Consider the following 72,089-nt stretch of genomic DNA (forward strand, 5'->3'; position numbering starts at 1 on the left):
GTTTCAGATTGTTAGGGAAAGAAATCCATTAAGGGGAAAAAGCTATACTCAGACAAACCCTTCCACATAGGCTGTAGCTTAATAAGTGCTTCAGGCCAGTAAAGGAAGAGCAGATCTGTCGGTGCAAACGTATGTGGAGAACTTCACGAAGAGGCTTGAAATTCAAAAGGCCTTAAAGGTGGGTAGGATTCCTGTGGGAGACACTTACATCTCTGGGCCTGGATTTCCTTATCTGTCCAGGGAGGGGTTTGGGTTAAATAATTGTACTCAGGGTCTTGCCGGTTGGAAAATTAACTGGTTCTCTTCTTTCCTCTTCACAACAACTGATACTCCTTCACTGGTCATTGCTAACGTTGCATACAACCTCTACCGTCTAGAAACGCCTTTAGAACAGAGTGAGAAACTTCAGAGACATTTGCCTCCAGGCGAAGAGAAACTTCTCTCCTCCTTCTAAAGGCTGAGAGAAAAGCAGGGTTAATCAGAGAACCCAGGGGGCCAGTGAGGGAAAGGAAGCCAGCACAGAGCAGAGCCGCAGCACACTTTCAAATGTGTATGTTGGTCACTTGCTTCAAATCTCTGGCTCTGATATGGCTGCATGGAAGATGCCATCTGAAGAAAAATGGCATTCAGGATTGACAACTGAGTTAATACACAAGCTTGATTATATGCAAATTATCACTTTCTGCTGACTTAATTGTGATCTGATGTAACATGTATAATTAACACACGTATTTAAAATAAATGTATATTTAATTGATATGCATATTTATAAAATGAATATTTACATTTATACGTTGTCTTTTTTTAATTGGGGGTGAGTTTCTTTCTCACAGAAGTGAGAGGTTATCGGATCCTATCATGAACCAAGACAGAAAACAGGAACAAAGGATTAAGAACTCGCCATCAATATGTGTTAGAGACAGCAATGACCTGGCCATCACAAAGCCTGATTCTAGACCTGGCCCTGCCATGCTCTGTGACTCATCTCTGAGCCTGGTTCTACATCTGTGAAAGGAAAGACTGTACAGAAAATTTCTAAGTCCCCTTCTAACTCTGTAATTCTATTATAAAAATCACAGAACCACTGTCAAAATGACTGGACTCCGACCACTGATGGCCCACATCCTCTCTTGTGGCAATTAATGTGCCTAAAAATGTATTCGAAAGGTTCCGGAAGGATTCTGGAGGCTGAGGTGCCCCATGCAAGCCCTCAACACTCAGAGAACAGTAGTCCTGAGAATAGACTATATAAACAAGCATCTGTGGAACAAGAAGGACGTGGAGAATTCATCAACAGAGGGCAGGACCCTCAGCAAGTGGGCCCTAGCCCTGCTCCATTTTGAAGGGAAGAGAAAAGAAGGAATTGGATGAGGCACAGGCATTATCCTAGAGACACTATCTAAGTAGATGAGAACTTTGGTGAGTGGCTCTATGAAGAACAACTTTAAAAACAGTGGGCAAATGTATAACCTCATGGCCTTTGGCAGATAAAACTGTGTGTTACATGCCACTGAGGCAGTTCCAACTCCTGGTGACCCAATGAAGAAGCGATGTCTACAAGGTCCTGTGTCCTCAACAGACAAAACTGCACAGAACAAAATGAACTTCACTTTCATCATTAAGAAAATTATTTCTCAGACTTTCCCAAGAAAAGTGACTTGTCATAAAATATTGTAGGCCCAAATAACTTGGAAGCTAGCACTCCCCGAAAAGCTCTCAGGATGCTATGGTTCGGGACATTGATGGCAGCACGCTATAGGAAAAGACTAGGTGTGCCTCTGCTCCACTCCCAACCAGGTCGTGATCTTGAGTAAGTTGCCTTTTTCCTCTCTGACCTGTCTTCCCTCCTGCAACTACTTTCCTTTTTGGAAAATGTAACTTGTCTCTCATCAAGCACATGAATCATAAAACTGTCCCAGGTTCAATCCTAGAATACCAAACATGAATAAAACATAGTATCCGAGGAGATTATAATCCACTGAAGGAAACAGTGGAACTATACAACTAACTATAATGCAAAGAAAAGAGCTACTTTTGCAGTATGGACGGTGTTTAGGGGGAGAGAGGAAGAAATAAATTAATGGGGAAGGGCTATTTAGAAAGCTGGGGCTTGAAGAGTGAGCAACTTTTCAAAAAAGGTAGAGGGGAAATTTGTCAAGATGGTACAAGTAATAGTCATTTTTGTTTGTCTTCTAGACCCCCCTGTCCATGATGCTTCTACAACTGACTGAATAGCAGGCAACTTCCCTCTGCTCCTGGGTCAAATAAATCTAGAAAATGAACTGCTGAGGCCTCTAACCCAGCCCCTCTCTGTACACTGCACTATTGTCTGAAGGTATTTGATCCTTGGCCCAGCCCTTTCCTTGCTTGCTGAAATGCATCGGACTCATTAGGTACAGAGAGACTTTTTTCATGACAAATGCCCACACACAATGAGAGTTCCATTTTAGCCACAAAGCCAGGCCACTGTCTGTTAAGGCAACGAGGGTTTCAAATCAAAAGAACCTTAATTACAAAGTTTGTTGATCAGGTGAAATCTGCATGTTCCTAATTGGCATGACCTCCAGAAAAGAACTGCATACCAGCTCATATATGTGTACACACAACATTTTACTGTATGTTTTGACACATGCACTTCATCTGGGTAATAGTGCCTTTTGCAAGCAGATGAGGGAAAAAGAGACGTTCAAAGGTAGACTCCTATTGTTCCACCAAACAACTTAAAACTGATCGAACTCAGAGGAGAGGAAAACAAAGCCAGGTCTCTGAGGCTTTCCATCTACCCGTTCAGAAAATCATTGGCATCCCGGGCAATACTTAGAAAAGTATTAAAATTTGAGCAACATTGGTTTACTTGTTTATATGCATCCCCATAGAATCCCCCGCCACGTCTACAGAAGCTTCAAAGGCTCCACAACGAACCCGTCAGGATGTGGAGACAGGAAGAGAAAAAGACACTGTCGAGCGTTTGGAGACTCAGCCTGGGCATGCAGGCTCTCAGGCATCTGGTGATATCAGCCTGACACCGCGCCCACAATTTCAGACTGTTTAATTAATTCTGATAATACCACATCGCAGGTGCTGCAAGGAAGTATGTTAATTTAAGACCACATCTTACCAATTCCCACAGGTTTCATTCAAACGTAATAAATGAAATAATCTCCACTGTGAGTGCCTTGCTTACCTAATTAGGCATAGGGCGACGAAGGAGTCACACTTGGGGTACATCAGTGCCACTGGTCACCTTAAAAGCGTAACTGTGACCTGCCTACGGGCTCCTTCCCCAGGCTTCTATCATACACAGATCAAAGTCAAGAAAACAAGGGACCATATTGCCCTTTTCCTACCAGCAACTCTGTATTTTTTCTTCTCTCAAACAACTTTTTTATCTTTTTAAATGCCTCGACAAGGCTGAATCCTATGAAATCTTACCATGTTTAAACTAAACTAAACTTAGTTTTAATCACATATTTAATTTAATAATTACCATAAGATTCAGATTGTTTTTAATCATTATGTCCAACCAATGCGTTCTTTCCACACTGATGAGGCATTGAAGGGAACTAATTTTATCTGAGCCAGTGTGCTAGAAGCAACATAAATGCCATTATGTCTCCCCCATCTCCTCACTTACCGCCCCCCCAACACACACACACTCTCAGAAACGCGCCTTCTGTTGTGGGATGGGTACGAAGCCGCCTAGAATGCTCTCACCTCCACCCCCGCATAGCCCACCCCTCGCTTCCTTCATGTCCATACTCACGCATTATCAGATGCGTTACTCAGATGCTTATCTCATCAGTAAGGTCCCTCCTGACCCTCCAAGTAAAAGAGCAACCCCATCCCCACAACTGTACGCCGACCTCCCTACACAAAATGAAGATCTGGCAACTGCGAGGCACCTGGCTGATGTGAAGAGCGTGGACCAAGGGATATTAGCACCAGCTGCTCATTAGATTCACCTGGGAGCTTGGAAGTCACTGCCCAGCTGCCCTCCCGCTCCCCCATCCTAATTCACTCGGTCTGGCGTGGGCTCCAGACATCAGTATGTGTTAAATCTCCCCCAAGTAAGAGTTGAGAACCTCTGATTCACAGTCAGAAGGACTCAGTCAGTCATTTAATGGAGATGGTCTATTTTGAGCATCTACATCATCAAATAATGATTCTCTAATCATAAGTGGATTAAGGCAAAGGCTATTTTCACTTCTTTGTTCTACAGAGACCCCAATGTCAGACCCCCACCCCACCCTCACCCCAAGGTGGAAATAATTTATCTTAATTCCCGGTTCCTAGGCTGGCTTCCCAGTGGTCAGTGACAAAAAGTGACATCTGACCAATGAGTATTTTCCTTTGCCCTGATGTTAAAACTCACTAGATTGAATAAACTAAGACAAGATATAAAAATATGGCCCCCAGCCCTCAGCAGCCTTGTCGTGGAGGGGAAATACAGCAAAGGAGAAGTTGCCCTGAAGACTTTCTGGGCAACTTCCGGTTTCTGAAGTGCCACTTTCTCTCAACTGCTAAGACATGGCTCTCTCCCCTTTGGCTCAAACACTGATTCTCCCTACTTCTTCCCCCAGCACACCTGAAGTGGGCTTTGACAGAAAGTCAGCCTTTCACAGGGGTAGGGCCCCAAACAGTGGTCTTTCCACTGCGGAGAGGATCTGCAGAGGGGCCGCCTCAGGCAGTGTCCCTCCCTAGAGAGCTGTGTCCTCCTGGCGGGTGTTGAACTGGCCTCAGCACGGCCCCTGTGCACACTGTTCACGGGAGCATCGCCCAGGACTGGTCCAGCTCTCAAGTTTCTACATTCAGTTTGCTTCTCCCATTTTCCATTCTCCGAGCTTGGCTTTGAACAAAAGTTGAACAAATCTCTAAACCTCAGAGGGGAAACCCAGAAAACACTGCCAGGTTTTTCTAACCCCTGCTTGAAATAATCAAACCCCCAGCGTATGCCTGAACTCAGCCAATGCTGGCTCAGCCGCCAGCCCCAGCCTTGCTAAAAAATTCATAAACCACAGAACAGCTGGGCCACAGTCTGCTCTCAGAGAAAAGCATCCACTATCAGGTTTCATCTAGGCACTACTGAAGAGCTGAGTATTTATTCCTGACAGAGACTTGAAAGAGGAAATCTTACTGGCTGTCTGCTCAGAGTCACATGAGGACAGATGTGATGGAAATCCCATGCATATTCCAACTAGATAAAAGATATTATTCATTCCTAAAATGTCTTCAGAGACTCCACTAATGGAGAAATTCCAAGTGGCAGAAATAACCCAAAAAATTCCCCTAATATCTACATACAACTGCATTAGGATGAATCAGGGGAAGGAATGCTTCAGATTGAGGCCCTCCCTAAAATTATGTTTCTTTCCTTTTCATCACAAAAGGTACGAACTGGCTGAGGGAAGTGACAGGGGAAAGAGACGCCCCCTGGAAAACATATGGGACCAGTTAAACACTTCTTTTCCCTAACAGGAGAGATTTCATTAGGAAGTTACCATATTCTGACAATTTCTATGGAGACTTGTCATCCCATGAATTTCCTCCATCGCGACAGGCTGTGGTAAGTGCAAAAGATATCTTGCTATCATGCCATCAATATTCTATGCAGGGTAATATGCAGCTTAAATAGGCCATTTTGAAAAATTTATTTAAACTTCATCCTTTCTCCAAAGAGTTTGTATCAGCAAGAAGTTGGAGAAGTCAAACCCCTGAAATCGTATGCCCAATCCAATGGGGAGCCCAAATCAAGATGCTCACATTCAAGAAAATGATTTTTCTGATACAAGGGGTTTTTTTGGGGAGGGGGTGAATAATGAAAGTGAGTTTTCTTGAACTCACACCAATCACAACTCTCTGTTAACTAGCACAACTATACATTTGTAGAGCAGTAATAATTACTGCTCATAAGTCCCATAAGACTCTTCACAGTCCTAAGAATAAGATAATGTTCTGTGCTTCTGATTATGTCCTCAGACTTTGAAAACAAATTATTTAGCAATAATATAAAATGTGATCCTAAGTTAATTGCCTTTAATTCCATTTTCTTTATATGCTAAATAGTGTGTCCAACTAACAAATATCAAATGGCTGAATGGCTGGCTGGATAGATGGATGGAATGTAAGGAAGGCAGGAAAGAAGACAGGGAGGGAGTGGGGGTCACTACAGCCTAGAAATACACTCCCTGCCTTACATAAACTGGCGCAGGGGAAAACTGGTTAATTCATGGATCAGAGGTTCCATTCCCCATTTTTCATATTGCTAGTAATCCATGTGAATTTGTTGTTTATTTTCACAACCTACAGAACAGCTCTAATAGAAAAACAAAAAGTGAAGCAAGCAGGATACAAGATTTAAATTAGACCAGCCCCAGTCTGAATGCCATCGATGGTGCTTTGCATTTTCTATCAGATTTTCATGTTTGAAAACATCTTCAGGAACACTACTTTGGATCCTTACAACAGCTCTGTGAGAGACGCAGCAGGAAAATCACTGCCATTTTTAGATGAGGCAGCAGAAGCCAGGAGAAGTAAAATGCCTCACTCACAAAACATGGCTAGTTTGACAGGGGATCAAAATTAGACCCAAGAATATTTTCATCCCAGAGTCTTCTCCATCCTGAGGAAGTTCTCATATTAATTAGAAAGTATGCCCTCTGGCCAGGAATAAAAATAGTGATTGCACACCAGCTGAGAAGTCTACAGAACCTTAGGCACATTTAAGCTGACCAATTTCCCAGAATTACGATACTATCGCTACCTTGCTCATCCCTCCCCACGGCCACTGTTCTTGCTCTTGCCGTTCTGCTTCCCTCTTCCCACATCCTTCACCACCTTCCCAAATTCTTTCATGAAGTGTTAGTCCAGTCACTTCTTTCTCCTTCAAGTTTTTACATGTGTACCTCTCATGGCACTTGTCACACGTAACGGTTACCTCTCTCACCTCGCTGTCTTGAATTTTACTTGATACCTGGAATTGCCTTTTATGTAATTATGGGTATGCCCACAAATACGCTTCACTTCCTTAAGCACAGGGAGGATGTGGAGTGGACATCTGTTGTTTCCAGCACACAACCGATTGCTTTCATCTTCACCAGCATCCCCGTCCCCTGATCCTGGTGTTTGCTTTGTTGGGAATCACCCCTCTCCACTCTCGGTCTCTATGACTTGGGGGTAGTCAAATCCTCCATTCTGACCAGGGATGGATACATGATCCAATGAACCCCATGCAGCTTCATTCTGAGATTGTTGATGACAGAGGCAAGGAGAAGCTCAATTTCTGCTGAGATTGCCAACAGGGAAGATGATGGAGCTTATAGGAGCCCAAGTTCAAATCCATCCTGGAGAAAGAACCAAGGGATGCTCAGTTCCAGGTCCTGACAACATTTGAGTCGCTGCATCCCACTAGACCTAAGCCCCGGACTTTTGGGTGTACATGAACTATGTGTTTCCTTGCTTTGTTTAAGTCAGTGGGAATCGGGTTCAGTTAGGGGCTCCTTATTTCTTTGTGGGAGAGGCTTTGGTGGGCACTCTCTTTCCTAAAAGAAACTACGGAACTTTCTGGGAACTGAGTATTGAAAGCAATCTTGTTTATTGCAGATCAATAAAAATAGCAAGATTTTTAAGATGCTTTTCCTTACACAAAGTAATCCACATAACACTACACTACCCAAAGCAAAGGGAAAAAAATAATAATTATATAAAATTATGTTAATATGTTAAACATGAAAATCATTATCATACCATTCTTCATTATTAAATGCACATTATTCTCACATTTTAACACCCCCAAAATCAGAATGATCACAAAATCAATGGGATCATATAATCTCTGGGCTTGAAGTGAAGTTGAATTCTTCCTCAGAGGATTGGCATTTGTTACTGCCAGTCCGAGTTTTCTGAGCCTACTTGAAATTAATTTCTACACCACTGGTACTCCTAAGAACTGTGTGAGTACCAGCTTGTGGCTCAAATTCTCAGAGTTCTGGGGTTTCTCCTCTCCATAGAGGCCCAGGGTTGAGACATGTATGTTTCCTTACTGGCTCTTCCAGAGAATTTTCCTTTACCCTTACACTGAGTAACTCTTCGATATCCTGCCTTTATGTAGAGATCTCCTATTAGACTTCCTATCTTGGACACGTTCTCATTATGCCAGTGGTACATAAAATAATAGTACTTTTTACAATAGATGGTATCTTGATTTTCACAAATTATGATGTTTTTAATATTAACATTGGCTTGGGAAAGCAATGGTGATAATGAAATCAGAAGAGGGAGAAGTCCCTTGAATTACCTCCTTTTGCTTCCACTGGATGTCTGTCTCTCACTGGGAACCAAAGAGTCTGGACAAATGGAGACTTGTAAATATTTACCTTTCTAAACCTTAGTTAAGTCCAGAATAAGGCCAGGAACATAATAGCTGCTCAATAAATAACCATTTAGTCTCTGAATTAACTAATTTAATGACTTATTGGAATTTTATGGACCTAAATGGAACTACAGAAGCAGAGGGAAATGCACCAGTACAGCCCTGAATGGCTTCTAAACGTGAACTCAAGATGCGGTCCCTATTAAAAGGGGCTCCCCTCTCTGAAAAACCCAATTAAATAGCCCTCTATATTGTATCGCACAACAAGGGAGGTTGTGGGAGGTTGAGTACCCACATGTCTGGAGGCACTAGATGTTGCAATTAAAATGGTTTTCTGCTTCTGCATTTGAACTTTACTAGATACTCGGGTGGTTTTCTAAGTACCCACTTTGGTAACAGTGGTTCAACTACCAAATGAGATTTATTTGCATTTAATTGAGCTTCTAGAAATGCCACAAAGTTACTCTCCAGTATTATAGAAAATGATTCCAGAGAAGGTTGAACAAGATGCAACCTTTCACCCTCTAACTCTATTACCGCTGGGGTGAAACCTTTGTTAAATCCAGATTTATAACCCTTCTCAGTACATATTGCCTAGTGGTTCTGCGAGCACGAAGCCTGCATTTGTTGCCAAAGAGAAAACATTTGCTCAGTGAATTCTCTTGGTCTTTATCTCCTTTCTCTTGAGGATTGTTAGAAAATAGAGCATTGACTCCCGATCTCTTTCTTTCTCTCTCTTTCCCCTCAGAGCCTCTTGCCATATAACAAGATTGTTAAAGACAAATTGCTAACCATCCCTCTTACACACACACCTCATTAAATTGGTTGCACAATTTTCTTTCATTCTTTCTCCAGGGTTGCTGTAGGAATATAGCCATTTATAATAACTGCTACTGTTGAGTGTAACTGCTGGGCTCAGGTGAGAGCGTGTATACACTCTTTGTTTTGCAAAAGGCTTTCTTTCAGGTACAAGTAATTTAGTTCTGTTTCCTTAGATGAATGATTGGCATATTAGAAGACCTTAGGTCACCTGGGGTTCAGGTTGGTTTTTAATGAATTCTGTTGAAATTCCAGGAACTACATGAGAGATTTCTGAATGGGCACATCTTATATGATTTGTCATCATCATCCTCCTCCTCAGCATTATTGAAAAGTTAATGTAAAAGGACAAGTAAGCCTCCCTCACCACCTCCACTCACCCAATTAAAATCCCAGGTTTATTCTCTTAGAATCCAACAGAGAATCCAAAAAGAGAGCACATGCGTTAGGCAAGGCACATGCCCACAAGTCAGGAGGTCTCCAGCAAGATTTACTTTTGCTGCTCTCCTGTTTTACAGCTTTTGAACCTCAGTTTCCCCATGTATGAAATAAAATACCTCCCAATGTATCTAACAGGGATCCTAAAAGCATTCCAAATAATAATTCGTGTGGAAATGCTTTGAAAAGTGTACATCAGAAATCATGTGGAAGGTATTATTAGACATATTAATGGGCTCACACAACGATTACACAAATGACATTTTCTATGTGACCTAAAGATACAAAAAGAACAGGAAGGTAATAAAGCCAGGAGCCATGTGCTTGCTAGGATTCTTGGGGGCTCCAGAACCGAGTTCTGAACATCAAAGCCCATAACATTTAGCATCTTCTACAGAGCTAGTAAAACTATTGGGTCATCAGCTGAGCCACTTACCAGGAAGGTCATGGAACTGAAAAATAGTCACTACAGTTTATGAAAAGGAATCATCTCAAAATGCAAACATGGTAAATGCAGGGCCCCTTGCTGATGAACATTGCAGTAAGAAAACATGGAGGGAAGTGAAGCCTCTCCGGGCTCAGCTCAGTAATGGAGACCGTTGGCCATACGGGCCCTGCCCACCAGCCAGTACTAAAGCCCTTCAACCACCCATCTCAGCTCCACCCTGGGCCTGAGCCAGTGTCTCCTCTCTGACTAGCTGGTGAGGCTCAGGTAGGTCTTGCTGCCCTGGAGTCCCAAACAACCAAACCACATTCTCACCCAACGGCAGCCCTTCCCAGATCTCGTCACAATTGTCTTCCACATGGTTGTTGTTAAAGCCAACAATGGGCCTAACCCAACCAAGGCCAAGTTGGCTGCATTCTTTAGACATTCCTGTGAACGGCAGCCTACAACTGTTAGTCCCCGTGGTCAGCCCTTTCCCAGCCCATTTCCCCCGTCCTCCTCAGCTTACCAACAAGATGGCCTGGTCTCACCAACAGTGCAGTCTGGGCTACGAGAGCCCACACCACGCTTCCCAGCCAACGTCATTTTGTAAACAACTGTATTATGGGAGAAAAACACTGTTCTTTGAGTCAGAGAGCTCAGGTTCAATTCTCAAACCCCACTATTTATAAACTGGTGGGAATTCAGGTGTGGGTTAGGAATCCAAACTTCATTTTCTACCCTTGGAAAAGTGCAATAACAGTAGCTACCAACAGAGTTATCCTCAGATTAAGTGAATGTCTGACAACACTACGTAAACTTAAGAGGTTTTCTTATAAGTTGTGCAGAAGTAAAAACTGTAAAATTTATATTATTGGAATCTCGGCTCTCAGTGAAAGATTTGTTAAATGAGTATATGAATGAATAAAACCTATATTTTACATATTTTGTTGAAATAAAAGCTATAAGTTGGATTAAAATATACACTAATCTTAAAAGAGCTAAATGTATCTAACATCCTAACGATGACCTAAATTTTGTTATAAAAACCTTTTTACATACTATGGTAACTGGAGCTTCCTCTAAAGCTCCATTGTCAGCACCCACCATCGGCCACCTCCACTTGTGATCTATTTTTTTATGGCAATTACCCCCTACCTGGCCTCACTGGCTCTGACTGGGGTTGATAAGGCCCACAGGCAGGGGAGACCTCGAGGGTTGTAAACCGTGAGTACCAGATGGAGGCAGGTTCTGATCGAGGCCAAGCCAACCCAAGAAGTGGCCAGAAAAGCGAAGGTAAGACACGAGGCTAAAAGTATCCGTTGGGGCAGGAGATAACCAGGAACATCAGAGAGAGCAATCAGAATGGGAGAGGAAGTCAGGATGCAAATGTACAACATATAGAACATGAGACTGAGAGCCGGTGGGGGCTGAGGCAGAACATACAGTCCCGGTTTCACGGGCCCCAGTCATGAGACCATGTCATCAGCCTCCGTGTGATGCTTTTGAAGACCTTCCCTCTACCTCTCCCCAGGGCGAATACTGCCTGCCTTTTGCAGGGGGTTCAGCGAGCAGCACTCTGACATCACCGGCCTCTCTAGTTTGTCCTGTGATCAACTCACCCACGTCAGGTCTGCTTTGCTCAAAACCTCCTTTTGCACAAAAGCTTCCAATGTCTTGCCCTGGCCCCTTATACAATTCCATTCTCCTGGCTTTACTGCTCAAGGTTTCCACATCTGGCCCCAAACAACCTACTGGCCCTTTCTCCACCCTGCCACAATCCCACGTCTTCTGTTCCACGCATTCCCTAATTCATCTGACTCCATCCCAATTCCATGATTTTCTCACAAATTCTTCCTATCAAGCAAACCATGTCCCTTCTCTCAATCTCTCCCGATCTTATACTGGTCTTCAAGACCCAAAGCAAAATCCTCCTCCCCATGAAGTATTCATATTCCAGGATTGCTGTGCCTACAGTTGCTGACTCTCCTCTGAATTCCTATAGCCCCTGCCTTCTAGTAGCTGTTTGGAATAAATGTTTTTTGTATGGTGGTGTTACACTGTTACCTTTTATCATTTCCATTATTTAATTTTTCTGTTTATATCTTAATGAAAATCTTGTCATTATTTTTTGTATCTTGCAAGTGGCTAAGAGTGATGCTTCAATTAGAGCAAGCCTTTAATAAATATCTATTAATTGCTTTATTCTTATTCTAAAGACTTCCTTCTTTCTGTCCTCAGAAAGGCAATTCTAAGACAAGAAGTGTCACAGTGGTGGTAACAAGCATGCTCAAGTCAGACCCCCAGGACTCAAAGCCTGGTGGCCCCGTGGACCACTGGTGTGACTTCAGGGTATTACTGAACCTCTCTGTGCCTAAACCCAACCCACAGAGCTGCTATGATGTCTAAATAAACTAACCCACATAAAGCACTTAGGTTCTCACTTACATGCAGTAAGCACTTAATAAAAGATACCTAGTGCTTGCTTCAGCAGCATATACACTATAAAAAAAAGATAACTATTATTAGAGTAGAGGTCAAAAAATATATTTGCTGTTTGCAAGTTTTATATCTTCTATTGGGCTAGTACTATGAGCTGAGAGAACCTGTAAAATGTGAATAATGAAATGTATTATGTTTCCTTGAATGCCTAAATTAACTCGAAGTGTTTTTCCTGTGTATAGACTGATGTTCTGTCATTTCTTGAGGCTCATTAAACATATTGTGCTTGGCTCTCCAGGACTTCGGGTTAAGTTTTGCAGTCCTGGAATCTTTAAAAGAACTAAAGTCCCTTTGGTTCAAAAAAGAAGAGGGGGGGGGGAGAGAGAAGGGGGAAGGAGGGAGGGAAGGAGAGAAAAGAAAGAAAAGTAGTTTGCCCTCCTACTATCCTTCAATTGTTTTCGTTCCTGAAAATGGGGTTTGATTATTTTTAATAGGGAAAATGTTGCCATAGAACAATTCAAAATTGATTTATTAAAATTGACAGATTATCCAATCCTTTACCATAAAAGGATGCACCCACACTCTCTGCAAGATTTTCTCCAAGAAACCTGGGGCTGCGAACGCCTTCCTAGAATGCTATCAATTTAAATGATTGAAAAAAACAACACATAATAAGTGACAGATTTTTCAAATCAGATAAAGATGGGAACCAGATTATCTGTCTGGGGGTGATAGATTGCAGCAATAATAAATTCACTTGAAGACACTGGATCAATTTTTAATCAAGCCAAGAATTATTATTGCAGAAAGATAAAATGACCCATGAGAAGATGCCTTAATTTTCCACCAATCAAATTACAGCCTTTCTAACTAAGATGTAATGAGATCCATGGAATATCCAGGTTACACTTCCCACCTAATTACCCATGTTCCCTGTCATGTAGTGATATACTAGTGGTAAACTGACCTCTGAATTTGCTCAGACGAAAAGGTAATTAGTTTTTCCACCAGGCTGTAGTGAAAATAACAGCAGTGACACATGTCATCTCCTTCCACCAAGTCACAGTCTCTGAGGTGTTTGTTCTTAAAATATACAGGATATGACCTACTGGGTAATAAACTACACAGTCATTAAGTGAAGCTTGTGTCTGACAGAAAAACAGCCACCATCTCTAAGTTGAGAAAAAAGGGCCTGGAGGTAAAGCAAATCAGTCCACACTTGACATTAAACTTTATCAGCAGGGAACAATGCTTCCTCCCAACCCTCCCCCAGGAACCACCTATCAGGAAATGGAACTTGTAATTACTGACAATTGTGAAGACCCTGTAGAGAGAGCCATAGTTCCATCTGCCCCGCCGGTTCCCATCTCTCCTTTCAGGACTTGGGATCTCTACCAACTCGGGTTCCTTTCCTCATCCAAAAGCTGCTGAGAGCGGCAGTATAAATCTAGGTCTTTCCCTGAACCAATCCAAGTCCACATTCCCTCACTACTTATTCATTCAACAAACACCTGTATACACCCTTTGCTTTCTCCAATTCTTGAAACAGATCATCCCACCCACCCGGATCAACCTTCGTCATGAAATCCATCTGTTCTTCATCCCTGTCACTGAACACACAACTGAGCTCTTCTATATGTATCGGAAATCATTCAGTTTATCACTTATTTCAACCCACTCTTAGCCCCCTCCTAATGCTTATATGTGTCTGTAAAGAGACTATCAGTATATTAGTGCCCAGGGTCAGGCTTAGACTTCCAGTGTTAATGATAATCAGTTGTTGGTTTGAAATGAAGTCTCTTTAATTTATTCCTGTGATTAACTCCATAGAAGAACTGCTTACATTTCACCAAAAGTAGGAGAATTGCAAAGATCTTGCATGTTCAAAGAGTGCAAGGCCAACCCGGAGTCCTACGTCTGACAGCTCCCAAAAAGACAGGATGTGTTACGCTAATGAACAGTCATCCTTCGTGATGGGGTTTACATTTGGAACTCAAATGAATGCAATGACTACAAGATTTTTTTTTCCAAACTAATGATGTTTGCCCAAGTTTCCGTGTTTTTAAACAGTACATAGACACTTAACCCATTTTGGATAATGTGGGATCCTTCAAGTCATCATATTCAAGGCATGCTCATGGCGAGGGCCAAATAATGACCCAAAAGATGTCAATTATTCTAATGTAATATCACGTGTCATTTCATTCAATTGCAGATCTCAACACTAATAATCCCAAAATTTAATAACTAGCAACTATTAGTTGTTTTGTTTTTATTGTTCAACATACATATATATATATACAACATATATATATATATACACAACATATATATATATATATATATATATATATATATATATATATATATATATATATAGTGGGCTGAACGTTTGTGCCCCCCACACACACAAACACACACACATAGGTATGCTGACACCCTAACCCCTACTGTGATGGTATTTGGAGGTGGGACCTTTAGAACGTAATTAGGTTTAAAGGAGGTCCTAAGAGTAGAGCCCCCCGTGATGGAATTAGTGCCCTTATAAGAAGAGGAAAAGACACCAGCGCTTTCTCTCTCTCTACCATGCAAGCCACGAGGAGGACCTTCACCAAGAACAAAGTGACTCTGCCTTGATCTTGGACCTCTCAGCCTTCGGTACTGTGAGAAATAAGTGTGTTGTTCAAGCCATCCAGCCTATGGCATTTTGTCATAGCAGCCCAAGCTAAGACAATACATAAATGTATTATGTAATACGATAATTGTTATATCATACATTACCTTAAGATGAACATATAACAACACATAATGATGAAATAATATCAACCAACACTCTTTCAGGGACTCTGTTAATGTTTTTATATTCATTGTCTTAACCCAACAGCTTCAACAGGTAACTCCTGCATTCTAATTTTACAGATGGAAAAATAAAAGTTTGAAGAGGGTAGCTGACTTGTGCGAGGTCCCATGAGGGATGAGAACCCAGGCAATCTGTCCCCACGCTTACCCACTAAAATACAAAGTGAGCTTTCTGGGAAATTGGCAAGTTCCTTTGCAGTTACTCTTTAACCAGGATTATAATTCCTGGACAACAGCCCCTGCTATGAGGTACTGCTAGTGATTTTTCTCCATTTTTATGATATCTTGCCTTTGGATGTTACTGCCTCCTCTGAGCATTTTGTCTTAGAAATAATTGGCTCAAGCACAAAAAGTTATCCTCAATTTAATGAATTCCAGCAATTTATCGTTTTGATACCCCTTCCTTGCTAATTTATTAATAACAATTACAACAAAATTGGCATGCTGTATAAATTCTTATATATTCTCTTTACCTTAAAATATTGTCCCTGATGGTCTTAAAAGGTGATGCATTAAGATTTATAGGTTATTACCAGCAATATAGCTAGAGCCAATTGACCATAAAAGCCAACTATTCTTAAGTAATTCAAAATGCCCATTGTAGTGAATGGAATATTTGCTTGAATATGTCTTTGGAATATCAGTATTTCAAATATCCCTTTGCATCCTTGCACTTGGTCAAACCAGTGCTTACACATTACATGAATATATGCTGCTCCCTCAGAGCATATTTTTATGGATGAAACTGGACAATTATTTAAATACAGACAACTGTTCATGGATTTATATTACTTGTCGGTATTAATTGTCTGAACACTAGCAAGTAGCTCATGGATTCAACAGTAAATACCTTCACAAATCTTTATCAATGAAAACAATTTTAAATGGTCCAGCATTACAAATCTATTGATTTTCATAATCTAAACAAGTTAATAAAAAGATAGTACTTTACTCTTACGTGTTGATATGGCACAAAAGACTTGATGTTGACCAAAAGATTTTCTACACATCACTTTCATTGACTTGCTTCCTATTATTATACAGTATTGAAAAAAATCCCTTCATGGGGTGACCAACTGTCCCAGTTTACCTGGGACTGTCCTGCTTTCAGCACTGCAAGTTCTGTATCACAGGAAACTTCTCAGTTCCAGGCTCTTCCTAAACCTTCCTTCCAGCCACCCTCCCCAACGCTAATTCATTCTGACACCATAAAGCCTACTCTCAAAATGTGTTGAAAGCACCACTGATATACAATGTAAATGACTTTTTCCAAAAATGTATGATTTCCCAATATGCATAGCTCTTAAGAAATTGCTTCCAGCACAAAGACCAACACAATGGGACCTGCTAGCCAAGACTCTAGGTGCTGAATTCCTTTCACCTGAAAACTAAGACAGGATGGTAGCAGTGAAAAGGATTCAAACTTGTATAGACATCCCTTTTCTTCTCTTTTGCTTAAGAAAGCCCAATAAGTGAAGAACGTTTTAGCCTTTCATCAAGAAAGTAAAACTAGAAAGGTATTAAAGATTGGGAGAAAGGGTAATTAATTTAGTTTTGAATAAGGTGAATTGGGACAAACATACATCCAGTACATATTCAGATTTAAGTACCTGGGGCTGAGATAAGAGATGGCACGAGAAAGACAGGGTTAGGAGCCACTGGGTTACAGGTAGAAGTTGAAATGGATGAGATGAAATGGGGCAGATGAGATGTCCTGGGGAGAATGAGTGAGGACAGAGGAGGCAGGGGATGAATATCCTGCCTGGTCCCTTGAATCATATTCTTACAGTGCACAGCTCTGGATTCCACTGATCTAATTTCCTGTCTCTTCACCTTGCTGATTTTGAACTGGACAGTTACTCTTTTGCTAGATGGACTATTCTGCACCATTCCCAGAAGCCCAGTTTTCCTGACCTCCTCAAGGCATCTTCTCTGCAAGCACACTCTAAGGTTTGTCCTGGGAGCCCTACGGTAGTTAAACCTCTTATCTGAGCAATTCATTTTCTTTCTTTTTTTCTCCTTTCTCTTGCTTGCTTGCTTTCTTTTCCACAAATATTTATTTATTTTCCACAAATATTTATTACGCACCAATCATGCACTAGGGATTACTCCAGACACTATAAGCAATGAACCAAAAAGCATGGTATTACTATAGCATATCCTCAATGGCTAAGAGTTATTTTTACTAATTTTTAAAATTTTTCCTTGTTAAGAAAATAGTAGGAGGGCTTTGCCATCTCTGGAACTTGATGTTCTAAAGGGAAGCAAAAGTGCATATAGTTACTGAAGGTACAGATGATCTTTCTAAGTCACCGAGCACTAGAGCACTGGGATAATAAACATGGGATGTGTTATTAAAGGGAGACACATTAGAGTTTGAAGAAAGCTCAAGGCTCAGAACTATGTATTGACAGAGCTGCCAGCCCTCACCTCTTCCAACATAACCATCCATCCACTCAGCATTTCATAGAACAAACCTGTACCATCCTTTACAATATCTATTCTTCATTCAGTGGTTTGAAACTTTCTATCTAGTGACAATAAGTGTTCCTGGGAGCTACTGTGTCAAGGTCATTGGGACACTTTCTGAAATGCCTCTAATCGTTAATGGGAAGTTTGCTATGATAATAAGATAATAAGCATATGGTTGGCTCTCTTTGCAGAAACTGGGCCGTTCAAATTACATATTACAATGTCCTCCTAACCTCCAAAAAGGCGAGAAAAATCATTCTTAATTAAATGTTTAATGTTTAGTATAGTTAGAATATTAGTTTTAGGTCAAATTTATGATGCACTAGATCTGTGCTTTTTATGTTATTATATAGACTTTATAGTTCACTGAGATTTCTTATATAATCAATATGTATAGTATATTTGAGCCCATATATATGACAAAGCGTAATTTTACTCTTTAAAATTATTACAGGGGTTTATAGCTGTTGCATATTCACTTTTATGACATATTTTTGTCACATGTACAGTTTTTTGTTTTTAATTTTTTTATATTGGGGAACACCGTGTTTTTCCAGGGCCCATCAGCTCCAAGTCATTGTCTTTCAATCTAATTATGGAGGCACAGCTCACCAATTCCAGTCACCGTGTTCAATCTTAGTTGCAGGGAGCACAGCCCACCATCCCATATGGGAATTGAACCGGCAACCCTGTTGTTCAGAGCTCGTGCTCTAACCAACTGAGCCTTCCAGCTGCCCCTACAGCTTATTTAATGGCAAGTCCTTGGTCAGGAATGCAATGCCCAATTATGACATTGTTCTTATAGGAAAATGTGACTGCTTTATGACAGAGTTTCCAGGAATGGTTTGTGATCAAAGGCAGAAACTGTGCTTTGAAAGAAACAATACTTAAGAATGAGAATGAGTGTGTATGTGTATGCACGTGCACGCATGTGTGCACACACTACACTGTGCACATATAAGACCCCTCTCTAAACAAGACATATCACTATGCACTCACTTCCTCCACTCAGGCTTGGAGAGACACACTAATCCCTTTGAGATATTTTGCACCATTCACACAGGTTTAGTGATGGAGAAGGAAGGGCTACATGTAATTATCCACACGTCCATTACACATCCCAAGAACAAAAGTCATACTGGCACCTCACATACCATTTCCCCACTGCAGGTAGCAGAAAATCTCAGTAACTTCAGTCCCTGGCTTCTCCCCCTTTTTAGTGAGTCAAGAGTAAGTTCCGTTGCTTCCTCTGAGATGGACTTAGGGAAGATCGTGGTATGATGGCATAGAACCCACCTGAAGACGCCACAACTCCAAAGTCCACGTCACGGACTTCATTATGACTCTGGATGTCCTTTGACTATTTCCGATTCCTGAAATGTCTGTATTTTTTCACAACGTTTCTTATCTTCAGCACATATGTTCAATTCTTCTTCTAAAAGGATTCACTACAGGATACTATTTGATTACACCTAGAAAACTGCATAAACAGCAATTTTTGAAATGAAAAGTGCCCTTGTCATTCACTTCAGAGAGTAAGTTAAGTGTGGCAAATGAATGAGTGAAAAATTCCAGATGTCTGGAAAGGCTAGGATACCTAATAGGACAAAAGGTGGGGAGAATTTCTGATCGGCCTCCAACAAACCAATGCATTTGAAACCAGAACAAATGAAACCAGGCCATGAAGCTATGTAAACTCAATATAACTCACCCTTCTGCATCCAAAGTTTAAACAATCTCAGTTCAGTTACATTTTTGATGACGCAAGCCACAGGACATACCTTGACTGGCTGTGATAGCAAAGAGTTCATGCCAAGGAATGTACCTGGAAGTAAAGGGATGAAATGACCCCTAGCCGACTGGGATAACAGGTGTGGCCACTACAGTGGCAAGGTTGGCTGGCCAAGGACACAGGTATGAAAATTGCTGAATCCTCTCAGGGACAATGGCAAGCGCCCAGTCAGGGTCTCAGTTAGGATCAGCGGCAGCCAACAGAAACCACACTAGCTAGTTTCAGTGTAAAGTGATTTACTGCTAGGCATTAGGTGGCTTAAAACACCTATGCAGAGCTTCCAGGAATCATTCCCAAGGCCCTGTCACAGTGGAGGAAACCATCACCACTGCAGCTGCAAGCTGGTGAGTGGGACATGACAGCCTGTGGCCTGAGAGGTGGCAGCAAAGTGAACGCCTCATGCCCAGCTTGACACCATTTAATGCAGCTCTGAAACCTAGCCTCACATGGAGGTAGAACCGACACAGTACCGAGAAACTGAGCTCTACAGAAGTTTTTTCAAGCAGCTTTTTGTTTTCCAGTATCTGCAGCCCAGGATGTTGAAATGGATGTTAAGACCACAGATGGGAAGCTTGGAGTTTACACTGGAAAAGTATATCAGCTATGGAGCAAGGGAGGGTCAGGGACTTGATGGGATGCAAGAAAGAAGAAAATCTGGCTTCTTATCCAAAGAGGTAGACCAGCTCAAAGGGGGAAAACAATCAAAGATGGGAACTTACAAAGGTAGCCAGGAGTCAAGCCTGGAGAGTACGTGGTAGAGACCGTATTCATCACAGTCAACAGCTCAAATTTCTCCCTATGAGGAAAAGCTTACTAACAGGATTTGCTAGCAAATGTTGTTCTGTTTGTTTGTTTGCTCACCGATTTATCTAACCAGGCATCGAAGAGCTTCCTGGTAAGATCCTTTAAGCAGCTAAGGCTGTCAGAGAGACTGGATGGAAAGGGAGGGTCTTCATTGAATTCAACTCATGTCATCTTCTTTAGCCCTTCACAATCCCCTCTCTCTATTGGACAACATGTTACAACCCTTGGGATGCAGCCAGGGCTTTGCATGTAGCGGCAAGTTCCAGCACAGGGGAGATGAGGACAAAGTCACTTGTTCAGCCACCGCAGGGTTGACTACAGCTGTCATGGCCTCAGGCTTCTCGCAGTGTTTCACCTGCTGGACACTGAAATGAGGTTGCCAGCTTCCAAACTGCATAAATTAGAAGCCACGCCCAGGCCTTCCTCATGCATGTGTATGTCCAGTTGTTACGGGCCAATGTCTCTAGGAACACTTTGTATAGGCTTCCCCAATCTGAGTATGGAGAGCAGACCTCTGACACCAGGGCACACCAGTTACCTGAAACCAGCTTTACTCTTGAACACCAGGAATCCCCCAAGTGACAATGAGCTGTTGTTATTCAAGACATCTCTACATACTTTATTTGTTCCTCACTCCAGCCTTGACATACAGGCAGAAAAAATGTAAGGATTTCCACTTAAAGATGAGGAAACTAGAACTTAGTGCAGGTGAGGAATCTGCCCAGGTCCCAGGCCAGACAGCAGGCCCACTAATTACAGACCCAGAGGTGATTCTCGTGACTGCAAGGTGCCTACGGCTTCTGCTGTTTAGACCCAGAGCCTAGGAGGAAGTGGGGGAGGGGAAGAACTCAGAGGCCCATCCCAGAGCTGGAACAGATGTCAGTCAGATCACTGAGCCTCCCCAGGAAATACTGAAAGGCTTCATTGCAAAGAAGCCTTTTTAAGGCACACCAACCATTCTGAGGTCCTACTGGGGCAGAACACTTTCACATAATTCTGAAAACAATTTCACAATTGAATTGGAAGGAATGGGAAAAGGAAGGTAAGCTATAGAAGAGGGGGAAAGTCTAATGGTAATTTCCAACTTTTTTCAGTGTCCACACCCTATTGAAGCCTGACTGGCCTTAAGGCCTTCCACAGGCTGTACAAACTGCTAGATATACTTATCTTTCCATTTAATACTAATTTTGCTCTCAGAATGTCCCTTAAGGTAACTGAAGATAACTTAGTCAAGGCATACAGGATGGGAATGAGTAAAACAGGAAACCCATTTGTCCTTCAATCTGCAACTGCCACTCAATATTTGTAATTCCAAGGAAAGCAGAAGCTCACAGAAGGAAGGAAGGAAGGAAGGAAGGAAGGAAGGAAGGAAGGAAGGAAGGAAGGAAGGAAGGAAGGAAGGAAGGAAGGAAGGGAAGGAAAAAAAAAAAAAAAGTAGAAACACCCAACTTTGACTTTTGAAAAACAAGTTGCTGTAAGGAAAGAAATTACTTGCTTTTCCATCACAAATTGGCTTAATAATTATGACTGGGAACATTTACTGAGAACATACTTTGTGCCAACTGCTACTGCTGAGCCTGTGAAAAACATTTCACTTCACAACATCCCTAGAAAATAAGTATTATTCCCATTTTACAGATGAGAGAAATGAGGAGCAACGAAAATAAGTCAGTGATTCTCAAATTTAATGTGTAAACAAATGACCTGAGGATCTTACTAAAATGCAAATTTTGATTCAGTGGATCTAGGTGGGACCAAGACCTAGAACTTGAGAATGGTGGACGTAAGGTTCAAAATCCTTAGTTCCACTCCTACCCACTATGCCAATGGATCCGGGACCCCCAGTAGCATCCCCTGGGAATGTGTTAGAAATGCAAGTCCTAGGGTCTCACCCCAGATCCACTGAATCAAAAACTCTGGGGGTGGGGTCCAGTGATCTGTGCTTTAATGAGCCCTCTCGGGGATTCTGATAGCACTCAAGTTTGAAATGATCACACTATGCTGCACCACGGTTTCTCCATTTTCGGAATTCTTTCCTGCCACTTTGCATTTAAGTCCTGGAAGGTCTTTGAGGTTTTGACATGTTATAACCCCTCTGTGCTAATTACTATCATACAAAAGGTAGTTTGTTCAAACATGGCTACAAACATATTACCTCTCATGACCTAAAGTACAATGCCTTTGTCTTCTCCATACCAGAGAAGAATGGCAAAGCAACTCATGCAACCGATACGATGAAAGGCAAAAGAGCAACTAACTGGCTTTCCAAATCAAATTGTTTATATGCTCCGGGGTTATAAAGTATAGCTGAGTTGCTGCAGGCATGTGCTTTATGCCCGGGAAACGACCATTCTCCTAGGCCTAAGCACAGAGCACATTTCTGTACAGGGATGGAAATGTTTTCCCAGAAAATTCCCCAGCACAGCAACAACAATGATGCAATCATTTATTTTTCACATTCAGAACCACAGAACTTCAGTGCTTCCCCAAAGCAGGCCTCTGTGGCTCCCAGAAATAAAATATATATCTAACCCTAAAATGGAGACTAAATGCAATGCTAAAAAAAGAATGGAAGAAGAGACAAGGAGAGTAACATTTTTCTACTTATCGAGCCAAAAATAATAGTATCCCATTCTGTTCAATTTACAGTCTACTTAAGGTCTGCTTTGGTACTTACTTTATCTGACCTGATACATTCATCCTCACTAAAGCGCCCACCTCAGGCTCGCTCTGGCCAGACTCCAGTCGAGATATTTTATAAGTTGAAAGTGTGATAGGCTCCTGATGACAGCACATATTTTCCTCCATCTGCACTAAATTCAAACCATTCTTCGCAGCCCTATTAGACATGAGCAAAGTCGCTTGTAGCCAGTAGGTGTCCTTTGATTGTACTTTTAGAATAGCCCATGAATAAAATACAGTTGGATTACCCAAGGAAAGCTGGTAACTAACTATGACAGCCTGAATAATCAGGAGAATTCTAGTGTTTTATCTGGAGAACTGTCTCCCCTGATGCCATTGGAAGTTTCGTGTTATATTCAGATTCCTGATTGCAGATAATCCAGAAGAGTCACTTTACATGTCAAAAGACACGAGAAAACAACACCAAAGCATAGTAACGCTGCCAGTGAAGGAGCAGGCACGTGTGTGCAAGACAAAGAGAGGAGCCTTCTGTGGAGGATAAACCAACCTCACTCTCTTGCTGTACAATCCTCTGTCCCTAAATTCCAGCCTTTTCTCTAAAGCCCAGACTTCCTCCGCTCTTACCTTTAGGTAGTTAATTAATTGGCACCCACGTCCCCAGGACTCTGATTCCTTACCTTGCATCTGAGCCTGGCCCCAGAGAATCAAATACATATTCACACCCTCAGAAGCTGAAGCTCTTACCATATTTAACAAGAAGCATCTCTGACAGTAATTGGAGTTTCGTAGGAAGGTAAATAAATGGTAAGATCATAAGAACACACTCCAGTGGCCCTATGCATCCTGGAAATGATAACATCAGAGAGCAAATTTAACATAAGGCCTCGGTGGAAATGAATTTTCGATAAACAAACAATGTGAAGAAAGCCTCACTTTTGTCATGTGTTATTCCCATTGAAGAAAAGATGAATATTCTGTTTCATATGTTTGTTACCAGAAGCCGCCGCTTCATTTAATAGGAGGATTTTCACTTTCCCACTGGTGAGACCACGTGATCATCGTATCTTGGCCGGCAGCGGACCAGCAACCTTACCCGGCAGTGCCTTTTAATGCAAATTGTCCAAATTGTTAAATGTGCTGTGAGGTTCACACTTCAAGTGAGTTGGTTTAAAGGCAGCTCATCTTTTTCTTTTATCCACATTGAATGAAGCACCGTCTTCTAGGACTAAGAAGAAACTTGTTCTAGGACAGACTTTTCAGCCTCAGCACTACTGATGTGTGGGGGTGGGTCATTTTTTGTTGTAGGGGCTGCAGCACGCAGAATAATGGCCTCGCAAAGATGTTCACATCCAAATCCCTGGAACCTATGAATATGTCACCTCCCATGGCAAAGGGAAACTGAGGTTTACTGATAAGATGTGCTAATCAGCCAACCTTAAAACAGGACCATTATCCTGGATTATCTTGGTAGGCCCAAAGAGGAAGGTAAAACAGCTGGTCAGAGAGAGATGATGATGTAAGGAAGAGGTAGGAGAGACTGGAAACATGAGAGGGACTTGACCCACCATTGCTGGCTTTGAATATGGGAAAAGGGGCCACAAGCCAAGGAATGCAGGCAGCATCCAGACACTGGAAAGGCAAGGGAGTGAGTTCTCCCCTACAGGCTCCAGAAAGGAACGGAGCCCTGCTCACACCTTGGGAGCCCATGTCAGACTTCTGGCTCCCATGTCACACCTCTGGGAGCCCATGTCAGACTTCTGACCTACAGAACTGTAGAATAATCAATTTGTATTGTTTTAAGCTACTAAATTTGTGGTAATTTGCTATGGCAGCAATTGTTATGACAGTCCTTAAATTAAAAAGTAATGCAGGGCCATTCTGTACATTGCAGGACGCTCAGCAGCGTCCACGGCCTCTACCTTGTAGATGCCAGTAGGACAATCCCTCAAGTTAGAACAATCAAAATGTCTCCAGGCACTGCCCAATGTATCCTGAGGGGTAAAAACCGCCCCTGGCTGAGAACCACTGCCCCAGCACTACCTGACCTATTTATTTTTAGAATAATACCCTCTTCTCACCATCTGGGCATAAATACATCCTTAACCTCAAACTTCCAGACCAACTATAGTGTAAAAAAACAGTGATTTTTATTTTGGAAAAAACCTTTTTTTTTAATCAAACAAAAAAAATTCCATCATTCATTATTATACCAGGAAAAAGCAAGCCTCAGTCGATAGCAAGCAAATGAGAAGGTGTGAAAGATAAAGGTTAATATCAGACTCATGCAGGGAGTTGGCCCATTACCAATAATGTTTTTAAAAAATAGTAACAGTAATGAAAGTAACTAAGGGCTTTATATCTATTACCTCATTTAACTCTCAAAAACACTGTGAGCCACAGCTTGGAAGTATTGTGACATTCTTGCCATCATCTGAGTGTTATTATAGCTGACACTTCAGAGGTGGAGATGAGGTGAACTTTTATTCAAGGACAGAGTAGGTGGAGAGAGTAAAGGTTGTTCTGGAACTGAGGTCTAGCCCAGCGGACTAGGTGCTCTGTAAATGCTTGAAGGTTGTTTGGAGAATGAAGAGGCCAACACCGAACAGCAGAACTCAGGGCTCTGTCTCAGCCTATTCAGATCCTAAGACCCTCGGCGTTTGACTAGGTGTTCACAACTACTTCTGATAAAATCATACGCACACAAAGAGATCTTGGAAAATGTTTTTCAAATAAGAATTATTAAAACTCATAGTGATTCCTAAAAGTTAGGGCTTTTTCCCTCCAGCCCCCCCTCCCCACCCCCAGTACTGGTTAGTTATTTCTGACTACAACCCCAAGAGCTTTTAAAAAATTCTATTTCATGGGGAAGTACAAGCAGGACTTCTAGAGGAAATCTCATCCCCATCTGATCCCTGACACCGAACAGCCCTTGACTTCACAGGCTATACATTCCTTCAGTTTTTCCATTGTCATCCTCTTAGTATTGTATAAAGGATTTACCTCAGACCCAGCTTGAAACTTGTCTGCAGTCCTACTTGCTCTGAGGGCTTCGGAAATGATAGAGCAGCCATCGCTATCCCTCGGCACCATCTTGGTGACCAAGTGGCCATGCTTGTATTAGGACTAGCTCTGTCTTCTGTTCTCTTGGAACATGACCCATCCCCCGGAGCCACCTCATTAAAGCATCAGTCACTGGACAAACTGCAAATTCCACGTTTGGCTGATTGATGCCTTGTAGAAATGACTGAGCGTTTAGATACTAGTGTTTTTTTAATTCATGGGGATTCAGAAAGGGATTCCACAGGTGCACTGTGGGAGGTTAGGAGACAAAGCAACTCTAAGGACTGCCAGCAACCCCGTCCTGCAATGCACCGAAACTGTCACGTCCACATTATCCATAAAGGACCATTCTGCTAACGTGGATTTTTCTCTTTTCCAGCTCTGCAATATCTGGCTCACTTTACTATCATATTAAATGTAAGAAATCAATGCTAGACCCTTTGCCTTTGCAGAGTCCAATGTCAGGAATATTTCTTGCTTTACTTGAATTTCCCTTTCCTCTGCTTTTTAATTTTTTTTTTTTAATCCCACTCCAGGAGGTAATCAGCCTCAGGTTGAAGAGAAAGAAATGCATCAGAAAACATCATTCAGATTATATTGTACTGATGTAGTGCCAACAGCACCCCCAAAAGTGGATGGTAGTTATTTAAATTGGTTGTGTGGTGAAGCTGTTTATCACTTTACACGAAGCTAAAGTAACAGAGGCCAAACCATTTCTAACATCCAGTCAGTAATTAGGGAGAATAAAATGCAATTTCAATCTGCACAAAAGCACCTAAACGGCTACTGGGATGACAAGCCCCACCAGAAACCCCTTTCAATGGCTGGAAAACCGGCCTGCCACAGAGTCTGGATGCTTTTTCAGCAGGATCAGGAGTGACTGGTCAGCAGTACGTTCTGCTTTAGGCATCAAAATGGCAGGAAGGAAACGCAGGGCCAGTGGGGCATAAAACCACACTAAGAAGTAGAACACTGTCAAATCGGGGCCTTCAGTAGCTTTCACCTTTAGATCTTTTCAAGCTGGGCTACCAAGGCCCTGAGCAGCTCCTGCAGGGTTACTGGCTGTAGTTCGCTGGGGCTCCAGGAAAGAGAAAAGGAAAGAGTTTTCTGTCCCCATTTTAAACGAAGAGGCCTAAACCAAGGCTAAGGATGTTGATGATTGTCATTCCTGATAAAAGGGAGAAATTTAAAAGTTTGGCCCGTTGTTTGTGGGAAATGTATTCAACAAATACTTATTTAGTACTTCCCATGTGAAAATGATAGGCTCTGGGAAAAAAAAAAAAAAAACAGAAAGAAATCAATATGTAAGACATGGTGCCTTTTTCGAAGAATCTAGATATGTACACAATTCAGAATATAATTCAGAATTCTAGATAGAATATAATTCAGAAGTAAATACTTGCTATAGGAAAACAACACCCAAGTGTCCCCATGCCACCCACAACAATGGAGGGATCAGGAAAGGTTTGGGGAAAGCCACAGTATTTGGGCAGAGCCTGTTAGTCCGACGGTGATTGTAACAGATGGAAAGGAGAGGCCGTGGGTGGGCACTGCAAGCTGGAAGCACAGCTGAGAGCAAAGGCTCAGAGCATGGGTGTGCAAAGAACATCTGGGGGCACACTGCAGACTGGAAGCAAAAAGTTAAAATGGAAAATGCAGCTACCTGATGTATATTTCAAACAACTAGCTAAAACTAGCTGCCAGCACAGAGTGCTGGGTACAGACAACACACCCAAAAGTGACCCCCAATGAACCTCACCCTTGTATAATCCTCTCCTTGAGCCTGAGTGGCACCTGTGACTTGCATCTAACCAACAGAATCTGTGACAAGTGACAGGATGTAACTCCCTTGATTACATTACATTATGTGTCACAGGCTGTTATTCCTGTGATCATGTTATGCTATACTTATAAGGCTTTATCTTCATAGACACGAGAAAGAGGCTCCTTACTGGCTCTAGAGAAGCAAACCGCCGTATTATGAGGTCACGTAGTAGGCAGCCTCTCAGAGCTGCACGGCATCCCTCAGCCAGCAGCCAGCCAGCAAAACAGAAGATGGATTCTGCCAACAATCAGAGGGAGCATGGAAGCAGATCTTTCCCCAGTCAGGCGGCCAATGACACCTGTATTACAGCCCAGTAAACTTTGATAATCTAGATAACCATTGTCTGGACTCCTAGGCCACAGAAACTATGAAACAAATGAGCGTTTTTTTAAGCCACTAAGTTTGTGGTAATTTGTTATCCAGCACAGAGAACTAACACATTGGGATTAGGTAAATAAATATTGAAAAGGATTGGCATTCAAGACCAGAGCAGGGAGGCCCTTGAATATCATGTTAGAGGAACTGAATCCCTTCATGGAAGAGTAATTATTCATTATGGCCCTACACTCTTGGGGGCGGGAGGGTAGTTGCCAATTACAGACACCTTTTAGTCCCCAGGTTTTACAACTTTTTATTTGTGTTATTTTAAAAATTGTGCATCCCGATAATTAAAATCAGTTAAATAAAAACAAAATGGCACTCTGATGAAACTTCATATTACAGCCTACAGGACACCTCGGACTAGCTTGGTTTTTATTCTAGATTTCCTGTCGTCCCACCCAGCTTCTGCCTTCACCAACATGCAAGTTCTTTTCCTTCCCTGCCAGCCAGACATGCATATGTGAAACACAAGTGCAGCCTTCATTGTCAGTGGTTCTGATGTGAAAAGGGGCAGTGCAGTCCTTTTAAACTGGATCCAACCTCTCTGCATGTTACAAAATTAAACGGCTAAAAGAAGTAGAATAAGAAGGCAATGCTTGTGGAATGCACAGTGCATACTGGCGGAGCGTGCCTCGTGACGATTTGCCTGCTTGCTTCTCCTGTTCAGTCGTTTCTTTTGAAGGCAGTAGGTTTTCCTCTTGCCATTCTGTCTTCTTCAACTTCGACCTCATCGAATTTCTCAACCTCAGCCACAGGGGGTTTGTCAGACATGGTTGCAGAGGAAGCCGAGTGAGATGCGCAAACGAGGTGTCTGATCTGCAGTCTACAGACACCTTTTTAAATGAACTACCATATATAGGGTGCTCAGCACAGTGCCTGAAATGTAATAAATGCCGTAAGTATACACTATTATCGTTGCTGCTATTATCATTATTATTTCTGGTTATGAAGAAAATTCCTCAAGAGAAGAAGGTGCTGTTCAAGACAAAGGCTCACCTAAGAAACATTACTCTCCTTAGGACGTACGTAAGCTTTTGGGAGCATTGAGAATCTGAAGAAAATGACATACTAACCACCACCAAGAAAAATGCACACATTCACATAACACAACATTTTGCTTTCAGTTTCCTCGGATAAGAACCAATGTTCTAAAAGAATACGGAGAATGTGGCACTCTACGGCAAGTGGGAGAGTCCTCTGAAGACCCCAAGAAAACAGCGGACCCCAGAGGTCCTCTTAGGACCTCTGATTTTACCCTCAGCTCTGATGACAAAATGTTGTGACTATCTTCTTTGGCCAGTGCCCATTTCAAGTGCTGCTCAAAACTGCCCCAAAAGGGTGTTATTCTTACGGTAGAGACTATTCTCAGCTCCAGCTCTTTTGACTGACGGGCGATGCCCGGTGACTCCCCTAGTGAGAAGACCTACAGCACACAGCATCCGAAAGCTGGCCACAGGAAACCCCTCGGGCTTCCTACACATTTTATGGGCAGTCTACGGAACCCAGGGCATCAATCCCCCAAGCGTTGCCCCTCTCATGAAGCATCGCTGTCTCTCAACTCTGGTGTAGGCAGCACATGAGAAACTAAGGACTCTCCAATCTCATGAGAGTCCACCCATCCACAGAACAAACAAAACTTGCCCATCCTACACTGTATGAGCCATATAATTAAGCCAGATATAATTTCAGATGTCAGAGGCTGCCTGCTTCAGTTTCTCTGTTTTAAACTGACAACCATGTGTTCTTAGGACTGCGAGGCATTCACAATTAAGTTGGCATTTTAGCTTTCTGCCTGGGAATATTTCTTTAAATGTACATGAAAATGTAACGAACAAAATATAATGTGCATGGAATTGGTGAAAAGTGAATCTCATGCTTGCAATACATTCCACCGAGTTGTTCTGAAATACATATTATGTATGTGTGTGTATTACATTCACACAGTGGGTTGAAATTAATAATCAAATCTGCACATCATTTTTAATTCAATCCACATCTTTCCTGTCCCCCCAGCTGTTGGCCCGGTGTTTATGTGGAATACATCTGCCAGCCCTCAGCATTCTCCACAGTCACCCGTCCTCTGTCCCCAGATACACCTGCTTTCTGCAGCTGGTCCCCCAACAGGTGCAACGGAAAGCCTGGTTGATGGGCATTATAAACACCCCTGCTCCTGAGCATCTGGGAGGTAACAAAGAGCCCAATTCCAACTTCAATGTTCCTTCCTTCAGTGGAAGTGAAAAATACTCTTATGTGCTAGAAACTGAGTCTCCACCAGTCACTTTCTCACTTCAGGAAGAAATGTTTCAGGTCAACTAGGCGTTAACAGCTGTGCCACCTTCCCGGTTATTAACAAAGGTCTCCACAGGGCCTTTGTCATTCTTGGTTTGTCTGAGAGCCTAAGCCCGCAGCCAGTGGCCTGGATGCTCCATCTCCATCTGTCCTAATGATCAAGGCACGAATCTCCTCATGGTCCCCCATTTTGTAATCATTAACCACCTGGTTTTGATTGGAGAGCCCACAGACCAATGCGTCTCACAACACTTCCAAATGAGAACCACGTGGAAGCAACACGTACTGTGAGAATTACTGTTTTGCAATTCCTTGTTGATAGAGTAGTAGGTATTTCAAAGCAAGAAAAATTCAGAATAATGTTCAGGGTCTTTTTGTTTTGTTGTGCTGTGTGTTGGTTCTTATTATCTCAAACCCTGAAGTTTGGAAAGGGATTCAGATTATTTTTCCTGTGATGATCTGAAAAATACCTCATTCTATACTGAAAGCATCTATGCAATTAGTCCAGATATAAATACAGGCTCTAAAACTACGCTCTGTGGCACCCAGGTTAATGGATTAATGCAATAAAGCAATAGGTTACAATAAGGAATTTCAATACAATTAAAACCATAAAGCTAATGGTGATCTGTTTCAAATGAAGCTCTAGATGAAAATAAAGCACTAAAAGTCACTTATTCATTAAACAGTTTTGGTTCCACTTGCAGAAGTTCACAGAGGGCATTAGTCATCTAAAGCGTAAGATGCGCTTGAAATAAAATACATAAAAATGGCCTCTGTTCTGCTATTTATTTCGACACTCTTGCCTCCATGCCAATGGACTACTCCCCACATGCCTATAAGGCAAAGTTCAAATACCATTCCATTACAATCTTCTTGTAGATTTTACATCCACATTCCAAGCTACTATGTACAGCCCAGGAATTAAACTGGTCACCTGAGACACAAGAGGGTGGGTCAGGATCCCAGACTAGCATTAGCCGCGATGATGTCCCCCCTTGTTTGAAAGACTTACTGCATTACCCTGTGATCCTTAAAGGACCCTACATATCCCCAGGTAGTTCCTGATGCCCTGGGTGAATCGAGTCCCTTCATGAAATGATTATTCCATTTCAGTTTCTTTATTCATGTTGTGTAGTTACAGACCCTCCTGGTATTCTCTTGGTTTTTCTCCCACTTAAAACATCTAATATTGCTGAAAATAGGAGGAGGCAGTCTCTGGGCATGAACATACCTATCCACCAACAAAACACATGAGGGCTATGTCCAAAGAGCATGAGCTAGAAGTTCTAGGATCTGTGTACTCTATTTCCAAAAGCAGTGGGCCCAGGGAGGGGACAATGGTGTTCCACATACTTAGTGCCTGTCTTTTATGTGACATGTGCCCAGAGGACGCATCTCTGGGTATAAAAGTCCAAAAAAAGACAACCACATCCAATTGGAGCTTTCAGCAGAAAACATCCATCGGCAAGTGAAAGCTCTATGTGGTTTTCCCTGCACAGAAGGGTTTGTAACTCCTATCTTTTATAAATATTATCCACCTGAAACCTTAATGCTTTGAGAAGTCATGGGGAAGAAAAATACTGCTTGCTCTCTTCTCCTTGGTCTGTGTTGTGATTCTAAGACTAAGACAAAGAAGCTGCCAGAAACCTGATTCATTCACTTAGCCAGTGAGGTTGAGGGTAACACGCTTACATGTTATTCTTGCGGTCATAAATTCATCACTGTGCTGGGTGTCTTCCCCTGTGATTCCAGATGCCCTTTCCACACCTCCCCACTCACCTCTGTGCCCCAAGTGACTGACACATGACATATATAGATTCTTGCGAGAAGTAAATGGCACACTCAAACTAGAAATTTGCAAAGTGAATCACAAAGGTGTAAGCAGAGTTAAAGGAAACCAGCAGAGGCAGGGCAGTACTCTGGGGAAGCATCAGTGGGGAGTGGTTACCACCTGGAGGTCTTAGAGGCGAGAGAAGAGCCGGATGGAAGGACAGGATGGCAGCTGCATGCAGAGGGCTGCCTGGTGGGAGCCTAGTAGAAGAACACAGCCAACTCAGGGTCACCTGCAGGAAAAGTAGGTTATGCCGTGTTTCCCCGAAAATAAGACCTAGCCGGACCATCAGCTCTAATGCATCTTTTGGAGCAAAAATATAAGATCGGGTATTATATTATATTAATCATATCATATCATATCATATCATATCATATCATATCATATAAGACCCAGTCTTATAATAAAATAAGACCCAGTCTTATATTAATTTTTGCTCCAAAAGATGTATAAGAGCTGATTGTCCAGCTAGGTCTTATTTTCAGGGAAACACGGTAGATATACAGGGTACACCAGGGCCTCCCTGGACCACTGGCTTTCAGCTGGTTTTGGCCCATGAAGACACTGAGAGGAGGCAGAGAGTGAAAGCGAAGTGTTCGTTTCCGCCATTTTTCCTGCAGGTGACTCTGGGTTGGCTGTGTTCCTGTACTAGGCTTTGGCTCCCACCAGGCAGCCCTCTCCATGCAGCTGCCATCCTGTCCTTCCATCCGGCTCTTCTCTCGCCTCTTAGACCTCCAGGTGGTGACCACTCCCCACTGATGCTTCCCCAGAGTACTGCCCTGCCTCTGCTGGTTTCCTTTAACTCTGCTTACACCTTTGTGATTCACTTGCAAATTCCTAGTTTGAATGTGCCATTTATTTCTTGCAAGAATCCTGCCTGCCATAGTCAAAATCATACCTAAAAACAAAGGACTAACCCAATAAAACGTAGATTTGGGGAACCTAAGAAAAATATTTCTTTTCTAACAATAGTTTAAAAACAGAACATTAGAATGCAAACCATAGGAACCACTGCCCATGTTTTCATTCCTTCAACAATATCCATTGAGCTTCATGTGCCAGGCACGGTTCTCAGAGGAAATAATGATATCCTCACTCTTAGGGATAATCTAGAAAGTGTCCTCAGTGGCTTCCCTATTGCAAATGCGATGCAGGGGGAGAGGGGGCGTTATACAACTGTTCAGTGTAAGGCAAAAGGTAATGCAGGAAATTAACTTGTGCTGTAGAAGACAGCAGAGAAGTTGGCAGTTTTACTAGTAGCGTCACATTATATATCTATTGTTCTCAAATTTGGTTATAAATTAGATTCACCTATGAGCTTTCGAAAACTACTGCTGATTCACCTTCCCCTAAAATGTCTAGTGTTGGGGCTTTTTGAATCATCACCTAGATGATTCTTATTCATTACGCATGGAGTAGGGCAATGCTGTTGGTCTTTGAGCCACACTTTGAGTAGTAAGGTGTATGCACCATAATTACTTAGCCAATTTCCTATTGTTGGATAGTTAAGTGCTTTTTTATTATTTTACTATTGTAAATAAAAATGCAACAAACATCTTTGAACATACATATTAGTACAAATTTATGAATAATTTATTTTTAATAGATTTATAAAAGGGAAATTACTGAGTCAAAAAAGGATGTAAATTCCTTTTAAGTTTTTAGTACATATTGCTAAATTGATTTCTAGAATGCTTATACCAATTTACATTCCAAACAGCGATGTCTGCAATGTATTTCACTACATCCTTATCAACATTGAAAAATATCTGTTTTTGCCAATTTGATCAGCAGAAATAGTATTTCATTTCAATTTTCATTTCTTTATTAGTGAAGTTGAACTTTTCATGTTATCAGTCATTTACATTTCTTCTCCAGTAAATGGTCTATGGCCTCTGTTGGACCAGTCTTAAATTACTCCCTTGTCAAATGCTTCAACTCAGTCTGTCATTGATTTTTCCCCCTTTTTATGAGGCTCTATCTCCAATTTTATAATTGAAGTAGTAGGGAAAAATAAAAGCTCCTTTAAAGAAATTCAGTTTATTGCTAAGTTGTGAGAACATATTCCTACACTGACTTCAAGGAAGGGCCTTCTCAGATGCTGCAGACAGATTCTACCATAAAATTGAAACGGAAACCATACTTTTTCTTTGCCATAACATTTCCGTGTTCCAACTTGTAGCAAGGAAAGGCAAATTCTGTATTCCACTCCTTCAGGGATGGTTGTTTGCATGACAGTTTTTAATTTTAAAAAAGAAAGAAAGAAAAAGACATAGAGAAAAACAACTCTCATCCACATTTGTGCAGACCAGAGAAAAAGAGTCATACAAAACCATAGGGATAGCAAACACTGATACCACTACATATATATTTATGAAATGCTACAATCACGAAAGTAGCTCAAAATATAGTAAGAATTTCATATTATGAATGCAAGAGTACATTTTCAGTATTATAAAGCTGAGATATTTTAATCTTCTTTAACAAATGTGAACTGTGAACACTGAACTCAATACTGCCCAAAACTGAATGTTAAATGAACATGTATTAAGTGCTTACTATATTCTGTGTGTGTGTGTGTGTGTGTGTGTGTGTGTGTGTATCCAATATAGTTCAAAAAATACGTATAGTGTGATCCCTGCCATTGGCTAGCTTAGAATCATATTACCCAAGCTCATGATTTTTAAGATTAATTTTTGAAGGCAACTCCACACACTGTCAGTGAGAATGTAATTGGAATAATCTCTTTGGAAAGCAATTTTAGATATATTCAAGATCCTTAAAATTGCTTATAGTTTTAAATAAATAATTTCACTTCTGAGAATTCATCAAAAAAAAAATCTTAATATAGGAATAGTATTTCCCACAAAGATGTCCATAGCGGTAACATGTATACAATGAAAGAACGCCAACTTACAAGCAGTCTACGAGTTTATTCATTAACTAAGGTCAGCACCATGTAAACAGCCAAGCACAGGGGAGATGAAAAGCCCGAAGGGAAAAAAAAGCAAAATGTTGATGAGTAATTTCCTATAATAAGCATTAATTATTAGAGTAATAATGGGTGAAGAGTTTGCTGTTAAAAAGAATAAATGTATATATTGCCAATATTGTCAACTGTCCCTGTTTAATTTGGTTTTACTCACCTGGGGCACTGCCTGAAATGGAAAGGGGGGCCTTTGCTGAGGGGCTCTGAGCAGCCAGAAGTTTCTTCCCAGTTTGCGCCCTCAGGGAAGCCATGTGTATTGTAACATGGCTTCATTCGGCTCTGTGCTCCCCCCATTTAATAGTTACGCTGCCTGTGTGGACCCTCTGTAAGTGTTATCTGACGGAAAGGGGTTCAGGCCCGAAAATTCAGAAAGAGCTCGTGGTGGGCACTACTGTTCTCACAGTGTGTCAGAGTAATCTCTACCACCTCGCCCCCACCTCGGAGCAGGAATCCCTTGCAGGCAACAAAATGTATATGCTTCATTTATGTCTATATCCTCTACCTCTGAGTTTCTCAAGCTCAGCGCAACTGACTTTTGGAGCCAATTCTTTGTTAGGAGGGGCTGTCCTGTGTGTTATAGGATATTTAGCAGTATCCTTGGCCTCTATCCACTAGATGCCAGTTGTGACACCCCATTGTAGTCACCATAAATGTCACCAGGCGTCGCCAAATGTCCCTGGGGCGGCAGGAGAATCCCCTTCAGCTGAGCACCACTGATCTACATATAACTTGTTCCAAGAACATAACAGGTGCTCCATACACGCTTAGCGAACTGAGAAGGAAAAAGAGAAGAGACTGGAAGAGAGGTTGGCCAGGAAATGAATGGGCAAAGCAGAGACTGAATCCAAGAGTCTTCAGGACAAAGGAGCCCTAAATCCAGGTCTAGGTCAATCAGATCAGCATTTGGGGCGTCAGGCTCCTCAGCTGTAAAATGAGAAGGTTGCACTGGAATCATAATGCTCACTTACAGTTGACAACACTAAGGAGTTCGCACAAAGCCTGAAGCATAGTAGATGCTCAATAAATATTTAATGGTAGCCTTTACTGGGTGCTTATTGTGTTCCAGGCTTTGGGCTAAGTCGTTTACATGCATGTGTCATTTAACAGTCATAGTAGCTCCCTGACGTAGGTACTAAAATGTTTCAGTCAATTTTCCAGATGAGGCTAACAAGGCCCAGAGAGGTACAGGTACAGAGTAATTGTGTCTGGTGATGAGATTAGTACTGAGATGGACCTAATTTTGGAGCCTGCACTCCTAACCGCCATACATACCACAACACGTAATAACCCAGAATAGGCTGGTAGAAAAAAGATCTTAGAACAAATGAGAACTTAAGCCCTGGAAGTATTCATCAAGGAAGCCAAGAATCTTGATGGTGTCCATGAGTAACCTGAGAGACCTTGTTGCCCAGTCCCCAGAGAATGTTGGACTATCATTTGGGACACTCCTAAGGAGTCTCGGGGTCATAAACACAATGGCTACAGGAATTAAGAGACTGAATGGGACCAGGTGGCTGGCGAAACACCAGAGGAGGCTTTTCTCTTCTGGCAAAGTACAGATCCTGCTCACACCTAGTCAATTTGTGCTGTGCAAGAATGTGGACCCAAGGCTGTCAGACATTTGCTCTTTCTTGAGAGAAACAAAAATCCTAAAATTCTTAAGTTAATTTTTGTAATGCTGGTAATTGGTTCAATATTTAAGGAGGAATAAAAATGGGAATGCCAAAGAAAACACCTGAGCTAATCAGTGAGCTCCCAGACTTCCAGCTTGCGGCCTCTAATCTGGCTCTTGCTTTCATACCTCCTGTGACTTGGAGATCACATCTTCAGCAGTCAGCTCATTCATGTTTGAACAACAGTGAAAAAGACCAAATCTGCCCTCCCATCCCTTCTCCTTCTGTCCTCACCACAGATGAGATGCAGAATCACACAGAGGTCCGTCAGTATGTGCTCCCTCAATGAATATGTCTTTAGCTAGGGCTCAGATGCACAATACGAAGCCCCTGCCACTGAGGTCACGCTCCCGTGTTCTCCCACCTGCCAGCATGCCACCTCCGTGGGCACAACACAGCTCCCCATCCACAGGCTAGCAGTGACTGAACAACATGGAGCGTTCACGCTTCGCTGCGAATGCCAAATTCTACCAGACTGGCCTCACATCACACTGACCCTCGGGGTGGGGTGGGTTCCTTTGTTTCTGGTAGTGACACCTCACTCTGATCAGGGCTACATGTGCACTTGGTTCCTTAACTCCTCATACCCCACATGAACCTACCAATACGGCTCAGCAGTCCTACCTCCCAGAGAGCTCCCAACTCAGAGGGTTCGTTCCAACTTCACTGCTGTCACCCTGCAGCAGGGCATCATCACCTCTTGCCCAAAATGCTAGCATCACTGCACCCATTCTTACTCTCCTTCTGAACAGAATAATCCTATAGAAACTTACATTCAATCATGACACTCACCTGCTTTATACCAGCCAATGACTTCACCTTGCCCTTAAAACAAAAAGCCAACTCCTCACCACAGCCGAGGTCCCCACATTATTTGGGTCTTGCCTCACCTCACCAACTCAGCCCCTACCACACTGGCCTTATTGCTGCTTCTCAAATATGCCCAACTTTTTCCCTCCTTGGAGCCTTTGTACTTGGTGCTTCCTATGACTGTCAGGCTCTGACCATTTTCCTATGTATAGCTCCTCCTGGTAACTCAGGTCTCAGCTAAAATGACACCTCTCCAATGAGACCTTCCCCAACCTCACAATGTACGTTACTGCCCTTCCCCCCAACCATTATTACATCACTCTCCTATTTGCATCACAGCACGTCACACTATGTAAAAACATCTTGTTTATTTGATTAGTTTTTGTGATTTGTCTTCCTTCTGTTGACATGTAAGCTCTAAAAGAATGGCGCCTGGTACATAAAAGGTGCTCAATAATTACAGGTTGAAAAAGTGGGCAGAAACCTTGTCTGTTGTATTCAATGACGTATGCCCAGTGTCTACTGCCCAATAGAAACATCACGTGAGCCACATATACAATTTTAAATTTCCGAGTAGCCACATTAAAAAGCTAAAGAGAAATCAGTTAAATTGATTTAGATAATTATTTTAGCAACTATATACTCAAAATATTAACATTTCAACATGTAATTAATATCAAAAATTAATGATAGCTTACATTCTTTTCTTTATATCAAATCTTTCACGTGAAGCATGTATTTTATATTTACAGCACATCTCAATTCCCACTCGCCACATTTCAAATGCTCAATAGCCACATGTGGCTTGTGGCTTTCTTAATGGAGAGCACACTTCTAGGAAAGGAGCACACAGAAAGTGGTCAATAAGTACTGGCTGAATGAATGAGCGAACTAAACCTCTGAGTCAAGAACTTCTGTTAAGCCACCCCCCCCTCCACACTCCATACTTATAACATTTGTTGGTTAGTTGAGTGGTTGGTTGGATGGTTGATTTTAGTCATCTAAATGCAGGACTTTTCTTTTAAGGTGTGATTTTTTTTTTTTTTTTTTAACATTCAACTCTCGATCTAGCCTTCCAACATCATTGATGTTTTAGAGTCTATCATCTTACATATTTACTAATACTCCTACTTTTATGTCATACTCAAATATGGTGACAATATACCATATATATATATTAAGAAAAGCTTGGGCAGGCCTGATATAAGGTGGATTTCTACAGGATGCCTCTAGAGCCTTCAGACATTGCATTGATCCATTAGCCATCCATCTTTCCAGTTCCTCCACCCTCTATACATCTAAATGAACAACCCTGTACTGCCATTTCTCCAATTTTCTCACCAGAATATCATTTATAGCTTAGGAATCAAGCAACGCCTCAAGAAGCTTTTGGCTTAATTTAGTACCTAACATTACTCTCATTTGCTTGTTCTGTTCTGCAAGTATATTATCATCTCTATGTAACTCAATAGATTCTCAAAAAAAAAAAAACTAGCAGTGTATGTAACTAACTAATAATACAAATCGATAGCATTTGTGGATTTAACAGTTTTAATTTCAACTATTCCCTGTCAATTTTTGTGGTAATTCTTCGAAACGTGAGCACTAAAAGAACAGTGGGTGAAACTATTCAGCTGATGAGGAAACCTAGCTGATGCCCTCCCATCCCCATTTCAATTTATGCAGAGATTTTGTAGTTTTCAACTACAGTTTTAACTATAATTTTAAACAACAAATTTGTGTATAGTGAAAAATGATCTCAAAAAGGAACCAAGGACACTGTTGATAATTAAAAGTAAAAAAATATTATTAAATGAGTAGCTTTCACCAAAAACAAGCAAGTAAACTAAGAACACTAATAAGCAAAGTATTAAGTTCAGTAATGAGTCAGAGTTATGTTACAGAACATTTACTGTGTGCCAGGCACTGTGTACTCTTTCATTCAATCCTCTATAAAACCTTTAATTTTTCAATTATAGTTGACATTCAATATTATATTAGTTTCAGGTGTACAGCATAGTGGTTAGACATTTAGATAATTTACAAAGTGATCCCCCAATAAGTCCTGCACCCACCTGACACTATATATAGTTATTACATTATTGACTATATTCTCTAAGCTGTACTTTACATCCCCATGACTATTTTGTAACTGCCAATTTGTACTTCTTAATCCCTTCACCTTTTTCACCCAGCAAATACCCTTCCCATCTGGCAACCATCAGTTTGTTCTCTGTATCTATGAGTTTATTTCTGTTTTGTTCGTTCATTTATTTTGTTTTATAGATTTCACATATAAGTGAAATCATATGGTACCATATTTCCTTGAAAATAAGACCAGGTCTTACATTAATTGTTGATCCAAAAGACACATTATGGTGCATTTTCAGGGGATGTCTTGTTTTTTCATGTACAACAATCTTCATTTATTCAAATACAGTCATGTCATCTTCTTCTGGAACATTGTCATAACATACTAAATGCGTCCGTCTGGCTGACGATCTTAACTGGGGCTTATTTTCGGGAAACACAGTATTTGTCTGTCTCAGTTATTTCACTTAGCATAATATCCCTAGGTCCATCCATGTTGTCGCAAATGGCAAGATTTCATTCTTTTTATGGCCAAGTAGTATTCCATTGTATATATGTACCACTTCTTTATACATTTGTCTTTGGATTGGAGCATTAAATCCATTTACATATAAAGTAATTATTGACAGGTACAGTTATTGCCATTTTAGTGTTTTATGATTGTTTTTGTAGTTCTTCTTTGTTCCTTTCTTATTCCCTTGCTTTCTCTTCTCTATGTTGATGGCTTTCTGTAGTGTTGTATTTGGATTCCTTTCTCTTTGTTTCTTGTATCTCTTACAGATTTTTGGTTTGTGGTTACAATGCATTTCACATTTATCAGTCTAAATTGATGGCTGCTTAAGTTCAAACACTTTCTAAAATCAATATAATTTTTACTCACATCCTCCATGTTTGCTTGTTTGTTTATTGTTTTTTACTTTTGTGTGTGTATCCCTTCATTTACTGTTAAAATTATGCATGATCTTCCTACTTTGCCTTTTAACCACTGTACTATCTTTACTGTTGGTTGATCCACTGCTTTTATTATGTGTTTACCTTTGTGCGAACTTTTTTCCTTCATGAAATTTTCTTATTCATATTTTTTATTTTATTTTTCCTTCTCCTTCTCCTCTCCTTCTCCTTCAAGAAATCCCTTTGGCATTTCCTATAATATTGTTTTGATGGTGACAAACTCCTTTAGCTTTTTCTTGTCTGGGAAGTTCTTTTATCTCTCCTACAATTCTAAATGATAGCCTTATTGCATAGAGTAATCTTGGTTGTAGGTCCTCGCTTTACATCACTTTAAATATTTCATGCCAATCCCTTCTGCCTGCAAAGTTTCTGTTGAGAAATTAGCTAATAGTCTTATGGAGTTCCCTTATAGGTAACTAACTGCTTTTCTCTTCCTGCTTTTAAGATTCTCTTTGTCTTCAACCTGTGGCATTTTAAATATGATATGTCTTGGTGTGGACCTCTTTGGGTTTATCTTGTTTGGGACTCTTTGCACTTCCTGGACTTGTAATGTCTATTTCCTTCACCAGGTTAGGGAAGATTTTAGTCATTTCTTTAAATAGGTTCTCAATCCATTCCTTCTCCTTCTGGTACCCCTATGATGCAAATGTTGTTGCCCGTGATGTTGTCCCAAAGGCCCCTTAAACTGGCCTCATTTTTTTTTCTTTTTCTTTTGCTGTTCAGATTGGGTGTTTTCTGCTACCTTGTCTTCCAAATTGCTGATTCTATCCTTTGCTTCATCTAAACTGCTGTTGATTCTTTCTAGTGTATTCTTCATTTCACTTGTATTCTTTATTTCTGACTGGTTCTTTTTTTATGTTTTCTATGTCCTTTTTTATGTTCCTATCTTTTTGTTGAAGTTCTCACTGAGATCATCTATTCTTTCCTTAAGTTCATTGAGCATCCTTATAACCAGTGTTTTGAACTCTGCATCTGGTAGATTGCTTGCCTCCATTTTATTTAGTTATTTTTCTGGAGTTTTGTCCTGTTCTTTCTGTTTGGGACATGTTTGTCTCATTTTGACTGCCTCCCTGTATTTGTTTCTATGTATTGGGTAGATCTGCGACATCCCCTAGGCTTGGCAGGGTGGCCTTACATTGTAGGTGTCCTGTGGGGCCCAGTGGCCCAGTCTCCCCATTCATCTGATCAAGGGGCCCAGGGGTGTCCCTTGTGTGGTTGTGTGTGCTCTCCAATTTTAGTTACAATGTGCGTGTTGGTGGCATGCCAGTGAGGAACTGACCCGCAGGCTGACTGGCTGTCAGGAATGGCCTTCAGCAGACAAGCTGCTGTACTGGGGCTGACCCCATAGAGTGGGATTCACTTTTGCAGAGCTCTGCTGCCTACCAAGTCCACCCTTTGGGTGTGTCATTTGTGGCACTAATTGGGCAGTACGCTGGTGTGGTCTGAAGCCGACCACTAGGTGTGTTGGTTCTCAGACCTCTTGGCAGGTTCTGGTGCAGGCCAAGGTCAGCTGCTGCCTGTGTCCCGCCTGGCACCATGTGGTAGGAGTTACAAAGTGATCTGGTTGGTAGTTGCCTGTTTTGGGCTTGGAGGCACCTGGGAGTGATTATGCTGTGAACAAAGGCTAGCTGCCACTAGTACACCTTAAACTTACAAATTCACGGTATTATGTCAATTATACCTCAATAAAGTTTGAAAAAAAATTTAAAAAGCAAGTTTTCAAAAATGTATTTATACACCCATGTTTACAGCAGTATTATTAACTATAGTCGAAAGAAACCCAAGTGTCAGTCAACAGATAAGTGGATAAACAAAATACGGCAAATATACACATGGAATATTTTCAGCCTTAAAAAGGAAGAAAATTCTGACATGTTATAACATGAATGAAGTTTGAAGACATTATGCTAAGTGAAGTAAGCCAGTCACAAAAAGAAATTAAATGAGGATTGCCAAGGGCTGGGGGAAGGGCAATGGGAAGTTATTTCATGAGTACAGAGTTTCAGTGAAAAGAGTTTTGGAGATGGTGGTGATGGTGGTACAACAATGTGGATGCACTTAACGCCACTGAACTATACACGTAAAAGTGGTTAAGAAATACTATGTTACGTGTGTGTGCGTGCGTGTGTGTGTGTGTGTGTGTGTGTGTGTGTGTAAAATTCTTAATTCAGAGGCCAAACAAAAACAGACCTCAGACCTAATTTAGCCTATGGGCTGCAATTAGCTGACCCCTGATCTAGTCCAGTGATCTCCAAATAGTGTTCCAAGGAGCCCTAGAAAGAAGCTGTACCTATGGAGCTGCCAGGGAGCTCTTGTGAAAGGTCTAGAGGGAGTCTAGGCTCCTCACCCCTGCTTAAAACAAAGCAGCTCCTCTCTTACCTGGAGTTCTATAGGCTTTGACTTGAAGAAAAGTCTCCACTGCTTGAGCAGATTGGGAAACAGCTGTCAATCCACCTTTACAATGTTATAAAAGATAAAACGAAGGACCAGAAATGGCAAGTGAGATGTGCAGCAGAGTTGGACCCAGAACCAAAGTCCTCAGACTCTGAGCTCAGTGCTTGTCTCCTCCCAAGGAAGGCCACTCCCCACTAACACAGCAGACTGGCTTCCACTCAACAGATCCCCACAGATAAATGACTTAGGTCCCAATAAATTCAAATGATTTATTCAGCATTTTTTTGTGCCCAGAAGTTTCTATGAGAAAAGCACAAAGTAGGATTCTGCTCTGTAGTAAGCAGAATAATGACCCCCACAAAGATCTCCTAGACCTAGTCCCTGGAACCTGTGAATATGTTATATTACGTGACAAAAGAGATTTTCCAGATATCATTAGGATTAAAGACCTTGGGGATGGTAGATGCGGGCAAAGGGGTTCAAATATATGACGATGGACAGAGTACTGACTCTGGGTGGTGAACATACAGTGTGATACATAGATGATGTATTACAGAATTATACACCTAAAATCTATGTAACTTTACTAACAATTGTCACCCCAATAAACTTTAATTTAAAAAAAAAAAGAGTTAAAAAGATAATAAAAAAGATTAAAGACCTTGACATAGGGAGATTATCCTGGATTATACAAGTGGGCCCAGTCTAATCATGTGAATCCTTTAAAACAAAGAAATTTTCCCAACTGTAGTCAGAGGGAGCTATGACTATTAAAGAACGGTCAGAAAGATGGAACGTTGCTGGATTTGAAGATAAAGGAAGGGAGTCATGAATCAAGAAACGTGGAGAGCCTCCAGAAGTTGGAGAAAGCAAGGAAACAGGTTCTTCCTAGAGCCTCCAGAAAGAACCTTGCCACCACCATAATTTAGCCCAGTGAGACCTATGTCAGACTTGCAACTTACAGCCCTGAAATATAATAAATTTGTGTTGTTGTAAGCCACCAAAGTGGTAATAAGAGCAGCCATCATAAGAAATTAGTACATGCTGTCAAGTACACAGAACAGTTTACTTATCCTGTGGTCAGTTAGGAGCATCTGCTCCTCTTTTCCACTAATAAGCATATTGGCCCCCTGCACACCCATTCCTGCCCAGAAGGCCTGGAAATCAAAACATGAGCCAATCTGGAGATTTCCCAGGGCAAAAAAACAGTAACAATAGAATTAAAAATTAAAACTACCTCTGAAGGTAACACTGAGCTTGACAAGCATTTCAAAAGGTGAAAGAAAAAAATATCAATTCAGGATTTCTCTCCCTACATTTTGGAGACTTCATGGGCAAAACCAAAGTCTGGGTCATGATAATGCTAAAAACATGGTCTGGTCTGTGTATGCTGTGTGTGTGGCGGCGGGGAGGGAGGTGGGGGGGGGGGGCAGACACAGGATAGAGAGATCAGTTCAGCCAGTTCTTTCACTACACTGATTCTGGCACTTCCTTCTAGATCAGAGATCAGCAAACTAGCACCTGCAGGCCAAATCTAACCACTGCCTGATATTGTGAATAAAGTTTTATTGGAACATGGGCCCATTCATTCATTTTTGTATTGCCTATGGCTGCTTTCCCACCACAATGGCAGAGTTGAGTAGTTGAGACAGACACTGTAAGAACCCAAAGAGCAGAAGCTATTTATTATCTGGCTCTTTACACAAAAAGTGTGCTGATCCTTGCAGATTGGCTCGCTACCCCACGTAAACAGGAGAAAAAGGAACACTGAGTAAAAAGAGTTTACAAGCTCACAAGAGCCTCCATTCCCCCTCAACCCCCACCCCTTGCAACTACGACATGAGGGGCCATGTTTGTCTTTCCTCCTGCAGTTGGTTTTGTGACTCATGTCTGCTGACCCGACCCTGTTCAGTGAGGCTGAGAAAGGCAACCACATAACCCAAGGAAATCCAGCTGTGGCAATCCAGCTACATTTTCCTTTGAGTCAGCCGCCCCAGCATGTAAGCAGCCTCATTTGATCCGTTTCTTCTAATCCAGAAGTCCTCAACCCTTTCTACCATATTTTTAAAAATATTACACTAATGTATTTTTCATTACCCATAAATCATGTTGCCCTGCAGCTCTCCATCCACTGAATCAATGGCCTTTGTTGTTTCAGGGAAAGACGAGGCACAACCTTGAACCAAGAAATCCTTTTTTTTTTTTTTGCTTGTGTTTTATATTAGATTTCTCAAGTCAGAGAGAAACTATTGTCTTAGAAGTCAGTTTTGATGAAAGAGAAAAAAATATTTCTATTCAAAGTCATCTTTGTACATATTAAGAACAAAGCTCGGAGCCTAAGCACAGAGTTCTCGCATACGCCACAGTGCAGAAAGGACAAAGGGTATGATGTAAGCGCAGTTGCTGTCACATAGAAAGAGAAGGAGGTACACTTTCCACCCAGGTCCTCACCTACCAGGGGTTTGGCCCTGTTAGAGCAGAGAGAGTGAGGTGGCAAAAATCCCAAAAAGGTAGAGGGCGAATCCAAAGCTATTTAGGCCAATGATTCAATCAATCACACCTACGTAATAAATCTTCCACACAAATCCTAATTATGGGGTTCTGAGAGTTTCCAGATTGGTGAGCACATGGAGGGGCTGGGAGGCTAGTGCACCTGGAGAGGACATGGAAGCTCCACGCCCCTTCCCACGTAACTTGCCCTGTGCACCTCTTGCATCTGACTGTTCATCCTTATCCTTTATTATATCCTTTATAATAAACCAGTAAATGCGATGTGTGTGTGTGTGTGTGTGTGTGTGTGTGTGTGTATGCATATGTTGGGGGAGCAGTGAAGGGAGGGAGAAATTAAAGCACCAGCCCAAACACACACACACACACACACACACACACACACACACACACACACACACTGTCATGGTCCGTGTAGTTCAGAAGAAGTAGAACATTACTGGCAAAGGGAGATGCCTGGGTGGATGGGCCAGAGTTTACATTTCCGGGTTTCCCCACAGGCTACACCTGACGTGGGGACATCGAGAAGTTGCCTAGTAGCCCTATGGGGGACGTGGGAGAAGGTTGCTGAGTATTAAGAAAGTGTTTGTTAAGGGACTTCCTGGCAAGTGGCAAGAGAATCCTGTAGCAGAAGCTGAAAAGTAGGCCACCTAAAGCCACGTTCTGGGAATTCCTGGTTAAGAGTCAGAGGGTCTACAGAAGCGAGAGGCAAAATGGAGAATGCTAAACCAAGGGCAATCACCATGCACTGTTCGCACCCAGGCAGACCACCATAAGACTCACCAACCAAAGATACTACTATGAACAATCTGGTAACTAAGCGGAAGCTAACTCCTGAAGAGGAGATAAGCTGCACCTCAAAGAGAGGTCAACAGAAGCTGGCAGAGAGGGACAATACATGTATGAAACATCGGGTCCCTACCATGACAGCGTTGTGTAAGCCTTTCCCTGTGCCCAGATGTCACCCAGGGAAAAAGAGAAGAGGGGCTGAGAGGAGAAAGCCTGAAAGAAAAAGAATCTGAGCTGGCCTGCAAAACAGTGCTTCAAACCAGAAGAAACCAATTTTGGGCAAATTTAACTTTTCTGGGTTACTCTGTATAAATAGGGGCTCCAGAACAAGGTAATATTACAAAACAAAATCGTCTCCATGATGATGGAGTTAACTAGACTTATTGTGATCACTTTGCAATATAAGCACGCATCGAATCTTTGCAGTACACCTGAAGCTAATATATATGTCAATTATAGCTCAATCAGAAAATTAAAAGTAAAAAATTGCCTCCCTATCTTGAGTACTATTTGAGCATGGTGAGTAGGTTTCCAGATACCCTACCCTTCCCCCTTCCCTTGTCCCACACACATGCTTCAATCCACTTTAACACCAGAAAGGAGACCGAGAAGAGAAAGGGAGTACTGATAAATTACCGCAGGATGAAGAGCTTGCCTCACCCTGGCGCTTGGATCTGACTGTCCTGGAAGCAGGGAAGTGGGTCAAAGGCTCTGGGCAACATTCCTGCCTGCACAGCCAGCAGCAAAGCCACGGGAGGGGGCCCTGTTTCCTCTCAGTGAGTTTTCTGCTAATGTGAGTTTTCCAAGCCCAGTGGCCAATTCTATGGGTCCCATGATTTCAGATGAAGCCAGAACTCCCAGTTTCCACGGGGCCCACTTTATTGCCTCAACATATAACCACATCATGTCAGGGCCCCCCTCAGAGGCCACTGATTGTAGCATCGTGCCCCCCTCACTGAGAGCGGGTGCAGGACAGAGGCGAATGGCTGCACAGTCACAGTACTTCCCCCAAACTGGAATTAATTATCGCTACTTGCTCCTCTGTCCCTCTTAGATCTGCAAAGCATGGGTCACAGTGACTTTGTTTTTACTGGCCTACCACATATTGAAACCATTCCTGCATATTGATACTGAATATCTCAGCCAAAACCTTGTGAAAATTACTTACTGTGCAGCACAACAGAACGACTTTCTAAAGTTAAACGTCTTGGATATTTTATCTTTTCAAGTACATACCAAAAGCAATTAAGTTCAAACTATGGAATACAGTCTTTGCCAGTTTCCATTCTTGACACATATGTGTCTGTGTTTATAAGTTCAAAGACCTCTTAAAGGATCAAATCTCTAGCTTTAATTTTCTCTTTGCAAGTGAAAAATAGTCCTGCATCCTTCCTTAATCATCTGCAAGGAAGTCTGAGGCGTGAGGCCTCTACCCCACACCTCTCTCATGGGGCCTGCAAGGGTGGACCAAGAACCTGCCTCTGTCCTGTCATCTCCAGCAGCCCCCGGGGGGTAGCCCAACGGACTGGAAAGTGAGGACTCCAGTCCCAGAGCTCTAAGCAGGAGAGAGGCACAGCAGCGCTTTGCCAAAGAACCAGCCCAATTGGCAGAGCTTTTACGACACTGACCCCAATCACAGGGTGGTCCTGCATGCACCGCCTGTCGCTTTGTCCCTTCCCTAGCTCTTCATACTCAGTTTCCCTGACTCCCGAGAGCGCTCCCGTTACTCCCATGCCCCCACTTCCTGGGTTCTTAGGACACCCACATCGCCTGCATGTTGCCCTTATCCCTCTGAGGCCACACTTCCTCTCTTCCTCTTCTTCTTCCTCCCTCAAACAGAAAGGCCTTTATCAAAAGGATTTGCACATGGAGCTGAGTGATACAACCTGAGTGTGCAGGGAAAACTCCAGAAAACCTGTTGCAATTTCCACCCCACCCCACGTTTATCTTTCAGCACCGGTTTCCAAATTGACTGATTCCTCATTAACGGATTCCACATCAGTAAACGCACCTACTCACTAAAATGTACTTATAACCCTCAAATCAATCCTCACAGACACCTCCACGGTCATTTGTGAACATGTGCAGAACAGCAAAAAGTTTGACTTGTCCAACATACGTTTCCAGCTGAAGTTAAACAACGCCACACTCTGCCTTCTGGTTTCAGCTCTCACACTGTAAACAGGTGTCTTTTTTTTGTAGTCTATTTAAGTGCCACCTTTTTTGCACTTGAATGGCTTTTGTTGGTGATGTTGCTGTTTAAAAGGGCCGCGAAGCATAGTGCTTGAGTGCTGTACAGTGATCCTGAACACAAAAAGGCTGTGACGGGTCTTATGAAGAAAATACATGTGTTAGACACGCTCCGTTCAGGTGTGAATCGTGGTACCATTGGCCATAAGTTCAATGTTAATCAATCAACGATGTATATTAAACAAGATGTCTTTAAACAGAAACACACAGAAAATAAGGTTAGGTATTAATCACGGGAACTTAATCCTGTATATTCCATAAAAGCAATGGTTCAGTATTTCAATGCTCAATGTTCACAGTGACTTATAAAACATAGCAATCGCAAATAACAAGAAAGGACTGTAAATATAACAGAGAAGTCAAAAAGATGTTCAACATTATGCATTCTGGGAGGGAAAAAAAACACCATCTTCCTCACAAGTATATTTTCAGAAATACAATTCAGAAACTTGCTGGAATCTGTTGATGGCGTGGATGCTTCCTCAGTCTCTGAGATTAGCTGCAGGAAACCCCAACTGTCTACCCCAAGTGTCCACCTCTCCTGTCCACAACTCCAGGTTCTCTTCTCCAGGGAGCTTTCCACACTTGCTTCAATTCCTACAGGAAGCCTGCTAACCGTCTTCAATCCCTAACTATTACCCTTATGAACCCCCTCCCCCAGTCATGATGTACAACGGAAGTGGATTTCGTTTATACCCATTTGTGTTTCTGCCACTTTTGTCTCCACATATATTTCATTGGCCCCCATCTCCTCCTCGGTTTGTGAGTTTCCTATTTCCTTCAAAAGGCTCACAATGTCTGCTCGAGTGCTTTGCATTTTTGTGTTGATTACATGGCAACGCTCACTGGCTCCAAACTTTGCTGTTCCTTGCACGGATGCTTTCTATTATCTCATCATTCTCCAGGCAGACTAAAATATTATCATTTGTACCCCTTCTGTCCCTCGGTCTGACTTGTAGGTTTAAAAGGAAAGACTTTATTCAAGCACAGCACATGAAAATGTCAAAAATCATCGTATGTTTCAGGGTTCTACCATGCTATGATCACGGGGATTGATGCAAGATGCTCAACAATTCTAACCAGGTCACACGTTTGCCACTAGCTAACTTGTGGCTATAAACAACCCAGACAACCTTCTTCTTCATGCATTTTGTACTGTCACAAAGGCTTTGAATTTGTCCCTTCTCCCTCTGCACTCCTCCTCTGGCATGCCACTTCAGCTAACGGGGGCACCTGCGCAAGTCAGACAGGCTTTTAAATCTCATATCTTCCTGCAAAGACATGAAAAAGGAACGACTGTACTTGAGTCCATTTGGGTTGCTGTAACAAAATGCCATGGGCTGGGTGGTTCATAAACAACAGAGATTTATTTTACACAGCAATGGATGCTGGAATTCAGAGATGAAATTGTTGACATGGTCAAGTCCTGGAGAGCATCCACTTCCTGGTTCAGAGATGGCTGTCTTCTCACTGTGTCCTCACACGGCAGAAGAAATAAAGGTGAAAGAGTGCTCTGGGGTGTCTTTTATAAGGGCACTAATCCCATTTATGAGGGCACCACCTACTCACCTCCCAAAGGCCCCACCTCCTAATACCATCACACATTGGGGGGTTAGGATTTCAACATATGAACTTTCAGTTCCATAACATTTAGTCCATACGGTACTATAAAACCACCATTGTGTCACCTCTAGTGAATTAAAGTATGAAGGCACTGGGCATCAGTGGCTGCTACATCACAAAAAGAAAGAGAACCTCATAATGGAAGAACACAATACCATTTATGAATTATTCTTGCCAAAAAAAAAACAACATATATATATGTATGTACATACACACATACACACACACACACACACACACACACACACACGTGTATATACACATACATATCTGAATCACTCCAACTCTCATTTAAAGGAACTGCAGAGGAACATGTCAAACTCTATCATCAGGAGGCAACTAGCAAGACCCAGACCCAGACTATGAGAAACTCTATAGGTCAAATAATTTGATTTCTCCAAAAGATTATTAACTGTAAAGAGGAAAAAAAGAGACAGAGGGAGAACTTATAGATTTAAGTAAGAATTTAAAAATACCAACCAATTGCAGTGTGTGGACCTTGTTTAATCTCAATTCAAATAAATTGTCAAAAAATTATGATATTTATGACGTAACTGGAAAAGTAAACATTACCCAAATGCTTATTTTTTTAAAAAAACTGTTAAATATTTTAGGTATAATGGCATTGTAATTATTTTTTTAAGACAACAGACCTTGTAGAGATTCACATTGAAATATTCATGGATGAAACAATATAATGGTGGAGAATTTACTTCAAAATAATAACGGAGGGAGAAAGTAGATGGGGGTTAGTGGAAGATGAGCAAAAGGCCGCTGTGAATGTAAATGGGGCATTCATTACGCCACTCTACTTTTGTGTAGGTTCAAAATTCTCCATTATGAAAAGATAAAAATAGGCATAAACACTGCCAGCTCTGTCACTTACTGTGTGACATCACTGAGTTTTCAACCTGTCTGAGCCTCAGGTTCCTCAGCAAAATGGCCAGCCTGTTAGCACCCTGATGAGGACTCCGTGATTAGATGTATGAAGCACAAAACATGTATTAGCTTAATAAAAAAAAAAAAAAAAAAAAAAAAAAAAAACTCTGTCATCGCTCTTCAAATCTTTATCTCCAGTCCTAAACGTGTATCTTCAACACAAGTTTCTATTTCCAAAAGCTAAAAAGATTCTTTCCCAAAGCCAGCAATTTTAAGGAGAGGGGATGTTTGCCTAATCAAAAGCCATTTTCTGGCAAATAGACATATGAAAAAATGCTCAATATCACTAATCATCAGAGAAATGCAAATAAAAACCACAATGAGCTATCACCTCACCCCAGTCAGAATGGCTATCATCAACAAGACAAATAGTAACAAGTGTTGGAGAGGCTGTGAAGAAAAGTAACCCTCATACACTGTTGGTGGGAATGCAGACTGGTGCAGCTGCTATGGAAGGCAGTGTGGAGGTTCCTCAAAAAATTATGAATAGAATTACCATATGACCCAGCAATCCCTCTCCTGGGTATCTACCCAAAGAATCTGAAAACATTTATACATAAAGACACGTGTGTTCCAATGTTCACTGCAGCTTTGTTTACGGTGGCCAAGACATGGAAATCAAAATGTCATTCGATAGATGAATGGATAAAGAAGTTGTGGTATATATACACAATGGAATACTATTCGGCGGTAAGAAAAGATGATATAGGAACATTTGTGACAACATGGATGGATCTTGAGAGTGTAATGCTGAGCGAAATAAGTCAGACAGAAAAAGCAGAGAACCATGTGATTTCACTGATATGTGGTATATAAACCAAAAACAACAAAAGAACAAGACAAACAAATGAGAAACAAAAACTCATAGACACAGACAATAGTTTAGTGGTTACCAGAGGGTAAGGGGGGTGGGGGGTGGGAGATGAGGTTAAGGGGGATCAAATATATGGTGATGGAGGGAAAACTAACTCTGGGTGGTGAATACACAATGGGATTTATAGATGATGTAATACAGAATTGTACACCTGAAATCTATGTATTTTTACTAACAATTGTCACCCCAATGAATTTAAAAAATAAATTTAAAAAAAAAAAAAGCCATTTTCACTTTCTTTTCTGCTAACAGTGACAATTTGGTTTCCAATGTTTCCTGCCTCCCCATTTCCCTTGCCAGTGATTGGCTCATCGACAGGCCTCACTCATTTCTGGCCATGAGGACAGAAGAAGTCTGCAGAGGGTTTCTAGGAGTCTTTGCCCTTTAGAAAAAGATGCACAAGGAAGAGAGTCCCTTTTCTTCTGTAGACAAAGTCACCGCTGCATGTCATGAGCTGCAGCAGCCAGCGCGTGATCGTGAGAGGCACGAGCCTGAGAGGAACACGACAAGGATGGCAGAGTAGAGAGATGTAAGGACTCTAAGTTCTCGGTGACATTACTGAGCCATTGAGTTGGCCAGTCCCAGACTTCTGTTATACATCGTAATAAGCACCATTATTGTTGCCGCTGTTTTGAGTAGGGTATTCTGTGATTTGAACCTGCAAGTTTCCTAAACAGGCTTACCAGAATCATCTAGGGGAGGAGGAATAGCTACACATCTCCCCCCTCAACCCTCCACACTCTGCTATTTCTCCCATGAGGTTACATTCCCTCCTCCATGCCCCTCCTCTTTTCTTATACCCTGTCACCCCCACTCCCATAAGTATATGTCACATCCCTTAAGAGTGTTGGGACTGAAAAAGAGGTGAGAACCATTGCAAATGAGCTGAAGGACGTCACAGAAGTGTTCTAGTTACCTTATCCTCAGTGCCCAGTACAGTCCTGGCAAACTTAATAAAGATTTGAGTGCAAAAGAAAGAAAACTGAATCCATAAATGAATGCCCCACCACCTCCTAAAACATAAGTTTCAAAGTTAGACTCAACTTTCCCCCGGTACTTCACAAGTAACCCATTTACGCATCATCTCTTGCCTGAACTATAATGGCCTCCTGTTGGCCTCCCTGCCTACAGCCTCTCCCTATTGCAACCCACTGTCTCCAAGGTAACCAGAGTTATCTCCTAAAACACAGATCACTCACTACCTCCCTTGAAGACCTCCAGTAACTCTAGTAACCAAGTCCAAATTTCTTTCATGGAATAAGGTCCTTCATTTGGCCACAACCTAACTTTGCCGCCAAGTCTCCTACTTGCCTCCTCTCTCCTTCTATCGCTCTCCTCCAATCCTCCCTAAGTGTAAGTCTTACGTGTCCCGGGTAGTGTCCTATGCATCGATCTTACTTATGCTTCTTACACTGTGGTTTTCTTTCCACCCCTCTTATCTGGCCTAACAAACTCCTGATCGTCCTTCATGCCCGAGCTCACATATCCACTTGTCTCCACTTTTCCAGGAAGACTTGGTCATGTTTCCTTGGTTTTCACATAGTCCTTTGATCACACCTCCAAAAGAGTACCTGTCACATCAGCTTATAATTAGCTGTTTAAATGACCATCTCTCCTATTAGACTAAAACAGTATTCCAGACATGAAGCTATAGCCTTACTCTTTAAAAATATCTATTACTGCATAAAAGGTTTTGAATGATAGAAAGAGGAAGGAAGGAAGGAAAGTATTGGCATTTTCCAGTTGCTGAGTCTAGAAACCTGGAAGTCATGAATTCCCAGAACCGACAGGCATGTTACAGATCATCATGAAAAACCTTTACTTTAAAGATAAGTAAATTGATTCTTCTTTCATTCATTCTAAACAATTTGTCAACAAATCCATTTGTCATATCCTCCTTCAAAATATCTACCAGATTTCCTCGTCTTTCCATCCCCACTGACCCATGGCCAGTCCATGCTCATTTATTCATGCTGGGACTGTTGAAAGAACCCTCAAAGAGGGTCCCCTTTTCTGTCCCCCATTTGAGGCATCTTGTACACAACTGACAGGAGAAACTTTCTAAACTGGTTCTTTTAACATGTCACCCCACCCACCCCAAAGAAGTCTCTACAATTTCCCAGTGGCCTCATTTTTTTGAGCCAAGCTCCCACCCCAGCAGCTTGGCCTTCTAGGGCTCAGTCATCTGGGCCATTCTTTTAGCCCAACTCTTCCCCACACTCCCAGACACGCACTCCGTGCCCCAGGTGTCTTGCAGTGTCAGAAAACATGGCAGCATTCACTTCTGCCTCCGGTCTTCTGCTTAGAAGCCCAGGCACCACCTGGATGTCCTCTTGGTCACCTGTGCTCATTAAAAGCCTCGTCCTCCTTCCAGGTCCCCCATTTCCCCTTCTCTCCCTCCCTGCCACAGATCAAACTAAATCTTCCCTTTCTCTGAACGCCCTTGGCCCTAGCGATGACTTTTCTGTCTGCCTCTTAGAACCTAAGTGACTTGAGGGTAGCGACCCTGTCTAAGACGATTTGCTTGCCCTTGAGTCCGCCTTCTCCATCTCTGCCCACCACCACCCTACTCTTCCTTTAAGACTCAATGCAAATACCACCTGCCTGTGAACTAAAAAAACAAAAACTACGATGCTTCTGAACTCAGAGAGAATTTTGTTGAGATCTTTCTTAAGACGTTTATCACATTCTTGTACTGATGAAACTGTTTGCTTGTATTTTATTTTTCTTAATATAGGACGAATTCCTTGAGGGCAGGATCTAGTCTCATCTTTGTATGACATCATCCCAGGTGCTCTCGGCACCCATTAGAGTGCTTTGTACAAAATAAGTCCTTCTTGGAAGATTCTTTCTTTGAGTGTATTTATTTTTCTGTGGCTCCTAACATGGATGCTGAAGGTAGAGCCTGAGACAAACACAGTCATATTTGTGTGTTTGTGTTTGCGTGCGTGTGTGTGTGTGTGTGTGTTGGGCAAAAGGAAAGGAAGAAATATGGGCATATTTTCGTGCACAGGCACATGTGTGTATCTGTTCCCCATGTTGATGTCCAGGTAAAATCTTGTTTAAATGGTTCTCAGGGGTAGACTTGAAGGAGGAACCGGTTATAAAAGAGAAGCCGAGGGGGGGGGTCCCGTCCCACACGGTCAGTCTTGGTTATCTCCAGGGAGATTACTGACCACCTGACCTGGTTTTAGCATTGAAAGTTCAGCACCCCAGGAAACACCTAGATCACAGGCGAACCTGAGCGGTTGATCACTGATCCCCAAGCCCAATTTCAGCCCCCAAGGCTGTCTCATTGTCCCCCTTTTCCTGACTCCTTAAGCCACTGTTCATTCACCAGCACAGGCATATGATAAATACACCACAGCCTAAGCCACACCAAACTTTGAGAATTCTTTAAACTTTTCAATGCTGAATTAAGCCTTGCTTCACAGAGCGGGTATTTTAGCTCTCAGCAGAAATTATTTTGGCAGATTAGAAATACTTTTGATAATTGAGATGCTTCAGCAAAACATAAAACAGGTGGGAAATACACTGAAATGACATCAATGCCCTGGATATGTCATTGAATGGCAACCTATTTTCTCAATCCACCCTCAACTCACAAACACAGTTGAGGTGAAGAACCTCCTAGCATAATATCAAAATGTCATATTTGCCTTTGAGAGCCCCTTTTACTCATAAAATGTTTAAACTTCATCAATCTTGTTTCTGTCTCATTTTGATGGTTTCAGAAACGAGATTCTGAACTGTGGTATTTCCAGGTCAAACTTTTATGCACACAAATTAAACTGTTCAGGAAAAAACTGAGCTGTATGTAGAAATTCAAGCCTCCATGATTATTCTCTGAGTGTCCTTGACATTGGCCTGGTGTTTACAACGGAATCTTCAGTGTGGGAATATGTTCCCCTGCATTTCCATTAGTTCTCACAAGGAAATGAGCAAATGCTTTCAACACTTCTTAGAGCCTTCCTTTCAGCCCTCTCCCATGCCTAATGCCACAGACCCAACATCTGAAACGATCACGTATGTACTGATGTCATACCCGAGGACCTATAAAATGCACTACATTTGGTAAAACAATCAGTTAATATTCTGGAAGTTTCTACATGGTTTGCGGCATGCAAATTGTTCAAAGTGGACTCAAGTGACTGAATTTTTTGCTGGATTAACTGGAGGTTCAGACACCTTCTAAAACCACCACTGTAAGACTCAAAACATGCGACTAACAGTATCCATCAAGTTGGTAGAATCAATCATTTTTTTTAACAGGAAGAAAACTTTAAATTGTCCCTTCACATTGGCTGCGCCATTAGCCGAACATGCTACATAACTTCTCATAGAAATATGATTTGATATGAGAACATCTGCAACCGTCTGGAACATATTTTTCCCAGGACTTTATTTCAAGCTCTCTATAAATATCAGATGTTCTCCACAGAATCTGTGACATGTCTTAGGATTCTTGAATAAACATCAGTTATGCCTCTGTCTTGAATGGTGTCAATCTGAATTGAAAATCTGCCAGCCTTCTTAACCACCACCAGCAGACTTCTTAATTAATCTGCTGATGCTGTGGATAGACTCATATTAAAATCAGAGTTGGATAAGCTGATCTTCCACTTATTTTAGAAACTCACTTTAGTTTCCAAAGATTCAAGATGTGTTTGAGCAAGCAACAATCTGAGAAATACACGCTAGAGTTTTATCTCACCACTTGTAATGCCTATTTTTTGTCCCATGATAACTGGCAGGGTCCTTTATCAATGGCCTCAAGTCCATTAATCATGAAAAATAAAAATACTTCAGCACAACTTGTTCTATCCTCATGCACTTTTGATTATAAAAGGGAAGACTGGTGGTGTGATTAAGAGTACTTATTAAATGGGAAGTTCATCTTTTATACCAGTTTCTCCGACATGAATGTTCCGTGAATTACATCTGAAGAACACATTAACAAAAATAAAAACTTACTGAATTATTTCAGATATACACAAAAACATAGGTACAAAGATATCCTCAAAGTTGTTTAGCGATTCAAAAGATTTGCACCACACAAAATGATTAAATGATTCATAGTACATCCATACACAGAAATGCTATACTGTTATTAAAATTAATGTTGTAAAAGTATTTTTACTTACTTGAAAAGATAATTCACCATTAAGTGGGGAAAAAGAAATTTAAAGGATAGTATTACAGTTTAATGGATTTTTGTTTATACATTATTTCATTAGATATGTCTATATTGCACGAACCTAAGTCTGAATAGATACACACCAAATAGTAAGGGTGGTTATCTCTGGATGGTGAAATTGTGGGTACATTTTATTTCCTAGCTCTTCTTTATACCACCGCCACTAAGCTGTGACCTATGAGTGCCCAGGACAGAAAGGGTGTAGCCTGAGGTGTAAGCGAAGGAAAGAGGGTGCTTACAGGTTAACTGACTCCCAGTGGCAGAAAGTCCTGGAGACCTGAGAATTTGCATTTCTAACTAGTTTCCAGGGAATGCTGAGGCGGCTGGTCTAAGAATGACACTTTGAGTATCAGTGAACTAGGGTTTTCCTTGACCCCAGCACTCATTACCCACTTCCCTTCCACATATGTGTAGAAGAACACATATGCTATCTTCTATTGGTAATTGTTAGAGTGAGTGTGATGGGGAGAGGAGGAGAGGGAGAGAGAGAGAGGGAGAGAGGGAGGGAGGGAGGGAGGGAGGGAGGGAGGGAGGGAGGGAGGGAGGGAGAGGGAGGGAGGGAGGGAGGGAGAAAAGGGGAGAGGGAGAGGGAGAGAGAGAGGGAGGGAGGGAGGGAGGGAGGGAGGGAGAGAGAGAGAGAGAGAGAGAGAGAGAGAGAGAGAGAGAGAGAGAGAGAGACCTGATTCTTCCATTAAAGTACAGGAGAGGCCTCTGGCTTCTGGCTCCATGCCTCGGGCATTCCAAACAGCAAGTATTCAATGCATGTTTGTTGAAAAAATTAGAGGGGAAACTTTCAGGCGTGGTGGGAGGGTACTGGGAACGATGTGTGGTATTCACCCACCGCTTCTCATGTGGTACCATGACATCATAAACTGCTTCACCCATGTGTGGGCCAGAATCTCTGGCAGCAGGCCTAGGAATGTGCACATTTACTAGCTCCAGGTAGGTATGCTCCCTCAAGTTCAAAAACCTGCCCAGGCAACCAGAGGAAAGGGAGGACTCTGGGACTTGGTCAGGAAAGGCTTTGCATTTAGACAATGAAAGGTCCCCAGCAATTTGTGAGAATGTTTTCAAGGAACTTTGTCACCCTGTAACTCATTAACTATTAACACCTGAGTATGAATTGTGCCTCCAATAAGCACAAAGAGAAAATGGACACAAAGGGGTGGAGGTTGGATGTGATAAAAAAGAAACCTCTTAAAGGTGCAGAGATGAGACTTAACTTGAGGACTAAATGCCCTTTTCCAAGAAAGTTAGGGAAGAACATCACATTCTGCCCAAAGGCGTTCTGGTTTCAAGTAGTACAATCCCAAAATAGAGTTTTAAAAGAAAGAAAGAAAAGAAAAAACTGTTCCCACTCCCTTAACGACTTGTAAGCAAGCTCTGTTAGAGGCCAAGAGGAAGCTGGACTCGGAACATTTGGTGGATTTGTCCCTTCCCATGTGCTACTGTTTCCAGCTGTATCTTCCAAGACCTAGAGTGTCAGGATCTTATAAAAGGCATTTTGAAGGCCACAACACTTCCTCCTCTTACCCCAACATGAGGCCCTCAATTAAGCCGGAACTAATTCTTATGACAAGTTACAAACCGCAGACAAAAATAATGAAACAACACTGACACCACTCACACGGGGAGACTTCAGGGAGAGCCTATGACAAAGCCCCCGTTATTCCCCCAACTGTCCTGACAGAGCCCAGTTCTGAGCTCCGCAGCCTCCCTAAGCCCTGAAGAATGAGGCAGAAAGCACAATTTCCACTGTGGCACCGGTTCAAGCTTCGAGCAGATGGTCCTGCATTGGTGACCAACTTTCAATAGAATTCTCTTTAAGTCAGGATGAGGCAGAAGGAAGAATTTTCGACTCGGAGTCAAAAGTCCTGGGTTCTACTATCCCAGTTTATCAAAAATGGGATGGCCTAGAAAAGGCAGTTCATTTCTGAGTTCCAGAGTAGGTACATTTGTGTGCTTGTGTGTGTACATGTATCGATAAATTGGCAGCTTCAAAGCTGAGATCTGAACACATCTGGGGTGGGGGTGACCGCCAGTTATCTACTTACAGGCATTGGTAGGTGTTTCTTTGCTAGAAAGGAGTTCAGGAACACCAGTCAGAGAGAAGGAATGCAGCTGGGGAGGTGATGTTTCCACATCCGTCCCTCCAGGCTCACCCGGAGGAGCAGCCCTGGGCTTGGAGATGGTGGAGAGTGATTTGCCAGCACAATGCGGTGCCAATGGCAGAATATGTGAGGCGTGGCTCCTGAACCCCGTGAGACATCCTGGGGGGGGGGGGGGGGGGGCGGATCCCAGAAACAACAGAGACTTGAATCCTTAAGAGAGCTTGGGAGATCCCACAGTTACTCCAAGAAGGGTCTGAGCACCTTCATAGTTGGGTCATTCCACTTGATGAGATTTCCCTCCCCCTCACTGGGGGACAAAGCCTGGGGACACACAGTGGGAATAGGAACTTGCCTGCCAACGGACAGGGCCGATAGGAAGCTCAAAGTAGTTAATGTATGGGAAAGCAACCCGTACACTACAGAAGGGATCTAAGGATATAAAGAAGCTCCTGCGTCCTTTGCTTTCTCAGTACAAAGTCAACAGCCAAGAGATGAGAGAGCTCAGTGGCAGACTGAGCCCTCAGAGAACCCAGTGAGGCTTCATCTAAAGTCATCTTGAAGGTGCAAACAGTATGTTAAAATGTAGGTCTCCCTCCCCCTCTTCGCCCTGGTGATCCCACTCCCATTCCTAGAGGCGACACTTCTTACCTTTTTTGCAGATCCTTCCAGAGCAACATGACATCCGCAAGCATACCCAACATATAACCTTTTCTTTTGTTTCTTATATGGGCTTTGTTTGTTGTTGTTCACTCAAAGAGGTTTAATAAAAAAAAATATAATGTAAAAAATTAAATAAGTAAATAAATAAATAAAAGAAAATCATCTTTAAAAAGTGGTTGAAGGTTCTCTTACTTTCCAAAATATCCTCAAATTGTTTCTAAGGAGTTGATTTGACCCTCTGCAAATTGTGAATTCAGCCGATCTGTCTTTGATACCATCTCTCTCTTCCTCGCTTTAGTCCCCTCTATCTACATACAAAATACTTTAGCACAACTTGTTCTATCCTCATGCCCTTTGGATTATAAAAGGGCAGACTGGTGGTGTGATTAAGAGTACTTATTAAATGGGAAGTCTTCATATTTTGTACCAGTTTCTCGGACAGGAATGTTCTGTGAATTCTACAGACACCTTCAAAGCATTGTGTTCAAAATTAAACTCACCTCCCTTTATTCATAAATTTTAATTACCATTAAATATACATGTCTGCACTACCCCCAGACTCTAAGTTCCTTAAGGACAGTGACCAGATCTTACATGTCTTTCCATCGCCAAGGAAAAACAGTAGATTCTCAACAGTACTTGTTTGCATTGAAATAAATTGTTCTGCGATCTTAGCTGCTGTAACAGATGCCAAAATTTCAGCAACTTAATATGTTATCATGTTATTTTGTGAGCACTGAAGACCCCAGCATGAATGTTCCTGACAGGCAGGCAGACTTTCACAGGCTCATTTGGGACCTGGGATAATTCCGTCTCATAGCTCTGCCCCCTTCTAGGGTCTTAAGGTTGGCTGCATTCAGCCCACAGGTGGTGTGATGTGTGTGTGTGTGTGTGTGTGTGTGTGTGTGTGTGTGTAGAGGGGAGAGTAAGGGAGGGAGGAGAAAAAGATCTAGTTTGCCTGGAAAAGTCCCATTTTTGCTCATTTCCTTGGTGTAACTATTAATAATACCCTTTTCACTCTCAAAAGTGTCCAAGTTTTGAGAATAAATATGTTACTGTACTCATAAACCATCTTATAATCTGTGAGCCCACCAACAAGTTTCTCAAGGATTACATTTTCACCGTGGGCAACTGAGAATCTATCTGAGGGTAGACATTGTAACATAAAGAAGAAAAGAGGAAGAGTAGCATATTACATTTTACCTGACCACCATCCATCTACTTTACTGTGCAGGCACTTAGATGCATTCTTTAAATCTTAAAATTCATTTCAGAGAACCCATGGCCTTCTAGAACATGCCTCCTCCATTTTGTGTCAAAGCAGTGCCCTAAATATGAAGGACCAATCAATGTCTGACACTTAAAAGCCCAAGTTTTATATTCCAGCCATCACTGAATCTCTCATTTTCAGGAAAAGGACAGACATCTTTACATGGGCCAGTCTTCCTTTCCAAAAACAAACAAACAAAAAACACCTACAATCCAATCCAAACCCCTTAGTTACAGCATTGAAACCATGACCAATTAGGAAATAAAAACATTTCTTCCCAATGGTGAACTGCCACCCAACTTTACAAATAAAAGTCTTTATTTCTGAAATTTTAATTATACAGACAGGGACCAGTCTGACATTTACTTTTGTTAATAGTCCTTCATAATGCAATAAACAAAGGTGCAAGGAGAATGACTTAATGGCAAAGAGTTTTCAAGAACCCAAGAAAATTTCATAAGGTATGTATACCAAGTACTAGAAAGCTAGATGGAGATAACCTAAAACTTTGTCAGCTTGCACTTTCATAAATTTAGTTTGCGCAACTTGAAATTATACAGGAATCTCTTTGAAAAAATAGTCTGCAATTCCACTTCACCAATTCAGACTGATTTTCCACGTCAGTCCCGATGAAAGAGACTTTGCCAAATGTAGAGGATTTCCCCATCTAACACCTTCTCCATTTAAGCCTGTGAAGATATTGCTAACAGGAATATCTGATCAAATGCTTAAGCATTAACCATGTGCAAGGAAAGCCATTAAATGAATGAACCTTCTGTGAATTAAATTGATTTTCTAGAAAATGAAAACAAAATTGAATCCAAGAATAAACTATCTAAAAATCGCATTAGATGAGTAAAACATAAAATGTTTTTTCACCAGGGCTGTAAAAATTAAATTAGCTAAAAGAGGAAATAAACGCTTTTGTGTTCCAAGCAGTTCCATTTATGAGGACAATAGGTACCTATGAAGGAGCCAAAACTCTAAAAAGAACTGTAATTGTTTCTCAGGATGATGCTCTGTGTAGTGAAAGGGAAGTCAGCTTTTTCTCTTAGTTACCAGGTAGAGGAGAATCCTACTCAATGGCTGCTCAGAATTGGGGAGAAAGGAAGGAGAAGTAACCAGAAGTTCAGGGAAATCCACACCTGACCCCCAAAATAGGCTGCTAAGTGGAAGCTGACTCCCTACTGAGGAAAGAGTGGGCGGGCTGGCTGCTCCTCCCCTTTAATCCCCAGGTATCAAACATCTTTCCTTGGGTTTCAATCATTTCTGTGTATTTCTGCTTCTTATATGGGCTGGGCCAATGTGCTGTTCTGGACTCAGCAGCTCTGTCAGCAGATTCAGTCATATCATGCCATGATGCCTACAAAAAAAATTTTGGTTGTGCCCAGGTCCTTGTTTTATTAGCCAGGTAAATACACTAGCTGTTATAATGAACAGGTTCAGATTTCAGAAGCCTGACACAACTATAAAAGGCAGGTCCCTTTTTTCCAAGTGGTGACTTGGGGATCTGGGCTCTGCCCTAAGATTCTACCTTTTTCCAGCCAACTGGATACAGGCTCATGGCAGATCGCTCAGTAAGTTTGTCGCCAGTCTGAAAGTGGCATACATCATTTTCTACTCACATTCTACTGGCCAGAACTGTTACATGATTCATCTAGACACACAGGGAGCTGGGAAATGTAGCTTTGCTGTGTGCTAAGGAAGGAGAATGCAACGCTGTAGATTCCAGCAATTTCTACCCATCTATTCAGAAAACACTTGTTCATCTATTGTGTCAAATACCCTTTGTCAAATACTTTTCCAAGGACTAGGGCAAATGGTGAGCAGTATATTGCACTCAATAAATCACAGACTGGCAGAAGGGAAGAATGGGTAAATTAATAATTACTATATAATAAAGGTTATAAGAGAGTCATTATAGAGTGCTGAAGAAACTCAGAAAAGAAGTTCAGGAAAACTTCAGGTGCAGTTGAATTGAGTCTTGAAGGAAGGTGACAGTAACTAATGTTCTTTAATCACACTCCACTCACGCAGCACTGTTCTAAGCGTTTTCATGTATTTACTCACTTAATCATCACAACTCTGCCGGTATCACTACACCCACAGATGAGAACACTGAAGCACAGAGAGGTCAAGTCACTTGCTCAGGATCTCAATGTTTGTGAAGGAGACAGGCAAGGTTGGGATCCGGGCAGCCTAACTCCCGAAACAACTCTCAAAGACCACACTGTCTGAGAGGCAGCAGGAGGTCACCAGGGAAGGAGGATAGAGACCCTCTCTGCATTCTACAGACACAGGGCATTTGAAGGTCTGGAGAAACACGAGCTGAAAAGGTCTCCCCAGCACCTGTGCCATGTAGCTCCGGATCACAGAAATGGAGTGAGGGCCCAGAACCAGGATTTACTGCAAGGCTGGAGGATGACAGGACACTAGGAAGATAGGCCAGACTGTGGTAAGGAACCTAGACCTGAATAGTAGACAGTCTCTCTAAGGCAGGGCGAGCAGCCAAGCTAGGTATCAGAAGAGGGTGGTTCATTTAATTAAAATGTATTGGGGTGGCCGGTTAGCTCAGTTGGTTAGAGCGTGGTGCTGGTCACACCAAGGTTGCCAGTTCAATCCCCACATGGGCCCCTAAGAGCTGTACCCGCCTTAAAAGTAAAAATAAAAAAATTATTAAGAACCTTATTAAGTTCAACACATATCAATCCAAGTTGAAGTTGACCCATAACCAGAAGTGGGAGGTAGGGGACTGTGCCATCTCCCAGGGCTGTGCAGGCTGTCATTTTTCCAAAGAAAAAAAGTGGTAGCCCATACCTGATTCCCTAGAAATTCTGCATCCATGCTGAATATCCATAATATCACACTCTGACTATTGCCTGGATTCCACTCCAACCATATGCACTAGCCTCCTATGTGCAGTAGAGGCATGCAGTGCTCACCCACACCCACATTTTCTCTCCTTCCTGGACACACAGAAAGTCCACACTCCCCAGCTCCCTTGTGGTTACGTGGGACTGTGAGATGAGTCACAGCCAGAGAAATGTGTGCAGAAGTGATATGTTTCTACTAGCCACTGCATAAAGAATTGATCTCTAGCCCTTTGCCTTGGCAATCCTGGAAGCCACCTGTTGAGATGGCAGCCTAATAAAATATAGGGAGTTGCTGCCCAGAGAATCACCTCCCCCATTAGACTTTATAGAAGCAAGAAATAAGATTTCTGGGTTTACAAATGCAGCATAACCTAGCTAGAACATATATAATACATTATATTCCAAGCCTGTGCCTGTTGCTGGTATTATTTCTACTTGTTTCAGCCCTGGAAATCAAGCCAACCTCACTTCATTATCCAGCAAAGATTCAATCTGCTTACACTAACCCAATAGTATGCACATGTGGTGACTTCTTAAGTTGGTTACTTATTTTCACATTTTTTAATGACGCTATAAACAAAACTCCTTGACCACCACTGGGAATGTCATTGTCTAAATTTGGTGTCAGAATGGACACAAAGTCTGAGCATTTCTTTACACGTCCTCCTGCTCTAAGTGGAAATCTAACAGGATGAACTTTCCAGTAATGAGCCTTGACAACCTTGCCACCACCAGGAGCAGCAGCAGTCAGGCCAGGAGAAAGGCTGCTAACGTCCTCATGGAAGTGTTGATTAGGCTTCCTGTGAATGGCCCTGCTAGTGGAGGGATTCTTATCAGACAGTCCTGGTCTGAACATTTTGTGAATCCTCCTGGCCCTCCCTGTACCCACCACACACATCCACCACACACATATATACACACACACACACACACAAATTCCAACAAATTCCAGCAAATTCCAACACCACCATTTTCAAAAGAAGCTGTGGGCAGTGCCAACGCCCCCATGTTATAAGAAAGCTATATTCAAGAAGCATTATGTATAAATTCAATCAGAATTACAGAACAGTGTCTTTGGTAAATTCCAATTTGTTTAGGTTGTTTCCTTGAAGGAAGATGTACACAATTCTATAATTCTAGCTTCAATTTGATGACTATGACTTTCAGACAAAATATAAAAGGGAAAAAATTGTCTTTTAACCTCGAGCACCAGTTGGGCAGTTAGATGCCAGACCTAAGTAGACAGGACGATATGCTTCTCTTCATCAAGGTTATTTTGACACTGGGTTTAGCAGCAGAACAAGCTGAGAGAGAACTGGGCTCAAAAGCAAATAAAATGCACAAATTGTATAATTGCCTAAAAAGCCATGAAGTTACTTAGATAAATTTTTAAGAACTAATATTACTTAAAATGATAATAGTCACTTGATTAAGTATTTTTCAAAACACTTATGTAACAATTCATTTTTCAGGGTATAGACAAATTGCAAGTACAAATAATTGGCATTATCTAAGTCAAATGCCTTGATTACTCCCATTTCTCCTCATCCTGTAACCTCCTACTCCTTCTCCCTCACCCATTCTCAGAACTTCCTCCTCAGACTTTGATGATACAATCTGGAGGTATATATACAGATTACCACATAATTATTGTTATAGTATGTATCTTCTAAGAATGATTTTTAACATTTTCTTTCAGTTTGTAAACTGAAATACAATTATAAATTTTATGTGAAATCCTTAATTATTATTTATAATTATCTAGGTATATAAATAGATATATATTAACTGGTTTAAGTGCTTGCCTCTACCTTTTTTATACTTTGGCTTTCCTATTTTGATCATTCATTGTACCATCAACCATCTCTTGGTCACATGAAATTTATCTGCAAGCACTTTTGTTCAATAGAGACAAATAAGTAAAACCTTGCCCACGAGAACTGCCAATCATAGAAATTTTTTGAAACTTTGTCTATCAGGAAATATATCTGTCGCTCTCACACATGAAAGATAACTTGGCTGGGTATAAAATTCTTGAATCACAACCTTTTATAAACAAAACTCTATAGATATTGCTTTGGTATAGTTATCATTGAGTGAGACAATTTGGATGATTTTATGTTTCTTCTTTTAGCATTTTGGCATTATCTATTTGTTCCTCACTGAATACGTTATTGTAATAAGAAAAAATAACAAATAAAATCAATACATTTGTGATTAGTGCTGATTATTACATTCCTACATTCTGCTGGACATTGAGAAGCATGCCAAAATTGCTGCTGTCAAGGACAAAACTCAGCTAAAAGTTACATATAGACTACTGATGATATCAATGAGTGATATTACTACACAGTAATTTTACTAAAACAGAAATCAACACTAGGATTTAATGGCATATTATTTAGGGGGAAAAATATTAATGCATCCGGAACACATAATAAAATAAAAATATCAGAAATCCTCAAACTTCTCATCTTACACAAGGCAAAATTTTGAAATCTAAAAGCCACAGCGTCTTGTAACAATTAAGGTCTAGTTCTATCTTCCCTTAGGCTGCACAAACATATCACCTCTTTCTTCAGAAAGACAAGAACCACCCCCCGAAAAAGAGATAGGTCAAAACTGATTATACTTTGCAGGAAGTTAAATGGAGAAGAACACAGTTCTTAGAAACACACTATCCAGGTTCAGACAACCTGGCTTCAAGTCTGACTCTACTACATACTACTTGTGAGTGACCCTGAGCCAATCAATTCCTATGTGCTCCAGTTTTCTCATATGCAAAATTGGGATAAGAATACTATCTCCCTCATGGGATTACTGTAAGAATTAAGTGAATTAAAACACAGTATGTTGCAAAGAAGAAGTGTGAACCAAGTGTTTAGAATGAACAAATGAGCTACACAAAATAGGTTGACCTCCATTATTTGACATGTTCCCCCAAAACATCTATAACCATTGAGGTGAGTAGGGCAGGCAATCTTACTGCCATCCCAAACCAGTTAGCAAACTGAAGAAAAATGATGGTTCAAGTTGTGGGACTTATTGGTATCAGAACTAGAACCAGCTCTTCTAGTCCACTCAGCTTTTCCATATACTTGGCCTCCAAGCTGCCCTGACATTGAGTCTGGTCACTCAGAGATCTGAACCACTACATATCTTTTTACCCAAGCATCAGGTGAAGCTGCCCTTAGTTTGCAAAGTAAATAAAGGCACACCTCATATATAGCATTTCACTTTACTGGGCTTTACAGATGTTGCATTTATTACAAATCAAAGGCAAGACCTTCCACCAGCAAAAAAGGTTACAACAACTCACTTTATTGTGATACTCATTTTGCAGTGGTCTGGAACCCATCCTGCAATATCTGTGAGGTATGCCGGTAGACAAACAGTCCTTAAAACAAACATCCCCCTACACAATGAGGGTATCCTATTTCAGTTTCTTTTTCTTTTAATCATTGTTTGTCAGGGTAAGCGGATGTTTTCTTTATTCTCCTACCTAGGAATTGTAGATTTTTCAACTTCCCTTCTTTCAAGAGGAATTTGGTCCAAACCCACAACTAGGAATGCCACATGAAGATTCAACATTGCTATTTAAAGCAATTAGCATGAAGTCAAGAAGCAGATTTTCATTTCACTTGGCACCTTGTTGGGGAGCTCGTCTCTTTTGGCCCTATGGTCACACAATTTATTTGTTGGCACAATTAATCTAAATGAAAAAGGATTTTACTCACACCCACTAACCCCTATTAGGAAAATCCATGAGGCTCAACACCCTGGGGTATCCCCCAAAGACCGTAAGAGCACAAGCTACAGAAGCTCCTCCACCTACCATCCAGGTGAGCCTGCACACATAACTTAATCTCAGCAAGCAAAGTGTTCCCATCTGCACAATAGAGAGGTAATAGTACCTACCTCATAAGGCTGCTCTGAGGATTAAATGAGAACCTATATCTAATGCATTTAGCACTGTGCCCTGTTTACTATAGGATCCATTATCAGACCCAGGCAAGAATGAAGACCCCTATGTTTGAGCAGGGGCTCTCCATAAATGCCGCCATATCAAGCTATGTACAAAGTAACTGTGCCAGTCCTGATAGTTTACATCTGTTTACCTGAAGAACTTTCTATGTCGTAATATAATAGGCTATCTATATGTTCCCAGGACCAGCTCTTGTTTGATTGTTTTTGTAGAGCCCCTAAAACTTGGTCGTGGAAGCCCTGAATCTTGCCCTTATGATGAAGCACTTTCTTGTAGGACTGGTGTCTAGTTGACTATTGACCTATATTAGTCAAAGTCATGGAGTCCAAGTTTGTTTGCTTCCATATTTCACCAGGGATGCAGTTAGAGAAACAGGTGTTGTGATGGCTTGCTGACTTTTACGCTAAATTCAGCTAGAAGCTGATCATAAATCTCTATTTTGCCTCAAAGAAGCTAGGATTGCCTTAGAATTCCAGAAACAAGAGCGACACCAGATCACCCTCAGAAGGGGAGCCGTTTCCAGCCTGGGATGTAGGAAGCTCCCCAGAGTGCCAAGAAGAAACCATTTCACTTGGCCCAGCTGAAACTGGCTAGTTTTGACCTTCAGAGGGAGAAACAGCAGGGGAGACAGGCAGGCTCATGTGCTTGGTTCTGGTCAGCTATGAGTACCAGATCGCCAGAGCCTGGCTGCTCTCTCTTCTGAGTGCATCTCACAACCTCTGGCATCCACCCCAGGTACACAACAGTAGAGCTGGCAGTTAGGTGGTTCTTACCTCTTTAAGGATATGCTGCAGCTGACATCAGAATCTGTTTGTTCTGTCCTCTGACAACTCCTCCTTCTGCTCTCCTCCCAAAGTTGGGTTTATTCTCAGCAAGGAATTGATGACTGCAATGGAATTGAGCAAATACTGTAATTGAGTAATACAATCATCATCCCTCAGTATCTGCGGGGTATTGGTTCCACGACCCCTGCAGATACCAAAATCTGCAGATGCTCAAGTCCTCTATATAAAATGGTGTAGAACAACGCACAGTACCTGAAAAAGGGTATTACCCAAGAGATGGTCCTAGCCAGCCAAGAAATCAAGTTAAGAGGTTCACACTGCAACTCCTGCTTCCCTGTAACCTTGGCAATTTGGAGGGGAATCTCCCAAACATCCAACTTCTCTTTCCTGCACCTCCGCCCATAAGCTCCCTAGACTTTCACCCCCAGCTCCCTGTATATCCTTCCTTCTCTCTCTAAATAAATAAATAAATCCTGAAAGCATGATATTATAGAAGAGCCAAAAAATGGAAATACAATGCTAATCACATACTCCCATGCTTCATAATAACTTTGTAAAATAATACTTTATATGTGATCTCCTTGGAAGTGAGATGCATCCATGGTAAAGAATCTAATTCAAAGACCCAGAAGAAACTATAAGCCCATAGTGTTTCTTACGAAAGCAGGATTAAAAGGCCCTGAGTCATATGTTTCTCTGTTTGACTTCTGTCGGAAGAGCTGGAAGCCCTCGCACAATAGAATCTTATATCAGGTTAGTGATAGCCTCTCTCTCTCTCTCTCTCTCTCTCTCTCTCTCTCTCTCTCTCTCTCTCTCTCTCTCTCTCTCTCTCTCTCTCTCTCTCTGTGTGTGTGTGTGTTTTGTTTCTTATCCTTTGTCAGTGATATAGAGAGATACCAGTGCCTCCCATTCAGGAGCCCATTGTGGCCAATGGACCCATCATAAGCAGTGAATCTTCTTTCCCACAAACTTAGTACTATCGAATCACAGAACAAAGGCAGAAGGCTCTATCCTTTACTTTTATTCACTGGGGCAAGGACTCTGCCCACTCCTTACCCACTGTCTGATTTCTCACCAAAGGAACATTTGCAAGTTGAAAGATTTATATTCTGTGAAATATTTCACTTGTCATCAGCCGGGGGGCTCCAGGCTCCCTGGCTGTGCTGGTCAGTTCCGGGAAGGTTCCCTGAGCTTCCTTCATAGGCAAGGCCACACTGCTCCCAAGTGGCTTCTGTGGAGAAGCAGGAAGCCAGAAATGGCTGTGATTGGAATGCTATTCACACCCACCCTGGCCTGCCTTCCTGCTACAACACCATCTCTGTAAACCCAACTAACACCCATGATACTGGAGTGCTATGGGTGCTAGGGACCCTTCATAGCACCCATGATACTAGAGAGCCCAGCTGTTCAAGACTCCCGGAAAGCCCTTAAAATAGCAAAGGGAGCAGTCATTCCATATTTTTAATACATTTAAAAAGTTACAGGGCTGGTCTAACAAAAGAAAGTCAAGAATTCAACCCGGGCATCAACGTAGTGAGTCTGTTAATATAGAAGTGCAAGAAGGCTCTTCCCACCCTACCAAAAAAAAAAAAAAAAAAAAGGCTAAGGAGAGAGAAGGCAAAAGTAATTCAAGACAAAAACCACAATTATTAGTACCTATCACACAGGGCTGTTTGCAATCCAAAGGAAGCATTTTTATTCCTTATGAATCTACTTACAGTAGTTTATGAAGGTAAAGCAGTCTTAATAAGCAAAATCCCCTTCAAGCTCATCCTTTTCTCAACAATTAAAAATACAATCTATCTTTATAATTAGTGTTCTTGTAACTTTGATTGTTACTGCACCCCAAAGGGGATGGACGGTTGTTTCTAGTAATATGATCAGTTGTGCTCAAAGTTTAAAGCAATTATCACCTCCTTAACTCTCAATTGACAGGAGAAGGTAGGTAAAATAGGAAACATAAGACCCCAGTCCACCTAAAAAAAAAGAAAAAAAATCCTCAGAGATACCACCCAGCCCTTCCAATTCTTTAATAACTTGGGCAACTCTTAACACTCCCTAAGCCCAGGTGGGTTCTCCACACCAATTAAGTCAGAACCTCTGCAGGTGGACCCAGGCATGACTGGTTTTTTCAAGTTCCGCAGGAGAGTACAACCTGCAGGCAGCTTTGAGACCCGCTCTCCTACGTAGACTAGGGTTCTTCATTCTAACTGCACACAAGAACCAACTGGGGAAACTCTCAACAACAGCCATTCCTGGACCCCACCCCAAACCAAATGAATTGCAATCTCTGGAGATGGCGCCTGAGTGTTTTGTTAAGTTTCCAGGTGATTCTAAAGTTATATTTGATTAAATGGTATCATTTTATCACAAAAACACATTAACAGAAAGAAATAATAGAAGAAATTATACATATTATATACATATAATATATATTACACATATATACCGTGTGTGTATATATATACACATAATCCCAAATCCTACCTTCCAGAAATAACCACAGTTATTTAGCTGGGGTGAAGATGAAGGTTATGGAGAGAGTATGTAAATGAAGGAAGGTGGACTCACCGCTCTTGAATTTAAAGTCTCTACCACCTTCCTAAATCCTCTCCAAGATGTTCTAAGACTGATGCTGAGCTAGAGGCTGCGCCCCAGCAGCCAGCAAGCCAGGGTATATGCACGCACGCACGCACGCGTATATTTACGCATATACGCAAACACGCACGCACGTACGCACGTACACGTACCAGCATCCTGCACTAAAGGAGGCAGGGGGAACCTGCCCTCCGTTTTATCACCAAGAAGTTGTTTTATAATTTGATTTTCTGGGTACCTGAATGTGACACATTCTGCTCACCAAACTA

At 41.8% G+C, this 72,089-nt stretch overlaps 1 pseudogene; it reads right to left on the reverse strand.

Annotated features, from left to right (window-relative positions):
• Window positions 1-28,878: 28,878 nt before the first annotated feature.
• On the reverse strand, window positions 28,879-29,098 carry LOC109437625 (thymosin beta-4-like; annotated as a pseudogene).
• Window positions 29,099-72,089: the final 42,991 nt, after the last annotated feature.

This window comes from Rhinolophus sinicus, chromosome 2 (assembly GCF_057876585.1).
Source record: "Rhinolophus sinicus isolate RSI-liver-muscle chromosome 2, RSI-T2T, whole genome shotgun sequence".
Classification (NCBI taxonomy): Eukaryota; Metazoa; Chordata; class Mammalia; order Chiroptera; family Rhinolophidae; genus Rhinolophus; species Rhinolophus sinicus.